We start from the raw sequence: 72,089 nt of genomic DNA, 5'->3' as shown, positions 1-72,089 counted from the left end.
GTCTGACTACCCTCACATAAACACAAATTCTCCCAAAAAGCAATCCCTGCAGATACATTCTAATCCATTCCCTTCCCTAAGCTCCTATATATCAGCTCAGGAGCAGACCTGAGTGAACCAAGCACACACAATGTCTCTTTAACACCTGCTAGGGTCACCTGCGGTGTGAAGGTAAACATTTGCCTTCCTGGAGACAGATTTCAGGAAGTTCTGGAAGCTGTGTGACCCCTGGCAATCTGCTCACCCCTGATTGTTTTCCATTCATAAAATATGGAAAAGAAGCGAGGTGCTCTCCCTTTTCAGTTCTGGCTCTATAGAAATACAGGACTGGACCTCTGGGCGAATATTCACACCCCTTTGAACCTTGTTCTCTGTTCTTTTGCAGGACTGTGGTTCCTAAAGGCCAGAAGATGGCGCTGTGAAGTCAGCATATGACTTTAGCCCTGGGGATCAGGAAAAAAAGGTGAGGTGTTGGCACATCGAGAGTCATACGCCCATCACCCTGGCAGACAGCTTGGCTTGGGAAATAGAACTATCCTCTCTGGCCTTGGCCAGTTATTTCACCTGGGGATTTGGGAGCCTGGGAATCTTCACAGCCTCCTTTGCGGGATGTGTGGGTTGTTCGCCACCTAGTGGTCGCTTTAAAAAAATTCTGCATATGCATACACTCCCTGAGTTCAATTTCTGTGCATCCTACTCAGTACAATCCAGTTTAAATGTTCAACACTGTAGGGTCTGTGTCACGATGCCCAGATGAGGATGATCTGGAATGCTTTTAACGTCCAGATTCTCAAGATTTACCTCAGACTCACCCAAGGAGACAGAAGAATTGGCTCTTTCCACAAGCCACTGGGCAGTTCTTTTGTACACTGTGGATAGGGAGCTGTCCCTCTCTTGGAGTATGCAAGAATTCATCTTTCCTGTTTATAAACAAAAGTTGTACTTGTTTCAGGGTGGGAGGATGCCCTGGTGATCTTGAAGAGAGGGGAAGGTGGGTACATTATTACAGAGATGAGTTTCAATAGTTACCAGAGAACCCAGTGCCATCCAAACCTTTAAGAGTGGGGTTTCCACATTCAGCACTCAGCATGGTATCTGTACAAATCAAGTACTAAGGGAATGGACTTGGTAGAACTAAAGCTTTAGACATGTTATAAAATACGTGCATCTGTAACACAAAAAGTACCAAGAAAAAAAATCTTTCAATTAACTTGATGGACTTAGAAACACTATCCTTTGAATGTCTCTAACTCATTTTCCTCTTCCCTAACATTACAGGTTAGTGTGTGTGTGTGTGTGTGTGTGTGTGTGTGTGTGTGTGTGTGTGTGTGTGCGCGCGCGCGTGCTGCCTGGTGCTGGGGCTTGAACTCAAGGCCTAGGTCTCCTGTTTTTTTCGCTCAAGGATGGCATTCTGCCACTTTAGCCACATCTTCACTTCTGGCTTTTTGGTGATTAATTGAAGGTAAGAATCTCATGGATTTTCCTGCCTGGGCTGGCTTTGAACCATGATTCTCAGATCTCAGCTTCCTGAGTGGCTAGGATGACAGATGTGAGCCTTTACCACACAGCCTGGTGAGTATGTATTGAATAAAGGACTGAAAGAATGAAATGGATGAGAGAATAGACTATTGGGTTCAGACTAAGATGTCCTGTGTAGATTTGGATGTACTTTAGTCCCTTTATGTCTTTATTTGTCAAATGGGAAAGTCTATAACTCACAGAACACCTGAAAACATCCTGTAAACTCAAAAGTAAAATAGAAATAGAAAAATTATTTTTAGAAATGCAATACATAAAAAAAATCTACTTTCTTTGTCTATAACTTAATATCCCAATGAGTTCTTGTTCCTTGGAGATCTCAATGGTAAGCCTAGAGAACTAGACTCAAATGAATTTCTCTGCTACTTCCAAAGTAGAGATGGACCCCTCTCTGTAAGTAGTGTTGTCTTCATTTACTTAGCAGCCTAGGATACATCTTTTGTTTGTACCTCATGTTCACCCACTATATAAATCATCTCTAGAAACTTCCTAGTTTTTCCTGAGATCTACCCATTATTTCCACTTTTCTGCCAAAGACTCTATCGATCCATGACAAATGACACCATGAATTGCAATTACTGTAGCTGTGCTCAACCTTCTTACTCCCATGCTTTCCATTCTGTAAACAGAGTGGTCTGATCATATTACGGATAGTATCAAGGCTCCCCCCTGTTCTCTGCCTCATGGACTTCCACATTCTTTCCAGCTCTGTGCTTCGTTTTGGGAATTTGGACTGAACAAAGATTTGTTCTCTTTCCTGAGTGTTTCTATTCAAGGAGAAGAAATAGAAGAATGAAAACAAGTTCCCCCTAGAGAGTTTGTGAGTTTATAGGGGACATCTCCAAGGTGCCATCGAAGTCATGGAAGGGTGGCCACTTCTGCTAGGGAAAGTGAGTCAAAAAAAGCTCCCTGAAATAGGTGGTTCTGGTGTGGACCAACTGAGTATTGCTTCAATAACCTTTCCATCTCTGGGCAAAAACACCTGAGATCATCTATTTTAAAAGATGAGAAGTTCCTTTTGGCTTAGAGTGTGGGAAGTTGCACTCCAGGGTTGGTTGGCCTCATTGCTTCGGGCCCTGTGACTGTGCAGTGCATCATGATGAGGAAGTGCATCATGGTAGAGGAAGCTGCTCACCTAATGGCAGCCCAGAAGCAAAAGAAAGAAGAAGGATTAGGGCTCCAGTACCCCTTCAAAGACACTTCCTCAGGGACCTAATTTCCTTATCCTAGGCCCTGCCTCCTGAAGGTGCCACCATCTTCTTCTAGCATGGCACTATGGACCAAAGAACATGCCTTCACACATGGTCCTTGAGAGGCCCTTCTCTTAACCATGCCAAGCCCCAAACCTGTGCCTAAGCCTTGGATTGTAGTAGCCTTCTCCCAGCTTTAACCTTAGCTTTATGGTTATTTTGCCATCTCTTCTTGGATTTGAGGTTCCAGATGCTTTCAACAGGGACCTACCCCTACCCCTAAGGGTCATACTGGTTTCAGCCCTGACAGGGTTTTTTCTACCATAGTTATTGAGTGTTTAGAAAACCCGGCTCTGCAAAAACAAACGGACAGCCCTCCTGTGTAGCATAAACATACGAAGGTTGGGATCAAGCTTTTTATACAATGTCGTAGAATGCACAGATGGGAAAACATGTCTATTAGGTTCTATTTCTACCATGCGAAATCACTGGACATAAATCATTATTAGAGCACAGAAGATAATCAAGTATGGTGAAGTATTTGGGAAGGAATGAGCTTGGGAGCATTTGTTACCTTTATCAATATAATTTCTTCAACTGAAAGTTTATATCATTGTCAGTCATAGCAATATGTGGCAACAAGCTCACAAAAGTTCCTGGAAAACCATCAGCTCTTGAGGCTCTGTCTGAGCTACCTTTAGCTAGGACTGGTTATATTGAGCTAGTTTATATGAACTGTATTGTTGGTTGCTTATCTCTTCCATAGTCTATGCACCAATGGCTTAGGTAGAAAGAGTAGCACTTATATTTTAGAGATTTTGTGCAGATGTTCCCTTCACCAGAAAGCTTTCATCCATATATACTTCAGTTCTCCAGTCCAAATGTTACCTTTTTATTTTTATTTTCTTATCTTCAAGTAGTTGTATAAAGGGGATTCAATTTAACATGCCAATGAGTATAATGAATCTTGTTCAATGTCACCCCTTCCATCATTCCCCACAGCCCCACATCTCCCAACCCCACTTGAAATGTTAGCTTTCAAATAAGTCTTCCTCCTACATCTAACTAATTTTTGTGGTTATTGGTTGTGGTGGTGGAGGTTGTGGGGCTTGAATTCAGGGCCTTAGTGCTGTCCTTGAGCTTTTTTGCTAGCACTTTACCACTTGGAGCCACAGTGCCACTTCTGGTTTTCTGGTGGTTATTTGGAGATAAGAGTCTCATAGACTTTCCTGCCTGGGATGGCTTCAAGCCACTATCCTCAGATCTCAGCCTCTGAGTGGCTAGTAGCCATTGGCTCCAGTCTCCTAAATCATGTTTAACCAGCCTCCTTCAGAAAGGTTTTTGTGATACTTCTTCTTATAATGTTACTACTTCTTGGTCATTATCAATCCTGAGTTTATTTTGGTTTATTTTGTTTTTTTTTCCTTTATGTTTTATTTTTCTTTATGTGTTTAGTGCTCCTGTCCCTCATGTGAAATTAATGAGAAGAGATTACCTTGAATGCACCCCCCCCCCGTTCTCCCTGTCTAAAAGGGTTCCTGGCAAATATATGTGCAACAAATCCTTGTTGTGTGAATCAATGCAGCGATGACAATGCTCAGGGATTTTTCTCTGAAGCTGCAAACAAGGAATGTTAATACAATGGCTCCAGAGGTTTCAGACCATGGATGTGTATCTTTTTTCATTTAATATACCTTTGATCAAGAGCACTGGGTTTGCTAGTTGATTTTATTATGACTAAGTTCTGCTAAGGATTCCTGGAACAGGAATTTTATTTTGATGAAAAACCCATGACTTCATGACTTAATTGCATTCAGTGTCTGTGGGCATTGGTTGATAGTTACCTTCAGATTTCTGGGCTGTCTGTGAGAAAGAAGACTGAAAAGCTGGTTGCTATGGAAATGATGAGGGGGATTTGCTAAGTTCTTGCAGTGAGACATTGCATTGTTCTTTAAATGCTGATAAGGAAACAGTCGTTCTTAGACAGGTAAAATCCATCTTCACTGTCATTCCTTTATATCTTATTTGGTGGTGACTAGATTTGGGTTTGAGGGACAGAAACTTCAAAATGGCTGCTTTAAAGAAGATAGTGGATAACTTCCCCTTTATTTCGAAGCCAGAACAGCAGTATAAGGCTCTTGGGTATTGTTCCTTGGTGAACCAGACACCTTCCATTTGGACCCTTTTCTCTTTCTGCTCTGCAAAGCATGGCTCTTACTCCTAAACCTACTGTATAATTCAATATGGCCGCTCTTGTTCCAATAGTTCTGCACTCAAGTCTGTAAGAAGGAAGAAACGGAAAGAGAACGGCACACCTCCTTCAAGGCGCTCATTGGGTGCTGTACACAAGTTCTCCTTGTATTACTGTAGCCAGTTATTAGAAAGGAAATCTAGAAACATGGATTTTATTCTAAAAAATGCTTTTGGGGACAGCTAACATTCCAAGTTGCTACTTTTATCAGAGAGGGAGAGAGAGAGAGAAAGGGAGAGGGAGGGAGGGAGGGAGGAAGGAAGAGAGGGAGGAAAAGAGAAGGAAAGAAACAAGAATATTTAGGTCTATAGGCTGCAGCTTCCTGTCTTGTAGCTCCAGTGGCCTAGCAGTTCCTCCGTGTCAGTGTGAATGCAAGGAAGACTTGGAATGCTTCCCTAAAATTGGTCAGTACGGAAACAGTGGGGTCAAGATCAGGGTCACTAGGCATTGTCAGCCTACTGAAGAACCTGGAGTTCCAATCTCTTTCTTTTGTTGTTGGTTATAGGGCTTGAATTCTGGGCTTGGACGCTGTCTCTGCGCTCTTCAGCTCAAAGTGACCACTCTACTGCTTGAGCCACAGTGCCACTTCTGGTTTTCTAGTTGCTTATTGGAGTTAAGAGTCTCACAGGCTTTCTTGCCCAGGCTGGCTGTGATCTCAGCCTACTGAGTAGCTAGGATTACAGGCATGAGCCACCGGAGCCCAGCTAATCTTAATGGCGACTTCTTCATCCTTCTTTCCAAAGACAAGTATGATGATGATGATGATGATGATGATGATGATGATGATGATGATGATGATGATGATTATACCATGGCTTATAAGCAAATTTTCTCTGGAAAAAGAGGAAAACTTTTTTATTATTATGGAATATTTTCAGGAGTGGATTTTTTTCTCTGTTACACTGGTCAGGAAACTGGTCTTAGATCTAGAGGAAGGGTCTACCTCTATATCTCTCTCTTCTAAGGATTCTTCTTGGGCAAGTATCTCTGAAGAGGTAGTCCAAGACTTTTAGAAATGTATCCCAATGTCACTCATTTTTGAGATCCTGCATACATGCATGAAATGAGTTATAGATTTGATTTAGGGGATGATCCATTTTTTAAACATGTATGCCCAATTATTCACCACTACATTAGAAGTGGTCATTTTGTTGTTTTAGATTTTGAGACTTTCTGTACAAGAGATAGAGAACCCTATTTTGTAGCTCTTCGCTCGGTTCTCACTTTAAAGACTTTGAGGATGGGCTAGAAGACTGGAACAAGTAGCTCAAAGGGGCAAATTTCATTAGCAAGAGGTTTGTTGGTACACCGTGCCCTTTTCTCTTTTCTTGCCATTGGAAGAGAAGTCTGAAAAGAGCCTAGCAGGGAACATGCTTATTATCTTCTGCAATCTGAGTGCTGCACAGCTGTGCCAAACTCACGTACCAAGGTGAAAACCTAGCTAGCTTGTTTGAATATCGGGCCTGGAGAGGTAGCTCCGTGACAGCCAGGTCCTTACACACACACACACACACACACACACACACACACACACACACACACACACACACACACACACCAGAAGGCCAAAAGATGCTTGTCTTGCAATAGGCTGCATTGTGCAACAATGGCCCAAACAATAGCATGTTATAGAATAGATCCCTCAAAGTGAGGAAATATCCCAAGGGCTCTGGAGCTGTTAAAAAGCCTTGAATAGGTCATCTTCTAAGTACACATAAAACATCCTGTTCAAGGAACATTTCAAATTCCGACCTTTAATTACTTAGTGTAACAGAGGACACCAGTACCACCAGATCACTACTGCAGTTCTTCCATGAAGCCCATGCCCTATGCAGATGTGTATCTGGAGGGGGGGAGGTGGTGGCTAGGGACAAACCTAGGCTTCTGTCTTGCCTGTTGATTTGAAAAGTAAAGGACAAGGACATAACCTAAGGTGGGGATAGTTCACAGAAGAGTCCATCGAAATTACATTTCGATGTGTGGAAACATTACTCAATGTAGCAGATAGACCTTAAATAAGGCTAGAGGTGTGATAGAGAGCCTGCTTAGCAAACACAAGGCCTTGAGTTCAAACCCAAGGACTCCAGAGAGAGAGAGAGAGAGCAAGAGAGAAAGAGACAGAGATAGAGATAGAGACAGAGACACACAGAGAGACAGAAAGAGACAGAGGGAAAGAGACAGACAGACTGACAGACAGACAGATGGACAGACAGAATCAGGGACAGAGAAGGAGAAACAAAGACATAGAGACAGAGATAAACCTACAGAGAGATAGATGGAGAGATAGACAGATAGAGACAAAGACTAAGAGACAAAGACTGAGACCAAATAGAGAGATAGAGAGAGAGAGAGAGAGGGAGAGAGGGAGAGAGAGAGAGAGAGAGAGAGAGATGCTAAAAGAGAGGCAGACAGAGAGAAATGCATAGAAAGACCTATGTATTGGTGAAGACTTCACATGCTTAGGATGGCCACTTGTCTAGTCATCTAACAGTGTCTCGATCCCACAGTGCTATATTCATTGCTTCCTTATCTTGGGTAGTTTCTGTTCATTCCCAGGTGGCTGATGGTAGGAAGTGGGAAGTTTTCTCAGGCTCCAGGACATGCTGGAGTATATGACATGTGACCATGACAGAATGTTACATCCAATCCAAGTGTGTGGAGGTCTAGACTACAACTACTGCCTCTGTCCACCAGAGGCAGTGTGGAGCAGGGAGGTGAGTTTGCAGAAGGTCCATCATCTCCTCCCTCAGATGTTCTCTTCCCCAAGTGGGTATGCCCTGACATAGACTGTGGGATAGAAACTGGCCCTGTGTCTGACCTAGATCATGTGGACAACCTTTCAGCTGTGGGTACTGACTCAGTGGGCCTGTTTGATTACTCAGCAGATGCTTGGTGTTTTGAATCTGAGCTTTCTTATTGATGCTTGTCAGTGATGACATGTTAACCCCTGCTGTGTCTGAACAGGAATAGGGGAAAGGGTGGCATTTTATCAGCAGGTGCTGGTAGCTCATGGCTTTACTCCTAGCTACTCACGAGGCTGAAATCTGAGGATCATGGTTTGAGGCCAGCTGGGGCAGGGAAGTTCATAAAACTCTTATCTCCAATAAACTACTCAGAAAAGGCTGGAAGTGGTGCTATGCCTCAAAGTGATAGGGTGTTAGCCTTGAGCAAAAGAAGCTCAGGGATAGTGCCCAGACCCAGAATTCAGGCCTCAGGACCAGGCACCGCATCCCCCCCACCCCAAATACATGAGTTGTTGAGAAAATTAGATTGGAAATTTCAAGCCTCTAGCAAAAGAAGCTCCCAGACCCTGAGTACAAAGAAAAAAGACAGAAAAAAGAGACAATCCAAGTAATGAAACTGCACCTCTGTTTAACAACTAAACATATGTGAAAAAACCCTACATAAAATATATACTAACCATATTCAGTATTATGCTAAAATTAACATCATGAGCAAGTCAGGCTCATCCTGGATGCCAGAATAGCTTAATAACCAGAAAAAAATCTATCCAGGTAATTTATCAGAGTAACCAACTGAAAGTTGTATAGCACATCATTTCTCAGGAGATACAGGAAAGCCATTTATCAAATTCTATAATTCATCATAAAAACAAACACACCTTGGTACACTAGAGACAATGGTTTTATAATATGATGAGGGCTATAATGTCAAAAGCCTATACCAAACATACTCACACATTAACTGCATTCATGATAAGATTGGGATCTGGCATCTATGCCTACTCTGACTGGACCCATCTCTGGACCAGTCAAGATTTCAGCTGGAGTACAGAAGAATAAGCGTGCATGAATATGTATGAAATGAAGAGTATATGTTCTATGTTTTCTCAGATTCAGAGCCTCGCTCCTCTGCCCCAGGAATCTTCCCCTCCAGGTCTGTAAGGGAGATGAGGAGGAGGCAGCTTCTTGCAGCATGAAGAACGAGAGACAATCTACCACTGGAAAATGGAGGATTTGTACCCAATCAAGCAACCAAACAGACAGACATTGCGTAGCATGGCTACATCGTAAGACTTCCATTGAAAGGAAAAAGTTGGAAGCTATGGAATCTATAATCCCTCTGTAGACTGCAATACAGTCTTCAGTGCAAGATCACAAGTCCATAAAAATAATTCCATGTGCAAACATTTGCAGGTATTTTACAATACATCTCATATCAATACCTTGGGAGTGAGGAATCAAGATAAATGAAATTGAATAAAGAAAACAAAGAAAGGGGACTTAGAGATCTTGGTTGCGTGCCATCCATCCATGGATTATGATTAACTCAACTCCCTGCACATGAAGTTAAGTAAAAAGATGCTGATAAACAAGAATGGGTTGGGAAATCTTCAACTTCCAAATCAGTGAAGGTCAGGTCTAAGGTTGTGTGGTACACAACTGTTCATCTTGCAATACGTGGGCCCGCTTCTACATAGCCTTTACACTATCCCAGGGTTCTACAGATCGACCTTGTGAATTCTTCTGGATTTGGAATTTCTCATTAATGTTCCTAGCACCCACTACTGTTCTTGTTATCTAGAGCAGTGCATTGTATTCCATCTAGTCATCTACAAAGTTTATGTCACAACCTAACACAGTGAGTTTTTTTTTAAAATCATGGACCATAGATTTTTCTTGGAGATAGCACACAGGCATACTTTGCTCTCAACCCAGATCTGAGACATCTTTATGTGAAACAGGATTACGAATTTTATTTTTATCTGGGCACTGGTGGCTCATGCCTATAATCCTAGCTACTCAGGAGCCTGAGATATGAGAATTGAGGCTCAAAGTCAGCCCAGATAGGAAGGTTTGTGAGACTACTTATTTCCAATTAAAACCGAAAAAACTAGAAGTGGAGCTGTGGCTGAAATGGAAGAGCACTAGCAAACAAGCTAAGGGACAGTGCCCAGGCTCTGAGTGTAAGTCCCAGTACTAGCACACAATTTTTTTTTTTTTAGCTGATATGTGGAGAAAAGAGAAGACTATTATTTGGTTCTTCTAAAAAAAATCATGTTTCCTCATAGCCAAAAGAAATGATTATTTAATAGTCAAAGATTTGGAATGGAGTCAAACACTGTTTGAATTTGAGCTATTGATTGAAACTTCCTGGGTCTCTGTTGTTTTACCTCTGAGAGGGGATACATTGTTCATAGATGATGGACAGGCAGAAATGACTCAGTCCTGTGGTGAGATTGGCATGGTGTTATCACACAGCATGTGTGTAAATACATAGTCATTATTGTTGGCCTTCTTTAGTGTGTACCAGTTTTATTATAGGTGTTGTCTAAGCACCAAGGGCTGAAACAATAAAAATTCACATTTCTTATCCTACAGGAATACTGGAGGCAGATAAGGACAGCCACTTTCCTAAGAGTGGAAGTGAACATTGATCTTGGCCTCTTCTGTTCAGCAACATTGAACTTCCAACTTACCACAGGGAACCTTAGTCATGACTGTTTCTGGACGGAAATGATACTGTGTTTAAACTCTTAGCAGCTTGTAGAAAACCTAGCACATTATAGATGCTCAAGGACCGCTGAACAGCATCCCACTGTAAAAGCAGAGAAACCGAGGCACAGACTTAAGCTACAGAATTACTCAGTGGTACAAACAGGATTTAACCTACTTGTTTTGAACTCCAAATTTGAGATTTTTTTTTTCTTTTTTGTTCTTTCTGGCAGATGCTTTGTTATTAGGTCGAAGAATTGTGGGAGGGGATGGGGCGGACTCCTAGCACTGTCTATTATTGGCTTATTTTCACACAGCCCATTAACCTTGCCTGGATAAATATTAAGCAGGCATTTGGGGCCCTGAGGGCCCTGATTTCACATCTTTCCAAAACCCTCACTCCCCAGGTTTCTTTTCTATTTTTTTTTTTTTTTCTTTTCTGGCTATTGCTGTGTCATCTTATTTTTCTCACCTGATTAAAAAAAAAATGGGGCTCATGACATCTTCCTGCTTACTTAAGGGTACTTTCTAATATCCACCAGCTCACTTCTGGCTCGTGACCTCAATTTACCTTCTCAGGGCATAACCTGCAATAACCTTGTTTATTTTCTCTGCCCACTGCCTTGGCAGCCTAGCAGGGAGACAGAGGTCTCTGTTTTGATCCTTACCGAATCCTCAGTGTCCAGAAACACAGGCAGATTATGCAGGTCTTCACTACCTGTCTGCTGTCACAGGAAGGTGACAATACTTTTGAACAATCTTGAACAAGGAGGCCAGAACTGTGCATTTGGTACAGTCACCCATGTGTTTAGTTTAATACACTGCCTGTCCCCTACCACCCAGTCCTGGTCCTCCCCCTCCCCCCACTCCTGCAGGATTGCTCTCCTTCTTCTGGCTCTCTTTTGGGACTCATCAGCAGTTACATAACTTGTTCAAGAACTCAGGGCTCTTTAGCTGCTGCACTCAGCAATTTTATCACGTGTGTGGTTCGAAACTCACAGAATACTGAACCAGGGTGCTTAATGAAAGGACTGGGTGTATGTGTGTGTGGTGACAAACATCTAATTTAGGATCCTAGTTCTGTTTCTATGGGGGAATGGGGCAATTCTCTGAATGCTGTAGAGCCTCAGCTGTTCCAAGGATAATCCTTCCCCCGCCCCACCACCTCCCCAGTAGAGAATGCCCAGCCAGATGTGAAGGAGCCCCGCTCCTGGCCAGGGCACAGGTGGCCCTGCGTTCTTTGGCTTCTTCCTTCTGTCCAGGGCAGGCTGCCTAGGGCGACCTTCTGTGTCTGCCACACCCTTCTGGACCTCTCCCCTCCCCCGGGGCAGGTGACCTGGGGGTGGGAGGGTCGCTGCCCGGGCCACACCACGTCCGGACAACGCCCACTGGGGGCGTGACCAAGCCGGGGTTGGGGTGGGGCGGGGGAGGAGACACACCTTTTGGAACCTCTCCTTTACCCCCTGCAATGCCAGTTTAAAAAGCTCAACCCCACGTGTTGAGGACAGACCTGTCCCTTCCTGCTGCCCGGAGGAAAAGACTTCGTTTGCTGGGGGTCAGCATGTCAGCTGTGGTCTTGGAGAATCGAACCTTCAGCCGGAAGCTTTCTGATTTTGGACAGGTGAGGCAGGGCAGGTGAGCCCTGGACGGGCTTGAGTCCACACTGTGACCGAGATCCAGGAAGCCCGATGTTTTCTAGTTTGATTGATCAGTCCAGGACTCTTGAGTTCATCTGAAGATGCCGAGAATAGAGAGCAGCAAAGGCTCTTCTCAATGATTGCTTCCCGACTAGAAGCACAGTTGAACTGTGTGTGAGGGGCAGAAAGCACTGATTTCAGTGGTTGAGGATCTGATTTTCTGAGCTGCCCTCAACCTGTGTGTTCCTGGAGATGGCACTCTCCTCCCTTATCTTCTTTCTCTTTGGTACATTTTAAAAGGGTTGGTCCTTAATGATCTGGGGTGGAAGATGGGAACTTTCTAGAACTTTTCTGTGTTTAGACAAACCCTCAACCAGATAAGGAAATGGCAAAGAGATAAATGACATATCATTCTTTCACTTCGGGGAGAAGATGAGGCATAAAGAGCATTTGGAAATTCAGACAGAGAGGCAGAAACTGTGCGGAGAGGAAAATGAGCATGAGTTACCTATAGATGTGCTTTGGGGATGGTGCCAGAATGAAATCACTCTCCAAGATTAGCTGGCTTTCTCTTGAGGTGAAGCCTTGCAGAGGTGGGCACCTGTTAGCTTGACTTGGATGCTCACCAGTCACTGCTGGATTCTGAGATTCGAGACACTGCAGGTGAACTTGGGTTCCTTGTAGGATGAGGAGAACAATTTTCTTTCCAGATTGGGATTGATGAAAAGAGGAGAGTGGATGGCAGCATTAGCCTAACCAGAGAGTGAAGAAACCTGGGCTGGCTTGCTTTTGATCCTAAGAGAAAGACTTCTGAACATGGAGGCAAATGCTTGAAGTTTAGAAGAACTTAATGTGGAAAGAGGTGGCAGCTGTTGAAGGGTACCTGGAGTGGCCTAATTTTCTTAGAGGTCAACAGGAAAAAACAAAGTTGCCCAGTGAACTAGAAACAGGGAAATCCTTTGTCATTTCAAGAAACCCAGGAAAGACTAATGGCTTCTTGTCTCCTGGTAAGAAAAAAAGGATTAAAAAAGGAATCTGAAGTAACAGCCTTATGTTCACAGCTCTGGTAAGGCTTAGAAGAGAGATGGGAGTCTGTAGTAGGCTGTGATTTATGCATAGAGTCAAAAAGGTTTGTGTTCAGATCCTAATTTCATTAACTAAACAGTTGCTTAGCCTTTCTCTGGCTTAATGCTGGCTTGGTACATAAAAACAAAGTACTGCCTAGATCACATTCAAAGTTAAATGAGACAATCCAAATCAATGGTCAGGCCATCATAGGCTACATTAAATGCAACATTAAACATCCCTTTAGAAAGATAACATCGTAGTCCAAATAGGGATATATAGCAGTCCTATAACAGTCTTTTAATTTATTTGGAATTCTCTGTAATCCCATTTGTTGGTAATTTTGGTACCTCTCCTATGACCTTGTTTCATGTGAGGTTCTGGGAAATTTTGAATTCTCAGAACTGAAAGAGTTTTGTCCTAAGGGTCATCAGTATTCATGCAGGATTTATTATCCTAAGTCACTGATAAGAATCTGCCCAACACAGCCCCTTCTTGTTGGGATGGTGTAACACCCATTCCCATTAGTTTCGTTCACTTGCTTACAAGACAGTGATTGTTCTGTCCATTTTCTTCCTCCTACTTTTAGAAACATGCTGTCTATTGGTGGACACATGTAGAATTTTATGCATTATTCTAACACTTAAGGAAGTGTTTCAGTAAAGTTTGGACTATTCTCATAAGTCTGGAGTATGTGCTCCATCTTTGGCATTCTTTGCTATTGAGTTAAAGACATCCATTTAATGTGTCCTGAGATTTTTTTTTTTTTTTTTTGCCAAGACTGAGAGGTTGTTTATGTGTGTGTATAATATTTTTCTTATCATCTTATATAGTTCTATTCATATTCTACTTAAACTCACATTTTCATTTTTCTTTTCTTTTTAAGTGGTATTATATAGTTTGAACTCAGGGCCTCACACTGGCTATTCATATGCCCTCCTGTTTGAACCATTCCACCAGCCATTTTTGTGTTGGTTATTTTTGAAATAGGGCTTCCTTTGTGCCCAGGCCAACCTGGACTGTGATTCTCCCATTTGTGCTTCTTTTTTTCAGGTTGCTGGAATGGCAGGTTACATGCATCACACCCAGGTATGGGTTGAGATGCTGCCTTTTTTCCAGATCTTCACCTTCCAGTCAACTAGGATCTTAAGCTGGAGCCTCAATGTCTGATTGTTACAGTGTTCTTTCATTTTTGTAATCTGAATATTGTTCCACCAGGATTTATGATATGTCAAGGGTAGAGTTATATAGGGGAAAATAAAAAAAAACTTATTTTTGCAGGAAGTGGAGTTTTATAGGAAATACATAAGGCTAAGTGACTTGCCACACAAAAGCCCACAAATGTTCCTGCTTTTAGAATTTTATTATCGTTAAGTCGTTGTACAAGTGAGATGCCGTTCTACAGCAGTTTATAAATACAGTACATCTTGGCTAATGGCACCCTTAAACATTCTCACCCTCCCTCCCAACTCACCCTTTTACTCACGTTTATTTATTTTGTAGGACAGGCTTTTTTTTTTTAACTGTATTTCTCCCTACTTCTTTTCCTTTTGATTCTTTCCATGTTGTATTTCTTAATGTTTTTTCTGGGACCTATTTTGTACCACCTTTAAGGACATCTTGGTTTGTTGTATCTACTAAACCAACATTTTACCTCCTGAAGTGGGTGGGCACATGGCCTATTCAGATTTGTATCTCTGAAAGACACAATATGGATAGTACCTGGCATTTAGTAGGTGCTCATTAAGAGAAGATTTATGGGTCTGATTGATGACTAAATCTGTGGATAACTGAAGCTTCCTAACACTGAACACTGACCCAGGAGTATCATTCATCATTTCATTGCACTGGACTTCATTTTCTGTTACACTATCTGATTCCGTAGAGAATCTATGTAGCTCAATGTAGGCAAAGGCTTCAGGAGAGAAAAAAAACAACATTGTGCTTACTTTTTCTTTGGAAGTTTCATAGAAATGAATGGCTCAGCTGTGGAAAGCGTTTTAACTAAGCATCTGTAATCCTGTAGGAAACAAGCTATATTGAAGACAACTCCAATCAAAATGGTGCCATATCACTGATATTTTCTCTCAAAGAAGAAGTTGGTGCACTGGCCAAAGTCTTGCGCTTGTTTGAAGTAAGTACTTTGTTCATCTGTGTTTTTGGATAATGGCATTAGCAAAGTTCTGTGGCATTTTCCAACTATAAAATGGCAAAAAAAAAAAAAAATGAACGCAGGATCTGAAATTGGAAAACTTGATTTTTCGGCTCAGGTTCTTACATTAACCAACTGTGTCTTCTTTACGTTATTCCATCTCTGATAACACTTGCCTTGTGGCTTCATTTGGACTTTTGTGATGATATCACGTGTTCTGGGGATTAGGCCTGGTGAAGTTCGCTGGTAATCCCAGCTATCCCAGAGGCAGGGGCAGGAGGATTGTGGTTTGAGGCTGGCTCAGAGAAAACATGAGATTTTATCTGAAAAACAAGCTAATGAAGCAAGAGCACTGAGAGAGTGGCTGAAGAAGTTGTGCGCTTGCTTAGTGAGCACGAGACTCTTGTGTTCAGTCTCGTTTCCACCAAAGAACAAACCTAGATGTGTTTATATATAATTATAGTTGACAATTAGACAAAATGAAATGAGTTGTGAGTTACTTCATTTACCAAATTAACATGGATTGTCTCCCATGTCTGGGCATAAGTTAACATATGTTTAGTACTTCTTCCTTCAAACAGCTTAGCCACAAACCGAGTTTTAGAAAGCAACCGATGTTTTTGAAGATGTTACTAGATGTCTTTATATATAAAGTGGTTCTATGATCTATGTGCTAGGGAAGTTTGAGGTTGTACCATTTCAAGTGATTTATTTATTTATTTTTGTACTGATCCCTGGGCTTGAACTCAGGTTCTGGGCCCTGTCCCTGAGGTAGTTTTTTTTTTTTTTTTTGCTCAAGGCTAGTGCTCTGCCACTTTAGCCATAATTCCACTTCCATTTTTTTTGGTGGTTAATCAGAGATGAGGATTTCATAGACTTTCTTGCCCAGGATGGTTTTGAACTGTGATCTTTATCTTTTATGCCTCCTGAGTAGCTAGGAGTACACGTGTGAGCCACTGGTGCCTGATGATATCTTTCTTGTTAATAATCTTTTTTCTTAAATAGGAAATGTATGCACTATTTCCCAGATTTATTACTGTAAGTGTTCTGAATGTTAGGAGCATTAATTAGTATCTTGGATTTTAGGGCTCATTGGGGATTTAGTTTGGCATGGTTTCTTGACTTTTGCTGTTCTGGGGATCAAACCTAGGACCTTATGCATCCAAGGCAAGTGCTCTAGCAGTTGGCAACACCCCATGCGACTCTGATTTCTTTAAGAAAATTAAGCCTAGTGATGAGTACATAAATAAATTGGGAATATACAGATTTCTCTTACGGAAGCGTTTCAACGAATTTAGATAGACACTCTATCCTCCTATACCAAGTAATCCCCACTCCTGAAGCATGGGTTTTATAGGGAGACTTCCTTCCAAAGAGCAAGTATGGAGGGAGGAGGAAAAGAGTCACATCCCAGTGGAAAAGCTTGGTAAACATGCCTCAGTCAGGTGACCGAGATCAACATCACCCAAAAGAAACAATAGAAAGCTCACCTTCTTCTTATTAATGCCAATATTATTAAAGTCATGTTGTTGGTATGTATCCTGGACATAATGTAATAAATAATTGGCACTTCATTGGTGTTTTCTTGTGTTTCCAAACTCATAGCTCCAATCGAACCATGAAGAAACCCTCAGTGGAAGGTCTTTGTACAAAATACCTGACAAGCAGTCCTCAAAAGCTAAGAATGCCTGAAAAATTGACACAAACAGAAGGAAAACATTAGGAAGTCTGAATGTAATGTGATAGCTGGAGTTGAGATCTTAAAATGGTCAAAGACATTAGGTATTAAGTAAAAGAAATTTGAGCCCAGTGTTGGTGGCTCACACCTGTAACCCTAGCTACTCAAGAGGCTGAGATTTTGAATGGCCTAGCCTTTCATGTATAACAACATATCAATATTGTGTGTGTGTGTGTGTTTTTTTTTTGTATGTGTGGGTCATGGGGCTTGAACTCTGGGCCTGGGCACTGTCCCTGTGCTCTTCAGCTCAAGGCTAGGTCTCTACCACTTGAACCATAACAAGACTTCCAGTTTTCTGGTGGTTTATTGAAGATAAGAGTCTCATGGACTTTCTTGCCCAGGCTGGTTTTGTGATCCTCAGATCTCAGCCTCCTGAGTAGCTAGGATTATAGGTGTGAGCCACTGGCACCCGGCATCAATATTGGTTTTTAATAGTAACACATATTCTGAATTCAGATGAGGTTGGTTGCTGCCAGGCTTCCATGCCTTGCACACACTATGCAAGCACTATCTTGTCAAGCTATACCCCAATTCTCTTCTTTTAATTTTATGTACACCATAAGTTTTCGTCGTCGTCGTTGTTGTTGTTGTTTTGTAGAAAACACTGAGTATTACCATTCAAAGCCAGCCCAGGCAGGAAAGTCCTTGAGACCCTATCTTCAATAAGTTACCCCCAAGCCCCAAAACAAAACAACAACAACAGAGCAGAATTGGCGCTGTAGCTCCAATGGTAGAGTGCTAGCCTTGAGCAAAAGAAGCTCAGGCACTGTGGCCAGGCCCTGAGTTGACGTCCCAGGACCAGAAACAAAAGAAAGAAAGAAAATGAAGTGGTGGGGGACATAAATGAATGACTGGGTGAGAACAAGTAATGTGTGGAGAAGACACACAGGGAATTTCTGAGGGAGAAGAAGCATGTCTGAGATTTGCTCTGTGCAGCTGTTTAGCCTTGGTATTTTACAGTTAATCAGATTTTCTTCTTGACAGATTGTCCCTAGGGCCAAAGTGGAGTTAAGAGATTAAGTAATAGTAAATAAAAAGGATGTTTACAATCTAATAGATAAGCCACAAGTAATAAATTACCAGAACTGGGTGGAGTGTGTGTGTGTGTGTGTGTGTGTGTGTGTGTGTGTGTGTGTGTGTGTGTGTGTACCAGAACTGGGTGGAGTGTTTGTGTGTGTGTGTGTGTGTGTGCACGCGCGCGCGCGCGCGCGCGCGCGCGCGCGCGCGCCTGTCTGTCTGTCTGTCTCCACACATTCTTTCAAATTGAAATTGCCCTGGCTACTCATATTCCCGTTATTCAATATCAGACAGTATTCACATTTGGACATACTCTTATTGTTTTCACGAATGATCATGATACCAAAGATTATAAGTTAACATTTTTTGCCCCTTAAGGAAAAAAAAAATCAGATGATTCAAGGCAATAGTCTTTTCTGATCGTCCTCTAGTCCTGGACATCTTCCCAGCCAGGACAATGTTATATGAGTTCAGTAAGTTCCTTCCAGCTCTTAAAATATCATGTGTCCTGTTGTGCACATTGCCCTGCAAACTCTGAGTCAAACCCATGGAGGAGTCAGGATCATGGACTCAGGGAAGGGAAAGTTGTGGCTCTGAGGGCCTCCTGCCTTCTCTGTGTCGCAGTCCTCATCTGTAAACTGAGAATAATGATAACATCTGCGCCCTAGTTCTGACAATTAAATGACTCAATGCACGTGAAAGCCTCTGAACTGTATGTATGTATGTATTATAAATATGGATGGGTGGATACATATATAGGAGTATGCACATATATATATTTGTGAGTGCAAGGTTTCAGATATATATACAACATCTCCCAGTAGAACATGTTAAAGCATCCTTGATTCTCAAATAAGAAAACAGTGAGTTCTGCAATGTATCAACAGACTTCTTGGCTTGGCTAGGTTTGATTCTGCGCCTGGATCCATCTTTTCCTTGAGTGGTCAGCTCTAAGGTCACCTTCCTGTTAAAATCCTATTGCCTTTCCTTAGCTTAGCCCTTTGTAACTATATCAGAATGAGATTGATATTTCCAAAAGAGATGTGCATTACCTTGTTTGCAGGTGTTGGGTGGGGTGGGGGTTGGGATTGAAGTAAATGTTCTAATGACTTAAAGTCAGATGAAGAGGAATATGCTGATGCCTCTACCTATAAAACTGTGAACCTTCCACCACCCTCCTTAGATTGTTTTTAACTCTCGCTTCTTTGCATAGTTATTTGAACATTTTCCATAGCTCTCTACTGGCTCATGTCTCATGCCTTCTTAGGCAAACAGCCCCTGAGAGTCTTTAGGAACGAAGGCTTAGTAATGAGCTACAAAATTAGAAGCAAGTTCTAGGGGAAACTTGTAATGAACAGGCTTCCCACTCTCTTTCAACACCCTGCTAATGAGTCACCTTTCCATGTATTCTCCAGAGAAAGGAGCAAGCAAAGAAGTAGATGTACAGATCTCTGAGCTCTGAGGTTATCTCAGAGGTAGCTTCATATCCTAAATTAGCATCGTTTATTTATTTCGTGGAGGCAGAGATCTTCAGAATAAAGCAAGCTGCCCAAAGCTAGACAGATACAGCTAAAAATTGCGTCAGAATTTTTTTTTTGGTCAATTGGCCTTTTGGAAACAAAATGGAAATGGCACAGAATATATGTGCTACACCCACTTCCTGTGCCCTAACCCAGACCAGAGAAACATTTTCTTACTGTTCCATTCTAATTTAAGTATTCACTTCTGAGTATCTCTATTATTAGATCCTCTGTAGCTGATGAGGACCCTGGAGTGAACTGGAAAATCATCCTTTGTCCTTGTAGAACTCGTGACATTAAAAACCCATTACAAAGCAATGTACAACAAACGCTCAGCTGAACTCCAGGTTCCATGATGGGTGTTCATCCAGACCTGAGGTTAAGGAGGTCAGGGGAGATTTCATGGAGACCCAAAAGGGATTAAGTAGAAATCAGGAGGAATAGAGAAGTAAATTCTATAAAGAACAGTTGATTTATGGGAGGGAGGATAAACAAGTGGTGGTCAGGTAGCACAATCCTTGAATCCTTTTCCATCTACCAACGTCAGCATTACTGGGGACAGAGGAGTCGTCCAGGCAGATACATAACAATTGCAATTGAGCTTTGGACTTTAGAGACCCTCCTGTGACCCCTGGGCTTGGAGTACAGGATGAGAGGTGAATCACGAGGACTGATCTTGGGTACATGGACCATGAAAATGTTTACTCAGAGCACTGTAAAAAATTGAAACAAAGTAAAGGTTTTGAGAAGTGTTCTATGTATTCCTAGCTTCTCCAAAGCTTTTACCATGAAGGGGTGTTGGGTCTTATCAGGAGCTCTTTCTGCATCTATTAAGATGATCATGTGGTTCTTGACCTTCCTTCTGTTGATGTGTTGTATTATATTTTATTGATTTGTGTATGTTGAACCAGCTTTGCATTCCTGAGATGAATCCTGTTCGATCACAGAGTATGATCCTTATGGTTAGTTGTTGAATTTGATTGGCCTCAATTTCAGTGAGAAGTCTTTCATCGATATGCATTCAAGAGATAGGTCCTAGAGTTCTCTTTCTTTGATGAGTCCTTATCTGGGATGAGTAATTTTGGTTTCATAGAAAGAGTTTGGTAGTGATTCTTTTCTATTTCATTGAAGAGTTTGAGGTGTATTGGTGTGAATTCCCCTATGAGGGCCTTACAGAATTCTGCTGTAAATCCATTGGGTCCTAGGCTTTTCTTGGAGGGGAGGTCTTTTATCGCCATTTCATTACTTGTTAAGGGTCTATATAATTGGCTTATATATTCTTCTTGGATCAGTTGGTCTCTAGAAATGTATCTATTTATGCATGTTCTCCAATTTAATATAGTGGCTCACTTGTGTTCCTACTGTGTCTGATCTTACTTTTTTGCTTTGGTTTTCTTAATGGTCTGCTTATCACCTAAAGACTGTATATTTTATTTATTTACCATAGCTACTGTTTACCTCCTTTGTTGAGATGATAGGCTGTATGAGGCAAGGAGTTTTATCTGCTCACTGTTACTCCTCACCACCTAGAAAAGCACTTGTCAATTAGAGGTACTCAATATGATACATTATTTTGTTTCTGTTTACAAATATAATGTCCTTGGGACATTCTTTATAAATGTCTTTGCTGTCTCTAGAAACCTCTGAAACAGCCCAGGATCAAACTTAAATTTAGTCCAAGGCAAAAACATATAGTATTTCAGTTATATGCCCTTCCAGACTAGTCGTGTTTCACATCCTGCCCAGCCTTTCCTTCTCTCTTTGTAGACATACTCAAAACACCACCCAGGTGAATCTATACACTAGACATAGAATGTAACGAGAATTCCCCGAGCATATGTGAGAGTTACTTGTCCATCACTGAGATGAACCACTGAAGAGGAGGAGACATTCACTGTGGCTCATGATGCAGGTGGTTTCCTGTTCTTGGGTCGCTCACTCCATGCTGTGGACTTGGGATGAATGCAGAACACCGTGCAAGCAAGTACACAATGTACAGCAGTGTGCCTCAAAGTAACCCAGCAATTGACAAACCAATGGAGGGACCAGGGACAAGGCATAGCCTTTCAATGCCTACCCCTAGTGACCTACTTCCTCCTTCTAGGCTCCACCTCCCAAGTCTCTACCACCTGCCAATAACACATCAAATTTTGGTTGGGGTGTGGGGAGGTGGGTTCAACCATTGATGAAGTCAGAGCCCTTAAGATCCAAACACTGCCCTTCCCCCATGAAGTCCATCAGCTGACAACCAATCCTACAGGAGACATTTCAGTCTCAAACCATAACACTATCTACGAATCAAATTAAAATTGTGCTAAGAGCATTCCCGCTGTTTCACTCCCATATCTGAACACAAATTAACAAAAGTTCAAAGTGGCCGATAAGTGTATCCAGAGGTAATGAATAGCAAAATCAGGATTTGAACAAAATCAGAATTTCAAAGCCCCCACTCTTCCCTGCTCTTTCCATACCATTCTCCCTTTTGTTTCATAGAATCAAATGGAAAAGGAGGGGAGGAGACCTTAGCTGGGACCAATTCAAGATTTATTTCATAGAAGAGTAATCATGTAGCGAATATTTCAAAATGCCTAGAAGAATTTGAATGGTCTCATAATTTATTTATTTTATTTTTTCCCAGGCCTGGGGCTTGAACTCAGGGCCTGGGCACTGTCCCTGAGCTGCTTTTGCTCAAGGCTAGCACTCTACCACTTGAGCCACAGCACCACTAAGGGCCTTTTCTGTTTATGTGGTACTGAGGAGTTGAACCTAGGGCTTCATGCATGCTAGGCGAGCACCCTACCACTAAGCCACATTCCTAGCCCTGGTCTCATAATTTAAAAAAAAAACAAAAAATGATAAATACTTGGAGTGCTGGATCTGTTAACAAGCCTGATTTGATCATTGACAATGCAAACATGTATCAACACATCACATTGTTCTCTACAAATATATACAATCACTTGCCAATTGAAAATGACATTGAACTTAAATGATCCAGAAAGACAAGTCGGTTTTTCATCTTTGTGAATTCCATAGTATTTGCTTGTTTCTGAGCTCTCTTTACAGTGTTTTCCTTGTGGAATGCCAACCCAAAGGATCTGTTCTTAGTGAAGTAGATAATTCATCTCACTTTACCCTACAATTCCTTCTCCAAGGTCCTGATTAATAAAGGTTGCATAATGACATCTTTTGTGTTTAAATAAACTCTTGGACAAATGACAAAATTGTATTGTTCTTTTTGAGAAGTTCAAGCCTTTCTTGCTTTTTACAAATGTCTGTTTTGAGTGATAACCAGAGTTCTTCCTGTTTTCCTTACCTAAGATGTGTTATGTGTGTGTTTGAGCTAGCTTATAGGCCTGCAGAGAGTTCTTGATTAGCAATAAACATTCATTACTAAACCCATAACCCTAACCAGACTTGGAAATTAATTTTAAAAGCCTCTCTTAGCAATGAGAATTATTGGTTTCTAAGGATCTACACTGATTAGTAAGAAAAAAAATCCAAGGAAATTGTATGCCAAGCTTGAGGGTTAATCATTTATTACATTCATTCAAATGCAAAAGGAATGGTTAAAAAAAATCCAGCTAGATGTTCACTGCCTAACTTAACCAGAAACTTCTCTTCTAAGACTTGGAAAATAAGAAGTTTCACATGATCTCATTATTAACCCCATCTGAGTATTCTATGCTAGCCATTTTCAGGGAGAGAGTAAAGAGTATAATTGCTTGATTTATTGTATATCCAAATCCATGATAATCATTTTCCCAGGACTTTATCATAACAATTTGGGAAATAATGTTTCATAGTAAAAGTAATAAACATTTTAAGAAAAATTAACCTATGATTTAAAAAAAATTGAAGGAATCAAAATTACTCCCCAGCTCATTACTCCCACTTTACGTACATCTGGGAATGTTGTCTACAAGGTTTTATAAATATTGCTGTTACTTGCTTTTTAAGAGTTATGCAATCTTTCACCAAATGATTATACCACAGTATACTTAATCATACTCTTTCCATAGTGGTTTACTTAACTTAGAGATTGGTGAGGAGCTTTGTGAATTCCCCCCATCAGGTAGATTTCCAGCATTAGGAAAACCGAATCATAGGGTATCGATTGTTTCATGGTTATTTCTTAGCCAAAAAATGTGTGTGTGTGTAGAAGTGACTACTTTCAAAGGTGGGGTGTGGGTGGTAAGTATCCGGATCTATGATTCGCTACTTCTGCCACCCTGTGCACACGCCTCCTTGTCCTCTTCCTCTCCTGCCTGCTGAAATCCTTGCACAAATAAGCTCACCAGAGTTGGGTCTGCTTCTGTGCTTGGCTCTACATAAGGCAGTAAGTAACTTGGCTGCCTTTTCTTTAGAAATTTCAACATAGGTAAATAGCAGGCAGAACTTTTCATCGTCTCCTTTTTGTGCGAGCCAAGAATAGATGACATTGCTCTTTGGCTTGTTTAAGAAGTGACCTGTGTTCATCAGGGAGAATTTCCAGAGCACTCACTACCTCTCTGGCCACAGATGTGTGTTCTCTGTGGTCTGAGCACTGAAATATTGGCAGCAGCCGGTATCAAAGGGGAAGGACCAGAAGAAGTGCTCATTCTGTCTCCTGTAGCCAGAGGTTTTATTTTATTTCATCAATTTGTCTTTTAATTTATTTATGTTTATTACTTTTCAGTAGTCATGCAACATGTTGATTTTTTAGTATAATGCATCATGATCAGTGTAATCTCTCCTATCATTCATATCTAGAGTTCTGTTTTGTGTTAATAATAATGAGAAAAGATAACATTTGTGGAGGGCTGTCTGTATCCCTGTCAGGAAAGGTAGACAAAATGATCCCAGGGTTAGAAAACATGGACCTAACCTCTGCTCCTGCTGTGCAGGGTGGCATGCACCAAGTGATGGAGGAAGGACAATGGTAGAGTGCTGCGGTGCATACCTGCCATCCTAGCAACAGAGAGAAGTACAGACAGGAGGATGATAGTCTAGGCTGGCGTGGGCATGCATATGAAATGCTATCTACAGCATAACCAGCACAAAAAGCCGTTAGCAGAGTGGCTTGTGTGGTACAGTACCTGCTCAGCAAGCACAAGACCCTGAGTTCAAACCCCAAAATAGCTTAAAAAATACAATTAACTATAACTTACAAGTTATTTGTGCCTCACAAAGTTATTTGTAACTTACAAGTTACGATACCTATCCTGAAAGTTGATGTGGGTCATAAGTGTATGTGTGTGTGTGTGTGTGTGTGTGTGTGTGTGTATGCATATAACATACACACATATATACTTGTAGGTAGGCAGATAGATAGATAGATAGACAGACAGACAGACAGATAGACAGATAGCCAGACAGATATATAGATAGGGAAATAGATGATTTGTTCTCTTATACCCCCTATTCTCTCTCTCTCTTCTAGGAGAATGATATTAACCTGACTCACATTGAATCCAGACCTTCTCGTTTAAACAAAGATGAGTATGAATTTTTCACCAATCTGGATAAACGCAGTGTGCCTGCTCTAGCCAGTATCCTCAAAATCCTGAGGCACGACATTGGTGCCACTGTTCATGAGCTTTCCCGAGATAAGGAGAAGGATACAGGTAAGAATCGGAGGAATCTCTTGGAGAGTGGCTGCGTCCCAAACAACTGAGGTCTGGTTCTCAAAACTTTCAGAGTGCCATAAGTAGAGGTTCAACTTACTCCTCAGGTTGAGTAGAGTGTAGCCATCAAAGCTGGAATCAGTAGCACTCAGGTGAGAAGAACGGGAAGCAGATATACCCAGTCAGCTGGCAGTGTCCCACGGGGACAAGCATATCTGGCTGCCACGTCTGAATGTTTGCAACCGCGGCAGAGCTCTGCAGCCCAATTGTGCAGCAATGCAAACTGCGTACCCTTGCCAAACTTCACGGGTGTAGAAGAAACCACGGAGGATTTACAAAGAGATGTTCACCCGGAACACGTGACACGTGACCCCACCCTGTCTTTAGAAAATATCAGCATAGGGCTGGGAAGGTGGCTCAGTGGTAGAGCGCTAGCCTTGCATGCATGAGGCCTAGGGTTTGATTCCTCAGTACCACATAAGCAGAAAAAGCCAGAAGTGGTGCTGTGGCTCAAGTTGTAGAGCTCTAGCTTTGAGCTGAAGAGCTGAGGGACAGCGCCCAGGCCCAGAGTTCAGGCCCCATGGCCAACCAAAAAGAAAATCTCAGCATAAATGATGCATAGCTGGATGACTGTGGTGGGGGCCAAGTGTGAGGATGGAGGTCAGGGATTTTGACGGAGCCTAGGATGTCGAAGACATGTAGTAGATTAATTCTTCTACCCCTTCTCAAGGTATTAGTAGTCTTCCCTCTGCTGCTATGATGATTTATATAAGAGGTTTTCCCCTCTAGGTTATCATACTGTCAACCTTCTATCTCTGGGTGAGACTTCTTATAAATGCAAATTCAACAGGAGATGTATTGTTGTCCCAGTTTAAACCAGAGGGCTGTGTCTAAGTCTTTCTCATAGCCTAGAGCCAGGCCTGTCTGTGTTCTTGATCTTACAGCTTTCACTGTTGTCATCAGTCTCTTATTTTCCCCTTCCACTAAACTGCGAGTTCCTTGATCTCAGTGAGTGTTTCTTATAGGTATTTAATTCCTCAGAGTTTAGCTCAAAGACTGACAGGTCGCAAATATTCGTGAGTGAATGACAAAATCCGAGAGTTGTAAAGACTTTCTCTGTCTCATTATCTACTTAGTGAGTGCTGTCTACTGCTGTCCCCTGGATGGGAGAAGGGTGAAATTGCAGGAGTTGGAAATATGGGCTTGGGGTTAGGGAGACTTGGTCGCAAGCCCTACTTCTTCCATATACTGGCTTCTGACAAGTCCCTTGAAGTGCTCGGACCTCGAGCTTTTGTGAGGATTCAAATGGGGTCATACATAAATTGCTTAGAATTGTGCCTTAAGTGTTGTAGGATGGTAGTATGGAGTCATTGTTATGGTAATGATCAGCCTGACTGATATGCTGATCCAAAGCATCTTCAGATGACTGTTTCCTTGATCAGCATCAGTTAGTTAGACAAGGGAATTTCATTGTAACTTGTCCATAGAGGCCTAATACATAACTTAATCAGGCTAACTTAATCAGACTCCTCCTCTGTCACTTTCCTTCCTCCTCCATCCTCCCTTCCCAAACCAATCCCAACCATCTCACAGTTTACAGAAAGTGCTCGGAATCTTTCTCTGTCAACCTCCCCCAGTTTCCACTAAGATTCCATACCCCAGGTAGGACATGTGTTACTTTCTAAATATTCATAATTGAAGTGCACATTGTTTGGGCCTTCATAATGGTATTCACACATTAATATACCATACTTTAATCAGACTAAAATATAGATGTATACATGTATATATATATATTACACACATACATACATGAGATCTTTTATGTACTTACGTATATATTTATCACATAAGCTATTTTTAATAGAAACGTGTGTGTGTGTGTGTGTGTGTGTGTGTGTTTGTGTGTGTGTGTGCACACGCGCTCCCATCTTAGGGCTTGAACTTAGGACCTAGGAAGTCTTTGAGCTTTTATGATCAACACTAGCACTATACTACTTGAAAACCAGTTCCACTTGTGGCATTTTTGGAAGTTAATTGGAGATGAGTCTCACAGACTTGCCTGTGTGGGATGGCTTTGAATCATGGCCCTCTGATCTCAGCCTCCTGAGTAGCTAGGATTACAAGTGTGAGCCATACTAATACCCTTCTTTTTAAAATAATACTTTATTTTAAAAAAATGACAGTATTAGAGTTACAAAAAATGATGGAGAAACTTTAGAGAATTCCTATGTGTCTTCTTTCTTCCCATCCCCGCTTTTCCCTATGAACAATTTAAATCTTTTGGAATTGATGAACTGGTACTGGTATATTACTATTATGAACTCACTGAAGTCCACAGTTTAGATTCAGAAGTATGTTTTGTGTTGTACAGTTTTGTTTTATTGTTGTTGGTTTTTTTTGTGTGTGTGTGTGCTGGTCTTGGGGCTTGAACTCTGGGCCTGGACACTGTCTCTGAGCTTTTCTTTGCTCAAGGCTAGCGCTCTACCACTTGAGCCACAGCTTTTTTTCTGACATTTAGTTGTTAATTGAAGATAAGAGTCTCCGAGACCTACCTGTCCTGGCTAGATTTGAATTGTGATCCTCAGATCTCAGTGTTCTGAACAGTTAAAATTATAGGCAGAAGCCTCTAGCACCTGACCAGTTCTGTTGGTTTTAACAAAATGCACGAGTGTCACGCAGAATAGTTTCATGGTCCTAAAATGTACTCAGCTCTACCTATTCATTCCTCCTTCTTCATACCAACCTCTAGTTGATTTCCTTTGTCCACAATGTCGTATATTTGGAATGATGTGGTATGTGCTCTCTGAGACTAATTCGTTTACTTAGCACTACACTTTTAAGGTTCTTCCAGGACTTATTTAGAGTAATAGCTAGATCATTTCTTTTTTATTGCAGAGTAATATTCCACTCATGAGCTTCACCACAGTTTATCTATTTATCTAAGTTAAGAACATTTTGATTACCTCTGATTTGGGGTGGTTTTGAATACAGCTATTACAAGCATTCATGTGCAAGTTTTGGCTGTAGATTGAGTAATTAGCTCATTTGTGTCCAATTAGTAAGATAAGCTTTAATGTTTTGAATTAATTTTTTTCCTACTGTAAAATAAAAAGTTTCTTTTTCAAAAGTCGGAAGTCATCTTTAGGTCAAAGGGATTTCATGCACTACAGTTGACTTGGTCAACAAAGTTCACGTTGTCCAGGTGCTGGTGGTTTATACTTGTAATCCTACTTACTCAGTAGGCTGAGATCTGAAGATCAAGATCTAAAGCCAGCCTGGGCAGAAAAGTCCAGGAGATTCTTAACAGCAGCAAAAAGCCATAAGGGAAGTGTGGCTCAAGTGGTAGAGTGCCAGACTTAAGTGAAAAAGCGAAGAGTTCGGGCTCTGATTTCAGGCCCCAAGATGAGCACAAAAACAGAACAAAACAGGCACTAAGTTATAGTTGGATAAGAGAAAGCAAAGTCCTGATGGATTTTTCTTTCCTTTTGAAAAAATAATAGGCTTTTAATGCACTAGAGCCAAATAAATGTATACCTTAGTTGCAAATTACCATCCCATCTTGATAATCTATTATGTAGTAGATTTTTTTAATCTAGAAGATAAGATTTGAATGTTTTAATCACAAAAGGTAATCTGTTTGACTAAATATACATACTAACCCAGATTAGAACTTTACCAAAGTTATGCATGAATAAAAACAATACCCTGTAAACCTATGTAGCCCTTCCTTCCCTTCTTCCTTCCTTTCTTTCCTCCTCTTTCTTTCCCCTTTCCTCCCTTTCTTCCTTCTCTCCTTCCCTCCCACCCCTTCCCTCCCTTTCTTCTCCCTTCTCCTCTTCCCTCTGCTTGCCTCCCTTCCTCCCTTCTTCCCTCCCTCCCTCTCTCCTTCCCTTCCTTCCTTCCTTCCTTCCTTCCTTCCTTCCTTCCTTCCTTCCTTCCTTCCTTCCTTCCTCCCTTCCTTTCTTCCTCCCTTCCTTCCTCCTCCCTTCCTCCCTCCTTCCCTCTCTCCTTCCCTTCCTTCCTTCCTTCCTTCCTTCCTTCCTTCCTTCCTTCCTTCCTCCCTCCCTTCCTTCCTTCCTTCTCCTTCCCTCCCGTTTCCTCCCCTTCCCTCCCTTCCCTCCCCTTCCCTCCCTTCCCTTCCCTCCCCTTCCCTTCCCTCCCTTTCCTTCCCCTTCCCTCCCCTTCCCTCCCTTCCCTCCCCTTCCTTCAGTCCCTTTCCCTCCCCTTCCCTCCCTTTCCCTCCCCTTCCCTCTCTTTCCCTCCCCTTCCCTCCCTTTCCCTCCCCTTCCCTCTCTTCCCTTCCCTTCCCTCCCCTTCCCTTCCTTTCCCTCCCCTTCCCTCTCCTCCTCTTCCCTCCCCTTCCCTTCCCTTCCCTTCCCTTCCCTTCCTTTCTTTGGTATATGGGATTGAATCCAAAAAGGTCTTTATCATGTTAAGAATAGCTATCGTTCTTCTGTGTCAATTTAAAAATAAAAATAGCACTTTACCAGGCAGAAACGCCTTAAAATGAGACAAGATCCATTTTGTAAACGAGGCCACTGAACTACTTTCTGAAAGGCAGCTTCAAGGCCTGCCTAGGAGGTCTCTCCTTTCCTTCTCCTGTAGCTAGAACTCCGACAGGGAGCCCATACATGACTCTGTACTTGTCTAGAGTAAACAGCCGTGCAGACGGGCTCCGATCTGTGGGGTGGGCACGTGGAATGCTCCTCTCCCCAGCCCTTTCTGCCTGCTCTCCCCTTCAGCCTCCCAGCCTGTGTTTCTGATGCCTATCCTCTTCTGCACTTTCCGGCCACCTGCTCCCAACAGGAGCTGCGGGGCCTTGGGGACAAAGGACCTGCGGGATCCTGAGGCCCAGCTCTGTCTCTGGTTTGAGCAGGTGGAGGGCAGGCCAGCTGGGGCCCTGGGGTCGGAAATCAAAGCAATTGACAGGCAGGCGGGTGCCCCTTGAGGAGCAAGGAAGATGTATGTGAACCAGCTGCGTATGAGGAGGGCTACAGCTTGAACTGGAGGCTCTGAAGGGAGGTTCTTCACAGGGAGAGGTTAGGCATCCAGGGTCCCGAAAGTAGGGTGTGTATGTGGCTTTGAGCAAGTTATTGATCCTCACAATCCCCTGTTTTCTCCTGCAGGAGTACCCAGAGTCTCTGCAGGTCACAGTGCGATTAGGGGTTTTAACAAATGTTCTCGTCTTCCTATTACCATCATTGTTATGAATAATACCATGAACTCAAGTTCTACAGAAAGCCAGTGTTTACACAACGACCTCTCCCCAACCCCAAAGATTCTGAGAACCGGAACATGATGTCAGAGGCCAGGCAGCACCATGACCTCCTTAATTTTTCATTGGAGGCCTTGATGTGCCTTAAGGCACAGGAGAGCATTCTGTGAGGATGGATGTGGAGCGCACAGCTAGCAAGTGGGGCAGGCCACGCAGGAAGACTCAGAAGAGGGACACAGAGACGCTGTAAGGGAGAGAGAGTCGACAGAATTTGCCTTCTTCTCCCTTGTCTAATGATCTAGACGGTGAAAATGTAATCAAGTTTGTCAGTGGTGATTTCCTCACCGCATTATGCAAAAAGACAAGGTTGGGGGGGGCAGCTAAGAGTAACCCTTTCAACACCACAGGTCTTTTGTGACCCTTACTTCTCAGAAGGCTTCATTTTTCTCTTTGGAAGTAACACACACCTGCTTCCCAGAGAAAGAATACTCTTTCAGGAAGATCTTGGCAAGAACGGAGGAGCAGAGGGCTGGCTGAGGGTACAAGCTATTACCTTCTCCCTCCTGAATGAGACAGGAATGGTGGGTTTGGGGGCCAAGCATCTGTCTCTTTCTGCCTGAATCTCAGGATCTCAGAACCAGATGGATTAAAGGGGCCCAGCACACCAAATGAGGGGCAGACATGTTGAACAAATACAGGGAGTGAGAAATGGTTGTTCACCCCTCCCACAATGGCTGCTCCCAACCTACCTGACCTTACCTGCTAGGAAAGCAATAGATTCTGGGGTGTCCCTTGCCCAGAGAGATGGGGTGGAATTCTGGGTCCACAAGAAGAGCTTTGGAGGGCAAAAACACCTGTCTCTTGGCAGAGTTGCTCTTTCTAGAATTCAGTTCCAATTCTCCCTTTTCTGGGTGGGAGAATGTGCAGAGGAAGGAAAGCACTGAAGTAGATCAGAACCTTTGATTCTTTCTCCGGACTCAACACCCTCTTTAATGAGAGACTCAGATCGCCTAGGCGAGTCTGACAGCAGATTCAAGTGGGAGACCTGAGCCCCCTCAAATCAATTAAGCTAAACCACTTTCTGCTCTTGGTTTTCTTTTTTTAAAAAACCATTCAGAAAGCCATGTGGGTGATGGAAAATGAAAAGTTTTCCAGTTTCTTAATTGCCTGAGTTCCCCACCCAAAAAGCAGCTTGAAGGAAGGTTAATTATGGTGACATGTTAAAGAAACCCCAACTTTCTCAAATGCCTCCTGGAGAAGCTGATGAGAGTTTAATAGGATTTTTAATCCAAAGAGTCTTTTGAATACTTGAGACTATTCTGCTACCGTCTCTCCTGATGACCTCAAATCCTTCTTCAACCCAACATGAAAGAGCCTTAATATTGGCCAGCGATCAATCCACTAATCCTTTTACCTGTGCCTTTGAGTCCCTGGCATGGCATTGCATTGAGCAGGGTGGGGGATGGGCATGCCGAGGAGGAGGCGGATTGCAGCCAGGGGAAGCAGGCAAGACAAACTGTGTCTTGTGTAGACAGAAGGCTAGGGGCATCTTTTGAGAAATTTATCTCCTGGGGGGATATTTTCCAGAAACAAATGGTCATTTCCGTAGATTTTTGTTTCAGGTTGCAGCAATTGGAGGTAAAGCTCATGTGGCTATTCAGAGCAACTGTATATTCTCTGCAGAAAAGAAAAGATGGCTATCTATGTATCTATGTACCTATATTGTATGTATGTATGCATGGATACATGGATGCATATATCTGTCTGTCATTGTATCTGGCTGTTCACATCTATCTCTCTGTCAGACTTCATGTCTGCCTTTCTCTGTCTCTATATCTCTATATCTAGGTGTTTTTCTATGCATGCATTTGTGTTTGAGGTATGGATGGATGCATGTATATATCCTTCTACACCTCTCTATCATTTCTCACACAACTATCTACCCCAAAAGAACTTATGGTTCTGGTGAGAACATAAAAGCAGTATATTGCAATTCTTCCTTTCCTTTCTCTACCACTACCCTTGTGTGTTCTCTTTTCTCCTTCAGTATTGCTGCCCTCAAGAGGTATGCTGAGTAAGGCTGGTGTTTCATATTAACCTGTTTTGTGGGACAGGGAGGATAGAACATTTTTTTTTTTTGGGGGGGGGGTCTGGTTGTGGGGCCTGAACTCTGGGCCTAGGTGCTGTCCCTCAGCTCTTCAGCTCAAGGCTAGCGCTCTACCACTTGAGCCACAGCGCCACTTCTGGCTTTTTTTTTCTTTTGCTTATGTGATGCTGGGGAATCGAACCCAGGGCCTCAGGCATGCAAGGCAAGCGCTCTACCACTGAGCCACCTTCCCAGCCCAGACGATAGAACATTTTAAGGAGCCCCGGAACCCTGCCCTGGGATTATGTTTGGGTATGGGTGTCTATATATATATTTTAAAACAGCAGAGTTTTCAAAGGAGACAAGGTACCCAAAGAGTTAAGAAACTTTAGAGAAGGTCTCTTTGTTTCTGAGGAGAGATTCAGATAGTTAGGTTCCCCCCACCTACTTGTGCCTTACCCACCCCCTGATCCTCCTAATGGTCTAGTCTAGTGCCCTCTTCTCAGTCCTAAACATGCTTCTAATTTTGCTTTGCTCTGCAAGTGCCTTTCCTAGCAGTGGCTAACAGCCTTAACTCCCTGGCCCTGTGCGGTAGCCTTAGGAGACATGATATCTGTAGGTTTGTGAAAACACATAGGGTGACATTACCTACAGTTCATGGCAGAGATCACGTGAGCATCTCTAGGCAGTTGAAGGATCTTGAGTTAAATACTCTCCAGCATCCTTAGACCTCAATGGGGAGAGATGTGATCCACAACCCCAGGTAGCCACAGGCCAGTCACTACTCCACAGGGGTGGACACTAGTCCAGGATGGTCATTGCGGCTGGCCTTACCCAACAGTCAAGGAGACAATCGAATATGTGGGATTCTGTGAGAGTCCTGCAAGCCATCATCTCCTATTTCCAGGCCTTTCTTTCGGTGCCTGGCATTGTCCACTTGCCTGTGTGTCCCATGGGAAATAGGCCTGCATTAAGAAATAGAAGTGATGCCTTCTCTCCCTCCATCTTCTCCTGTGGATTTTCTTCCTCCTCTGCATCTTCTTCCCTCCTTTTTCTCCACCTTTCATCTTCTTTCCCTCCCTCCTCTTTTCTTTCCACTTCTGGCTTTTGGGTGATTAATGGGAGATAAGAGTCTCCTGGACTTTCCTGCCTGGGCTGCTTTCAAACAGATCCTCAGATCTTAGCCCCCTGAGTAGCTAAGCTGACAGGTGTGAGCCACTGGCTCTTGGCAGTTGCTTCTTCCGTGTCTTTCTACTCCCAAACCAGTACTTCTCCAAACCAGTCACCATTTCCATTTTCCATCCATGTCCCAATTCAATTCACGTATTCATTCTATTCTCAACCAGCCACATACCGTGATGTGGTAGCAGAAGACAGTTATGGCGCCTAGATTGATGTGTCCTATCATTTAGGAAATCATAGCTGCCTGGCATGATATACGGCATGCCTCAGGGTTACAGTTTGGAGGTAAACTGAGCCCAGTCTTGGATTCAAGTGGTGGGAAGATAAGCAGGATCAGGTAAGTTGCTCTGAAGAGAGATGAATGGTGTGGTATGTGCAATTAGCTCCAACTAGACTGTGTGAGCCATTGTCTACTGTTAAGATCTCAGTGTGCTGTGAACTTTCAGAAGACGTTTGGGGGTATAATCAATCTCAGGGTATGTTTTCTGTCAATAAATACCTTAAGAGATATGTGCCCTCTTTGGAGGAATATTGGTGGCGGTGGTGGGGTAGTTAGTTCCAGTTTAGGTGGCTGAGTAGAATCAACAGCCCTGCAGGCCAATGTTTTATTTATTCATCAGTCTCTTCATACTCATTCCTCACTCCCTGTATTTGTTCAACATGTCTGCCCCTCATTTGGTGTGCTGGGCCCCTTTAATCCATCCGGTTCTGAGATCCTGAGATTCAGGCAGAAAGAGATAGATGCTTGGCCCCCAAACCCACCATTCCTGGTCACTGTCTCATTCAGGAGGGAGAAGGTAATAGCTTGTACCCTCAGCCAGCCCTCTGCTCCTCCATTCTTGCCAAGATCTTCCTGAAAGAGTATTCTTTCTCTGGGAAGCAGGTGTACGTTACTTCCAAAGAGAAAAATGAAACCTTCCAATGACTCCATCAGCAAGATGTGGGTAGCCCCTCCATCCAACTACCCCTTGCAGTGGCTCTTGGGACCCATAAGGCATCTGCTTCTTTGGAGGAGGAGAGGGCAGGAGGCTGTGGCCTCAGAGGAGACATCCAGGAGCCTGGGAGTTGGCGTGAAAACACCCTTCTGTTCTGGGCATCAGAAATGGAGGATTTATTGCTGTCCCCAGGTCAGGCTGGACGCAAGCTTGGGTGCCTAGTTGCTAATCCCCTCCAGGGCTGGAGACTATCTGGTAGGGAGAAGAGGCTAGATTAGCCCTAGCCCATCCCTTGAACGGCTATAAATTTAATGGGCCAGCTCTGACCCCACTGTCCAGGAAGCAGGCTCCAGCCAGCTAGGCCTGGAGGGGGCCTCTTGCTCAGGAATACTCCTGAGTCAGCCATCTCCTGGCGTCCGGACTGAACAGTTGACCCTGACTTAATAGGATCACAACGTGGGTGTCCAGAGTCAGCTCTCCAGCAGGCTGCTTCCTTTGGAGTCAAATCAATATTTATTAATGATCTCCCCTCCTCCCCCCTCCCCCCCCCCCCCACCACCCGGGTGCCTGTGGCTTCACAGAAGACCTCTGTTGCACCAGCCGGCTCAGTCATTCATTAACCCTGAGCCCAGTGGCCTGTAGAGGGGCTCACAGAGGCCAGCCCACCACTGCGGTATTTGGCAAGGTCATTAATGAGCTAATCTGATTTAACTTTTTCATAAACGAAGGCCTGTGTCACGGGTCAGTCTCTGTTCCCAGCATTGGGGGGGGGACCCTGGGTGGCAAGGCCAGATGAGCAACCTTCACTACAAGGGAGAACAACATAGGTGTTTAAAAGTTACCGTCCCTGAGCAGAGGCTTTGGCATAGAAGGTGTGGAAGTGTCAGGGCTTTTTAGGGTCTTGCTTTAACTTGTTCCCTCCTTTCTTTCTCCAGTTGACAGATCAGGTACCAGCCCAGCCAGCAGGTGATCTGCACAGGTGTAAGATTTCTCTTCTACTTCCTCCTCCTCCTCCTCCTCTTCCTCCTCCTCCTTCTCCTCCTCCTCTTCCTCTGCTTCTGCTTCTGCTGCTGCAGCTGCTTCTTCTTCTTCTTCTTCTGCAGCTTCTTCTTCTTCTTCTTCTTCTTCTTCTTCTTCTTCTTCTTCTTCTTCTTCTTCTTCTTCTTCTTCTTCTTCTTCTTCTTCTTCTTCTTCTTCTTCTTCTTCTTCTTCTTCTTCTTCTTCTTCTTCTTCTTCTTCTTCTTCTTCTTCTTCTTCTTCTTCTTCTTCTTCTTCTTCTTCTTCTGTAGCTCAGTAAACCTTGAGCAAATCACTTCATCTTTCTGTGTCTCAGTGTACCTATCAGCAAACAGAAATAATAATGCCCATCATCTAGAGCTGTTTTGAGAATTAAGAGTCAATGAGATCGAAGCAGTTAGCAGTGTACCTGGCACACAGGTAGCTCTCCAACAAAACAAGACAAAAGGGAAACAAAATCCTGTAACTTTAGAGGAAAAAAGGTAATCCATAATCATGTGGTGGTGGTGGGGGCTGGGGGCTGGTGCTGATCCCAAGGCTTGAACTTAAGGCCTTGGTATAATCCCTTAGCATTTGTTGTTGTTGCTCAAGGATGGTGCTCTACCACCTGAGTCTTCTGGCTTTTTGGAGATGAGAGCTTTATGGACTCTCATGCTCAGGCTGGCTTTGAACTGTTACCCACAGATCTCAGCCTCCTGAGTATTACAGGTGTGAGCCACCAGCACCTAGCAGTAGCGATCACCTTTAAACTGAAAAGGTGCAAATGGTGCATGTGGTAGAGGTTGAGGATAAAAACCTATGGGCTCTGCCACCAGAGGCCGGGTGACTCTCTTTAGCCAGACAGGCATCTCTGGGCTTTCTTGGGACTGATGGTGCACATCTACCTGCTATAGCTCAGTTGCTATAGCAGCCACAAGGGTTTGTCTGTCCTGCCCCTTTCACAGATTGAAAAGCCAGGCTGGACACAAGCAATCTGCTCCAACTCATGGCTTGTGGGAGGGTAGGAGAGAGAGAGAGAGAGAAAACTTGCTCATACTTCTTGACCAGGATGCAATAGACTACCAGTATAGCCGATGTATCCGTGCAATGGAGGTGCTTGGTGCTGAGTTGGTTGGGGGATCCTCTCTGGGGTGCTGGCCTTCAGCTCCCAGTGTCCTCAGACTGTTGGCCTTCCATGATGTGTCTCCAGGGGCTGAGCAGCCTCACGACCTTGACTGTTGGCACTCCCCAGCACCTAGAGGGCGCCTCAACTAGTCTCTTTCTTAAGCATTCTCTGTCTCTCCAAGGTGTCCCTCTTCTACATCAAATGTCACACTGGCTGGACCCAAGGGGCTTGTTGCTGAGGGAGGAGGTAGGGGATGGATTAAAGGTTGGACAGGACTAAGTGGGCCTATATTCATCACTTGGCATATAATGGTAATGATGGCTATGAAATTAGTGATACTACTAAATCCTAACAAAGCCTTTGCTGTGTTGAAAACCCTGTTCTGAGGCCATTCATGAATTCATGCGTACTCTTCTGTTTGAAGCCACCCCAGCCCTCTCAGGGACATGCAATCATAGTCCTTCTGCAAACAAGGAACTAGAGAGCTAAGAGGTTAGCTGATCTGCTCAAAGGGATGAAGAAGCAGAGTAATGCTTGGAGCCAGAATTTATGTCTTGAGCCCCCCCAAGCTTTGTCAGCTTCTTCAGTCTGGCTGTAATGGGGACACTTTCTGCATGATCATGGGTCCCAGAAGCCACTAGAATCCCCTAGACTTCACAGGGATTCCTTTATGACTTTGCTGTGCAGAAGGAAGTCTCTTTACAGGTTCAGTAGAAAAGGTCCTGTGTTCACAGACCAGGGCTGGGTGGGCTGTGGAGCTGGTGATCTCCTTCCTCTGTGCAGCTCTCCTGTTCTCTGGAGGTTTCGGTTAGTGTTGTGGTGGTTGGTTTGTTTCGTCCATTCACATATGCGTTCCTTTGTAAGTCTGAGTTTTTAGGCCTCATAGCCCAGGCCCTGCTTTCCCCTCCCAGAGCTGGAAACATGCTGGCTCTGCTGCCCTCTGCTGTTCACTTGGGAGATGGACAGTGTGGATTGCTCTGTCCAGCGCAGACAAACCAGCTTGGGTCTGCGATAGAATATGTAGTTTCTTTGGTCAGAGGAGAAAGAGAAACCCCGAGGGATGCAGTGGGATGACTGTGCTTCCAGGAAATAAACGAGGCTGCCACGTTGACCTCAGTGATAGCATCTCTTTACATGTCCTCTGGCCAGTTCTTCACAGGACTCCACAGATCTCAGAGTCAGAGCTCAGGAGGGCCGGCAGGCCCACGGGAACAGGTGGATCAAACACACACGGGTTAGAGGGGGAAAGCAGAAGAAACTCAGAAGGATAGAGAACCAGCTTCTGCTTTTCAGTCTCTGTTCCTCCTCTTCCTCCTCCTCCTCCTCCTCCTCTTCCTCCTCCTCCTGCGTGTCATGCTCAAGGTGAACACTAAGAGTTACTATCTAAAATGTGTCACATTTTCTTAGCATTTAGTTCATCCAATAATATGTGTAGGTTATTTTAATCCATTTTTATGGATTATCAAAAATCAACTAAGGCTCTGAGAGATGAAGTAACAGTGGCAATGACAAATCAGTGGCATACTACCTAGCTCTCTGTAAAGCTTGTGTGTGTGTGTGTGTGTGTGTGTGTGTGTGTGTGTGTGTGTGTTGGTACTGGGGCTTGAACTCAGGGCTGTCCCTGAGATTCTTTTTCTCGAGGCTACTGCTCTACCACTGGAGGCACAGCACCACAGCGCCAGCTCTGTTGTTGCTGTTTTTGTTCTTGGAGTAATTTATTGGAGATAAAAGTCTCACGGACTTTCCTGCCCAGGATGGCTTTGAATCACAATCCTCAGATCTCAGCCTCCTGAGTAGCTAGGATTACAGGTATGAGCTACCAGCACCCAGCTCTGAAAGGCTTTTTTAACTCAACTTTTCATATGATGAGTTCAGGATAGGACAAGAAATATGTGAATATCTGTTAAAATACACAGTTAGATACCATCTAAGGATGTTTGGGTCTACGGTGAGCCATATCTGTATTGAGGCGAGAGCATTCTAGCACTTGATGGCGTGGTAGCCATCTTTGTTCACATAGGCACATCTGGGCTATTTGCACAAGGGTGAAATTGCTCACAGATGTGCTTCTCAGAATGTATTTGTTGTTAGCTGACGTCTGACTGTGTATACGTTAGCATTAAAGCTGAACCATTATTATTGTATTTGCTACATGAAATTATTGTTTTTTTTTTTTTTTAACAAAGATCTACTCATTTAAGCCCCAATTGTTCTGAAAAAGTGGTGTTTTGTAGTGCTATTCTTATCAGCATTCTATAGCTAGGAAGAACAGAGGTATAGGCCCTCCTGCCTCTGTTGTTGGGTTCTTAACCATTGCTCAACTGACTCTCCCTGAGACAAACAGGAAAGCAATTCTGGACTTAGGCCCCGTGACTGACAACAAACAAACAAAAACAAACAAAATAAGAAAATAATAATATTCTCATCAATCCTATCCCCTTACTTCCTCTTCAAGAACTTCCCAGCCTTAGTGATCATTTGAGTCCCTGTATTGTTCTTTTGTGCTTCCTCCAGTAGAACCATGTACCCCAGGCTGGAGCAAAACACAGTCACCCTTCAGTAACCAGCACCTGGAATATGGCAGTGCTCAGTACAGGCTTGTAGACTCTGCTTTGTGAGTCAGGGTATCCTCAGGTCAGAAGGCAGTGCATCAGGATGGGCCGGCTCGTGCCCTGGTGGCAGGTGTTAGTGCCTGAGTTATGGACAAGTCTCAGGTGAGGGAGAGATGATCGATGAGCAGTGGAAATAGGAAGGTAAGGTCACATGAAGACAGAGATGGATAGGGACCGTCCGTTGGAGCCTCTGGGGGCAACCTCTGTAAAGACAGGAAGGGTCTCTCAGGAGACTTGAAGTGTGAATGGCTACAAGCGCATGCTCTTTCCCAAGCCATTCTGAACATGATTGGAAACAGACACCATCTCCAGGGCTGATGACCACAGTTCATTGTGAAAGGCAAATACTGAGCTCAGGAAGAAAGGGGAGCTTGCAGAGAAGGTTAGACGATGAAGTGGGAAGCCAGGCCCCTTGCCAAGGGGGAACAGGGTGGTGCTGAGTTGTCGAGACCTCGGTTCTCCACAGATGGGAGCAAGGAGGTCTATCATCTCTCCTGTTCCTCAGTTTCTTCCTGTGTAAAGCGGGTGTCCTGCCACCTCTTACCTCCCAGGGCCTCCATGTGGATAGGGAGGTGGCATGAAGTGTCGTAATCAAAGAGCGCTGGTCAGATGCTCCCCAGAAACAAACACACACCCTGGCATCAGTTCCTCAGCCACCGGTGGTAAGGTTAGGGAGCAGTTGGAAAATTAAAAAGCCCAGAATTCGTTATCATGGAAATTTGGGCAAGGAGGCAAATGTCATTTGGATAGATCCTGCCTGGGCCGTGGATGAGAGGATCTATCTCTCTTCTTTTCCTTTCACTCCTATAATTAAATTTGGGACATCTTAGAGGTCCTTCCTTCATGGCTACCTATCCTCCATAACTACCTCAGTAGTTTCCTTGTTTGCAGTGTGGCCACAGACAAGAGTCCTCAAATAAGTAGTGTTTAGAGCAGCACCCAGTACTAGTTTGTATTGTTAACACAGGCAGTTAAAGAGCTTAAGTGCCTCTAATCTATGGAAATGAGGCCCTGAGGTGTCTTTATGTTCTAAGTTCTTAACTGGTTTTGAGGGAAACATAGTTGATCCATGAATGACATTCCCTCGACTGGCCACTAGATGGCATACATGTTCTTTCCTGACGCACATTGGGTTGTACTTCGTGCACACTTCCTCATTTACTTCTGGAGACACTGTCCTAGATTGAAGGAGGCAAAACTTTCCAAAACATTTGCCGTCCTTCCTGCAGTGACAGAGCAGAGATAGGCTGAGAGAAGACAGCAGGCAGATGCACCTGTATGGTAACCAGGCCTGGAGCTGGTGGCAAGCTCAGCATTGTTCCTGAGAGCCTCTTTTCAAGGGAAGCCGAAGCTGCCCTGGGCTCACTACAAATTCCTTCATCATATCTATGTTTGCTCTATGCTGTCTCCATTTTCTTATTTCACGTGTGTTCTTAAGCCATTCATTTAGACCTTTTGATTTTCAGAGACTAGATTTCTTAACTGTACAACAGAGGGTATAAGCCTCTCCTTTTATCTTTTCTTTTCCTTCCTTCCTTTCTTTCTTTTTTCTTTCCTTTTTTCTTTCTTCTTGTGACAATACTGGAGCTCAAACTCAGGGCCTAAGCACTGTCCCATAGCTTTTCCTCTCAAGGCTGGTGCTCTTATCACTTTTACTTCTGGCTTTTTGCTGGTTAATTGGAGATAAGAGTTTTACAAACTTTCCTATTCAGGCTCATCGAAACTATGATCCTCAGCTCTTAACCTCTTGAGTTGCTAGCATTACAGGCGTGAGCCACAGGTCCCCAGCTCCTCCTTATTTTGGAGATAGACAGCAGCAGCAGCAGAACAGAATAGACATCATTGTTGGTAATCCTTACGTGGTAACCTAACTAGAATTACTGCTTTCCTTATTTCTTCCCTCCATCTCTCCCTTCTTTTCTCCTTTCTACCCTCTCTCCCTCCTTATCTCCTTGATTCTCTTTCTTCCTTCCCTATGGACCTACCCAGCACTCATGGCTGCTGCCCATGGAGTTTACAGTTCTAACTTCCTTAGTCTCTCTTCATTTCTGGGACATTACACTCAAGAGCATCATCTTTCCTTTTGGACAGTTTTCCCCATTCTTCTCCCTGGGGTCCTTTGCTGTACAGGACCCTCTCATCATAGACTATAGGCCTCGGGTATCATCTGTTTCCTGACTGTGCACCATCAAAAGCAAGTCCGGAAATGTGTTAGGTTTCACAGGTATTGGCCAAACCCAAACTCCCTGACTCCATTCACTCTACTTAACACGGCTCTGTACCTGGCTTTGGGACTAAGATATGTGTGTGTCTGGCAGTATCACAGCAAAACACCTTTATATAATTTCACATCTGCTAATTACAAAGAAGGGGCCTGTGTAGGACCTATTTGTTTTGGAGACCTGCCTGTGTATTAACTTAAAATGACAATGTACTAAATAAACGGTGGTCTGAGCTGGGCACCAGCGGCTCATGCCTGCATCCTAGTTACTCGGGAGACTGAGAGCTGAGGATCGTGGTTCAAAGCCAGCTGGAGCAGGAAAGTCTGCAAGACTCTTATCTCCAATGAACTACCAGAAAACCAGAAGTAGAGCTGTGGCTCAAAGTGGCAGAGCTCTAGCCCAGAGCAAAAGAGCTCAAGGACAGTGGCCAGGTCCTGAGTACCTTCCCTAGGGGGAAATAAAAAGGATTGTCTGGGAAAGATATAAGTGGGTTGGTCCACCTGTCTATTGGTAGGACCAATAGGGTTTGTGGTGCAAAGAAGAAAGGGACCTCAAAGTCAGACTTCAGGGGCCAGCCAGTTCAAGGCTTTGTTTCGAGTCTCTTGAGTGGTGGTGGTGGGGATCGCTTTGGTTGTCTGTGAGCTTTTGCAAGAAGACACAGAGGTAGGGAGGTGGGCAGCTATGGCTTCCCCCCCCATCTATATTCAAGGTCTACAGGTCATATTTTGCTGCTGAAGAAAGTCATTGAAGACTTCTACTGTGGAGAGGAGATGAATGAAATCATTCAGAAAAATGGCCAGAAAAGAGACTATGTTTGGAAAATCGGTTGTTTCCAAAGACCATGGAATAGGAGTGAAAGGGTGATGTGGGGTGACCTCGCTGTCCACGTGGCTAATTTGGGCTCCGGCTGGTCTTCACCATGGTCTTGTGAGGTGTCTGCCACATCGCAGTCACTCAGGATCGGCGTCTTGTGTGTTTCAGTGCCCTGGTTTCCAAGGACCATTCAAGACCTCGACAGATTCGCCAATCAGATCCTCAGCTATGGAGCTGAACTGGACGCAGACCACCCTGTGAGTGTGTAGCCATTACAATGAGCTTCTTTCCTCTGGTCTCCTATCCTCTCTTCCTTCCTCCTCCTCCTCCTCCTCCTCCTCCTGCTCCTCCTGCTCCTCCTCCTCGTTCTCTTCCACCTCCTCCTCCTCCTCCTCCTCCTTCTCTTCCACCTCCTCCTCCTCCTCCTCCTCCTCCTCCTCCTCCTCCTCTTCCTCCTCCTCCTCCTCCTCCTCCTCCTCCTCCTCCTCCTCATTTCTTCTTCTATCATCTCCTTCTCCTGTTTTCCCCTTCATCCTCTATCTCCTTCTTCACCTTCTTCTCCCTTCTTCATCTTCTCTTTATTCTTCTCCTCCTTCTCCTTTATCTTCTCCACCTTTTTCTTTTCTTCCTTTGTCTCCTCCTTTATCTTCTCTTTCTCCTCCTCCTTCTTTTCCTTTTCCTTCTCTTCCTCCTTCCCCCTTCTTCTTCACCCCTCTCCCCCTGCTTTTGAGGGGAAAGGATTCAGGAGAAGGACCCCAGGGCTTTGCTGTTTGTGGACAGGCTGGCTTTTAAAAATATGGACAATTCATGCTTATTTTTAAGTCAAACATTAAGTTTCTGACAGTAGTCTTGAAATGCAGAAAAGGCAGAAAAGGAAGAAAGCGCAGGGTCCTCTCAGTGCCCCTTTTTCCTGAACATGTTTCAGCTTCCTGGTATTTATTTTGTTAAATGGTTCATTAGTCGTTCGAGGGAGTTACACCATTGGACTCCTCCCCAATTTGTTTGTGTGTACATGCATATAACCCTGCACATGTTTTGTTTGTATTGTAGATTTAACTTCTACATATGAGAGACAGCATGTGATGTTTGTCTCTGAGCCTGATGTATGGCACTTAACATAAGTTCTTATGGGTTGTGTATTCTATGTATGTATGTATGATCTTTAAGTAGTTGTACAAAGTAGTTCCCATTTAAAAAGCAGTCTATGAATACAGTGCAACCACTTTCATCATTCTCATCCACCCCTCTCCTACCCACCCCTTCCCTCACTCTTCTTAATTCTGTAGGATATGCGTTGAATTCTTTTTTTTTTTTTATTGTGAAAATACTGTACAGAGGGGTTACAATTACATGGAGAAGATAATGAGTACATTTCTTATCAAGCATTGTTGCTTCTGCCTTTGTTTCCCCTTCCCATCCCTTCCCATCTCCCAACCTCCCACCCCCACTCCCTTATGCCCCCCTGCCCCCCGGCCGAGGTTGTAAACCATATTGCCTAACTGACTAGGCAGGCCTTCCTCCCCCCAAAAAAATCTGTAGGAAGCTTCCAGTCTTCACCAAGGCCATAAGCCTGAGGTGAAGGCTCTTCCCGTTCATCTTCTCAGGAACTTCTGATGGCTTCTTTGTCCTTGACTGCTGCTTGGAAGTGGTTCAAGCTATCCTAAACTATGGACAGCAAATTATATCTAAGCCTTCCGAAGTGTATTATTGATATAGTGAGTCTTGTTGTGCAAGGTGGCTCATGTTTATAATCTCAATACTTGGGAGGTAGAAGCAAGAGGATTATTAGCTTGAGGCTAGCCATACCTCTGAAATTAACTCTCTAAAAACGACAAACAATACTCCCCACCCCCCCAAAAAATCACCAAACCCCAAACAAATACAATGCTGGAGGATTTTGACTCCTTTTCCGGTCTTCCTGTATGTAATTCAGCTAACTCCAGGGGATTCTGGGAAGGGCAAAGACCCCCATGATGCAGCTTGGATGTGTGCTCTGACAGGTCTTTCTACCTGATCCTATAAGCAGAGCATCTCCAGATATCTGTTTTTCTCAAGAAGATTGTCTGTCTGCCCTTGACCCCATCTCTGGGGTCTGCTCATCCAAATCTCTCTTCCTTAACCAACATCCATCTTCTTGCCTTGACCCTCTGTTCTTCCCCTTGGCCCTATTCCTGGCTCATTTGGGTCAGTGGGAGAAGAAGCCAGTCCGGAGGGAAGGACATTTCCTTCTCTTTGTTCTCCTGCTCTCCTGGAGGCAAACAGGCTGGCCTTCCAACTCTGGAATTCATTTCTCTTTGCCAACCCTGGCCACATCTTTGGCTCTTTTGCCTCTCAGTGTCATGAATTTTATCATAAAAATACAACTTATCAGGTACACAGTCCCCTGGAGAAGAGGCGCCAGGCTCTCTCTGTTCCTTGGGCTTCTCATCAGATCCTGGCAGCCGGGGCCAAGCACAGAGCAAACCCTCTAGAGTGCTTCTCTGCAGCTCTCCAGGCCCCGAAGGCCTGGCCTCACCGTGGGAACTGCAAGCGGACACCAGCCCCGGATCGAAGGGGCTGTTCTTCTCCACGGGACCCTCTGTTCTGCTCTGTCTCCTTGCAGTCAGAATGATCCCTTCTTCCCCTGACCCTCTGCCCTGGGTGGAATGCACTGATGTTCGGCCTCGGTTTACTGCCATGTTGAGAAATGGAGAGAAGGAAGGACTGTTGCCGAAAGAAGAGGCAAAGGCTCTATAGTCACCGGGATTTAAACTCAGTGGGAAAATGAAATGTCCCTCCTGCTTTTCTCCTTTTGTTCCCAGTCTCTTCCCTTTGCCTCCTTCCCTTCTTTATTTCTTCCTCCATTAATGCTTATTAGGCTAATGATAGTAATAGCCACCATTTCTTGAGCACAGGCTGTGTGCCAGGCTCTCTGTTAAACACTTGGCACACACTTTGAATTTCAATGTGCGTAAGCAGCCTAACAAGGTGCTGTTTTTGGTGTTCCAGGGAGAAATCAATGGTCCAAACAGGTAAAGGGAGAAGAGTTAGGATGATAGATAAGGCATGATCCTTTCTATCCAGAGCCCTCCAGATATTGGGGCGCAAGGAGAAGGAGTGTCAAATTATCTCAGAATGATGCCGTAAGGACCTGGGGCAAACTTGGCAGGCAGAATTTCCATGGTGGCGTTTAGTTATCAATCCCCCAAACTGGCCAGTTGATGCACTTTACCTGCAGTCATCTTCCTTATCATACCGTCAATCCTTTCTCCTCTGGATCACCTTTACTCATCTTCTTAGGCCATCTCTTGTATCTCACCTTCCCATGGACATCTTCTATCTTGTCCCTAGGCTTAAGCTTTTACACTGTTACTGTAGGAAGTCACACTGTATGTCTCAGGGATTATAACTATCTGTATCTCTTGTATTTTGAGAACAAAGCCTCTGATCAAAATGATCAGAAGAGTTTCATAAGAAGACATACACATATACATGAAAGAGCTTAGGCAGACTTCTCAAACTGTATTCTATGGGAAAAAAATCACAGGAGCAAAGAGAGATATGCTATTTCTGTAATGCCCCCCAATACTATGTCAATGAGAAAATGAAACCCATTCAACTTAATGCTTCCTCATATCCCAAAGAACCCTCCTTCTGTGAAGTACTTAGTAATAATGTCTTGAGTTGTAGTGGTTCATAGAACACAGATTAGGTAATAGTTTCATAATAACTAAAAAAAAACAAAAAACAGCATTAAGTTTAAGGAGTCAGAGAGCAATAGTTATCAAGTTAGAAGCCATAGTAGACTGGAAACCTCAGAAAAGACTTCTGGAAGGAAGGAGGCATCTAAATAGAAAGCTCTAGCCACTGGGGTAGACCAGCTATCCAACAATCATAAGACCGCTATAATTTAACTTGCTTGTAGTGGAGCTTGGTAGGGAAACAACTCCATAAGTTTCTTCAGAGATAAAAGTCTCATCTCCTCATGACTACACCTTCTTCCAACCCTGTAGTGTCCTGTATGTTCTGGGAACACCTGGAATAAGGGGGAGAATTGCTCCTGGGAGGTGATCATGGGCTTTTTCTGGAGAAGATTCACCTCCTTCTAGTTACCAGGTAGAATTATCATATGGTCACTATCAGCTGCAAAGGGGACTTGGGGAGTATCTCTTCAGTCTAGAGATAGCCTCAGTAGGCTTTTCCATCTTGTTACTCTCTCTCCAGAACCTCCTCCACAAAAGTAGCAATCCTCAGAATGATAAAACTGAGATTAAGACGAGGGACTGCAAATAGATTCTGGTGAAGTTATAATTTTGTGTCGTGTAGAATTCTCCTTACTTTTCCCTACGCATGTCCTCCCTCCCTGCCTCTTCTCACCATTTCTTCATGGACAATATATTTTCCTGTCAAAACATACTTGGTTACATGCAGTGCAACCAAAATTACTGCTATTAGCTTAATTGAGACAGAGTGATTATAAATAAATTACATGCAGTGCTACTGAAATTGCTGCTATTAGTCTAAATTGAGACAGGGTGATCAGTCATTGCCAACTGCAGCTTAATTCAGAATACATTTCATGTGGATGATCATAGAAACCCCGTGGTCACCTGGCAACCCAAATGGCCAACTCCCTGAGAGTCTGGGCTTTAAAGACACAAATCTCTCTGAACACTGGTAGCTGAGAGAGCTGAAGTTCCTCCAATCTGGCTGGTGGGGGCTTATTGAAAGCTGACAATGAAATTCTTAGAAACGTGGAACTGGAAAGGACCATAGTATGTTTATTATATGTGTGTTCACATATTCCAACTTTGGAATCTTCCATCATGTCCCCCAAATGATTTGAGATGGATTTTAATCTTATTTTGCATTTGGCCCCTCAAGTAATGAAAGAAATCCATATGCACAATACTCCTCAGCACCCCATAAGCAGAAAAAGCCAGAAGTGGCGCAGTGGCTCAAGTGGTAGAGCACTAGCCTTGAGCTGAAGAGCTGAGGGACAGCGCCCAGGCCCAGAGTTCAGGCCCCATGGCTGACAAAAAAATAAAAGAAAAAAAACCCTAAAAGAATAAATTGTATAGAAGAATGAAACAAGTACAGTTACCCATTTCCATGACCTATCAGTAATATTTGTTAAGAGTTTGGTGTATTTCTTCCATCATTTCATTTCTATATTCATCTATAAATAGGCTAGGTTGATGCCTAGCAGCTATGTAGTTTTTATATTGTTTTGTTTTCACAGCTGGAAGAAACTTGAATCACCTAGACACATTAAGCAAGGCACATTAAAGATGGAGAATAAAGTCATTTTTACAGTAGCATGAAGTAGATAGAGAAAGGAAGAATGCCATTGGCTAAAGGAATTTTTCACTCACATCCTTGGCTTCCTGCTTCAGCTCTTAAATCTCAACTTGCTAACCTGGGTATGATCAGAAAACTTTCATAAAAGTTGTTTCTGCAGTTAAGCACCCTTCAGCAAATGGCCCAATGGGCTCCTAGATCAAAAGATAGAAATAACCTGGCACTGGTGGCTCACATCTGTAATCCTAGTTACTCAGGAGGCTGAGATATGAGGATCATGGGTGGAAGTCAACCTGGGTAGGAAAGTCTGTGAGACTCTTATCTCTAATTAACAACCAGAGAACCAGAAGTGGTGCTATGGCTCAAAGTGGTGGAGTGCTAGCCTTGAGCAAAAAAGGCCAAGGGCAGTTTCCAGGCCCTGAGTTCAAGCCCCACAATTTACCAAAAAAAAAAATCAAAATCTAGAAATAGAGATTTTCCAAGATGCCTAGGTGCAAAATCACTTATCTTATAATTAGGAGGCAGATAAAGTCATTCCCTGATGTCTGCTAAGAATAACAGATAAAGATGATAAATATTAAGCTTACATTTAAATTCACAGTTTGAGTCCTAACTATGAAAAGGTGGATAAATAAGTGTTGTTCATTTAGTTGGGTTGACAGTTCACTAAGGAGGTATGCGATGCTGCTTAGAAATCAAATCACAGAACTGTTTGATTTTTTTTTAACTGCATCATCTGAAATCTACCTGTCTTCACCCAGCATAAGGTGACCTGGATAGTAGTTCCAAATCCTTAAGTTTTGAAGGCTGGGTATGGTAGCACATGCCTGAGATCCCGGCATTCAGGAGGTGGAGGCAGGGAGATGACAAGTTCAAGTTCAAGGTTAGTTTGGATTACAAAACCAAACCAACCCACTCCCGCCCCTCCCACCAATAAAACTCCTTTACACATTATGTTCCGTGATATATGTCTTGGTTTTTGACTCATGGTCTGAAGGATGCTAAGGCAGAGACTTTGAACTGAAGTGCTAGGTGGATGGATGGGCTTGTTGGGACGGGCTTAGAAGGAAGGAAGCAGAGTGCTGTGGTGATATACCCGTCTTCTGTCTCACCCAAAATCAGTTTACCATGAGCTCTTTTGGGCCAATAGCCTTTACGTCAATTGCCTGTGCCCTACCTACTCTGTCCCAAACACTCAAAGATGCGCTTGACCTCTTTTTACTTGGAAATGTGCTGCTTGAATTATTAGTGAGAGACTGCCTGCCAGTCAGACTCAGAGGAGAAACAATGATCATCCTTTTATGTCCTGGGATACATTTCTCAGTTGGTTGAGCCCATGCCATCTTGTAAAGGTTGACAGTTACTAAAGTGTAGTAAAAAAAAAAAAGAGAACTGGGTGATCCAACTTCTGGCTTCTCTGTCACTTTGACCCTGTTTCCCCGAACCACTGCTTATTCTAGAAAAAAAAAAAAAAAAAAGAAGGGAGTTATACTGGTCTATCTGACAAGTCTGTTGTGTGACTTACAAATAAAATCGTTTTCTAGCACATACAGACTGGGACATTACAGGTATCTGGTGGCCGTGTGGCTTAGGTGGGGCATCACCAAACCAATAAAGGCCATCCTTGGCTATTACATAATGAGTTTGTTTTTGTTTTCTTGCCAGTCCTGGCAAGAACTCAGGGCCTGGGCTCTGGCCCTGAGCTGCTTTTGCTCAAGACTAGCACTCTACCACTTGAGCCACCACACCATTTCCAGCTTTTTCTGTGTATGTGGTACTGAGGAATCGAACCCAGGGCTTCATGAATGCTAGGCAAGCACTCTACCACAAAGTCACATTCCCAGCCCCATAGTGAGTTTGGAGTCCACTTTGTTCTACCTTTATCTGGTCTGACCCAGAAACATAGCAAGCATCTAAATAACAAGACAAAACAAAAATCATAGCAGCAGGCATGAACTCACGAGTATATGAGGTGGCAGTGCTAGACACATACTATTGGCCAGGGACTAAGTGGAGATTGTTAAGTCTCCATCGTAGACACCTGACCTACTAACTGTGCCCAATTCAGGAGGTTTGGAACACATGCCACAGCAAAGATTTGTTTAAGACCAGAACATACCTGTAAGTAGTGGCATCCATCTTACTGACTTGAAGGTGTTGCTAACAGTGTATTTCAATGCTTGATGACAGCTCATCCCGAGTTTAACTGAAACTTTATATCATTGGGGTCGGGCGGGGTGGCGAGGCAGGACATGCACACTGTCACTGCTTGAGGGCTCCTAGCCTCTCTCCCAAAGCCTTGAGTTACCGAGTGCCTCCTCTCTCCTAGGGGTTTAAAGATCCTGTGTACCGCGCGAGACGGAAGCAGTTTGCTGACATTGCCTATACTTACCGCCAGTAAGTTTCACCTTCTGAAAAAAGTAAATGAAAAGAAAGGCAAGCATACCCCTAGCTTCTGTCTGTCTTGCTTTAAGTGGGAAAATGACACAATATCTGTGTGTGTGTGTGTGTGTGTGTGTGTGTGTGTGTGTGTGTGTTTAAGAGAGTTTAAGTCCTCCCTTTAATAACACATTTAAAAAAACTGTCATTACACAAAACATAATTACCCACTACGCTGGGGCTCAGCTCTCTCTTGAGCTTTGTTGTTGCCTAATAATCCACTGTCTGACATAATTACCAAAAGCTCCCATCCTGAATGAAACAGCCTCTGGTCCTTGCCACATTAGACCAGAAATAAGGAAGAAAAGAGGATCGTTTACATTCAAGACAGAGCTGTCTGCTTTACTGCAATAATGAATCACTGGAGATTTCAGGCCAGATAAGTGTCAATAGGGTCTAAGGTGGTTTTGTTTGGTTTTGTTTTTGGATGGGGGTGCAGTTGTTCAGATGTCTAGACTCTTCTTTTTCTCTTAGTCAAAAGAAAATGCATATATGACATACATTTTTTTTGTTTTTTGTTTTTTTGTGGGGAAACAGAATGGTGTTCTCAAGAAGAATATTAGTTGCCTACAGGAAATTTGCTGTTTTGGAGAACAGCACTGTTCCTGGGTTAAGGAAATAAGAAAGAGAAGAAATGCAAAAAGTCTGAAACAGAGCAGGAACACTCAGAGCGTGATAGAGAACCTGAGCAAGGCAGAGGGGCTGCTGGGGTCGTGTATACCGAAAACAGTTATCTGCAAAAGGGAGAGGACCACCCCACCCCATGCATCGAAACTGCAAGTAAAGTATTTCTCTGGATGACGCCTGGTGGTGGAAGGATCCAGGACTGTAAATGTCTATCTGATAGAGGCCCATGTGGGTTTGGGTTTCACCTAAAACCCTAAAACATGGCAACTTCTCTCTGTCCTCATCTTTAACCATCATATCAGAGACAGGCAAGAGAGTCAGTAAGAACATCTCATTTGCCATTGCTGTGTCTCTGGAGCTTTGCTAAATGCTGTGTGTATGTTATTTGTTTAGTCTTAATAGTGACTCCTCATTTTACCCTTCAATAGGGAAAGGAAACCCGCCCAAGTCATATAACTATAGGCATTGTAAGCAGGCTTTAAATTTTATCTTTGAAGTTAACCACTGACATGTTTATGTGGTAACTTAGGATCCAAGTAGGCTCAGGACTCAGTTTCTCATTCTTTCTCTAACTGGATGTAATATCCTTTATGTTGAAACTTTTGTATTCAGCCATTGGCCTTATCTGTCTTGGAGATGGACCCCAGAACTTTGCCTGGAGCTGACATTCCAATTCAATTAGAGGTTCTGTGTCTTTCCCACAGAGTCTCTGACTGGGATGGACACAGGCCTATTTCTCAGCCAATCACAACGAGCAGGGAAAAGTGGCCCTTTCATTGGTGATTGGCCAGCCCTGGTCACATGCCCTTTCCTAAACTAGGAATGGAGTCTCCTTTGACCCAGTCTTAAGAGACTGAGGAGGGAGGTACATGCTTTACTTGACAAATGGAGGAACAAATATTGGGTCCTTGGAACAGCAAATGTCAACCTAAGAGATCTTGGTGTTCAGAATGTTAAACTATTTCTTGTCACAGACATATCAGTATCTTTCTTTGCAAATGAAGACTGGGGACAATGTTAACGATCTGTTATGCAATGCTTATCAGTCCCAAAGTTAGGTACTTTATACTTAGTACTCCATTTAATCTCAAATAGTGACTCATTACTAGTCCATGTATCATCTGGGAGAGGTTTACTAAATTGCTTTAGACCACACAGCTACAAATAGGAGGACCAAATGTTGGCCAGTCTCTGTCCATTTCCAGAGACTTCTCTTCCATGAACACTTAATCCTAAAATAACGGTGGATTTTTAGGCAGGGCTCACATGGCATTATTTGACGATTTCTACTGGCCACTACAAGAGCACTACTTTCAAGCATGTCTTACTTTTAATTCTTAAACAAAAACCTGTTTTTCACTCTGAATCCTTGCCCACCTTTCTGTAAAAAAAAAAAAAAATCTGTGACTTCGCTTTAATATCCTTGGATGAGCTACAACTTTGAAGGAACAGGAGGAACCTAGTTTGGAATCTGACCCATCATTCTGAGGTAAACAGACTCACTGTGTCCCAGACTCTGTGCTCCTGGTGAGAACAGGCCTTCAGCCCATGGAAGAGGCCCCGGTCTTTGAGGTTGGGTTTTATTTGGTGTTCACTTGTTTTCACTGCTCAGAGCACAGCTCAAGACCTTTCAAAGTAACAAGACTGTAAGTTATAGTTTCCATCAGTCACCTGGAAGGCATATTAGAATCCAGATGTCCAAGCCTTCCTCTCCCCTTCCAAAATACATTTCAAGATACATGGGGAAAGAGTTCTATGTGTGTTCTTAGGCATGCCTGGTGTAGGTAAGCGCATCTTAAACTTTAATACGTATACTTCTTCATCCCATCTGAATATTTATTTATGTATTTTTACCTTTGATCTGCAATTTTTAATAGGTAAACATATACTTATGGTGTATAATGTGCTCTTTCCCTCTATACACACACATGTAACACACATAGATGTATACATATACAAACATGCATATTGCACAATATAATTTTTTGCTGAATTTAGAAGCCTTTGTTTAGAAAGGGGATGTCCAAACCCTCAGTCTTTTTTCCTATTTTTTTTCTTTTTTTTTGTTTGTTTATGTTGCTTGTGGGGTTTGAACTCAGGGCCTGGGCACTGCCCCTGAGCTTTTGTGCTCAAGGCTAGTGCTCTACCCCTTTGAGACACAGTGCCACTTCTGGTTTTCTGGTGGTAAATTGGAGATAAAAGTCTCATAGACTTTCCTGCCCGGGCTGGCTTTGAACTGCTATCCTCAGATCTCAGCTTCCTGAGTAGCTAGGATTACAGGCATGTGCTACCAGAGCCTGGCACCTTCATTCTTCCTAATTCCCCTATCTGCTGCTGTACACCATGTGCCACTTGCCTATGGGACACAGCTGAAGATGAGCACATTTCCTCCCTGAGCAAATGATTGGAGTATCAGAAACAAAACAGAATGACCACGTGAGGTCCCAGACGGGAGCAAACCCTTAGTGAAGCTGTACATTTGAATCCCCAAATGTACAAATAACCCAATGGGAGCCAAACCATAGTGTTTCCTGTATGAAACGTAGAGCTCTCCTTTTTCAAATCTGTGTGAAGTCTGTTCTAGTCAGTGGTGGCAGCTCACTGGAGCCCCTCCACCCACCTCGCTGCACTGTGTGTGTGGCTTTGCCTTCCTGGGAGACCTTTTCCATCCTGTGTTCTAGTGGACAGCCCATCCCCCGGGTGGAATACACAGAGGAAGAGAAGAAGACTTGGGGGACGGTGTTCAGGACCCTGAAGTCCTTGTATAAGACCCATGCTTGCTACGAACACAATCACATTTTTCCACTTCTGGAAAAGTACTGTGGCTTCCATGAAGATAACATTCCCCAGCTGGAAGATGTTTCTCAATTCCTGCAGAGTAAGTCCACATCTGGGTCAGGGCCCTTGCAGGGTGTGGGGAGAGCTGTGGGAGAGCAGAGGGAAGGAGAGGAAAAGTCCAGAAAGCAAGCGTCAGTCAGTGTTTGTGATAACCAGGCTGAGTAGTCTCCTAGGAAGATTGGACTGCACGGTACCTCCCCTCTCCCCTCCACTGTCAGTCTACATTAGCTCCAGCAAGCGCATCAGTCATTGGCCCATCATTTTTGTTTCTTTTGGTGTTGGTCCTGGGGCTTAGACTCAGGACCTGGGTGTTGTCCCTGAGTTCTTTTGCTCAAGGCTAGCACTCTATCACGTGAACTCCAGCTCCACTTCAGCTTTTTTTTTGGGGGGGGGGGGTGGTTAATCGCAGATAAGATTCTCACAGACTCCTTTCCTTGGGTTGGCCTCAAACTGTAGTCTTCAGATCTCAACCTCCTGAGTAGCTAGAATAATAGATGTGAACCTCCTGGATTGAAGAGTATTATCTTTTCTACTCAAAGCCGAATGTAGCCAGTTAGAGGTTCTCCCCGCAGCTCCTGCAGATGGCTGCCTAAATGCACTCTTCATGGGGAAGTGCCAGGAGCCCCAATCTCATGACTTTATGCATCTGGTAGGATTCTGCCTTTGACTATCACTGACGAGGTAAACTTCCTTCAGAGTTGCCATCTGTCAAATGGAGAGTGTCCCTTTGAGTCCTTTGGTTTCTGTGAGGGAAAATGTTGCAGATGAGATCACTGAGCAGCTGATGTGCTTTCTAGTCAGTGCTCAGTGAACTAGGGCTGAATTTGCAACCTGAGGAGCTCGGTGCAAAAATACATTATTTAAAAAATACATTATTTAGGTGTTATGCTTTGCTATATTACTTATAGGAGAGGTAAGTGTTTTCCTTTCTGTCAAGAGGGTGTTAGTTCAGCCAAAGCAAAACCAAGCCTTCAATGAACATATATTGAACATCTATGATGTGCCAGGTATAGCAAAGAAAAAGTAGAAAGACAGTCCATATTTTTACAGAAATGGAGAATTTTCTATGCATCAGAGCTTTGCAGAGATGGACGATTTTATGACTAGGAGCCTGAAAACCAAGTGGCAAGATGGGGAGATGTAGCTAAGATGACCTTTGGGTTTTCTCTCCTTTAGTGAATCATTATTTGTAAGTTAAATTAAGGAGCCAGAGTTCGAGCAGAGTAAATTCTGTCTGATGATGCAGAGAACATGAGGGAAGAGAAAGAAGGCATCCTATGGACATTGTTGTAATCATCTCTGGTGCTATACCAATAATAACAATCATAAAATAGCTGGGTGCTGGTGGCTTACCCAGTAATCCTAGATACCAAGGAGGCTGAGACCTGAGGATCTTGGTTCAAAGTCAGTTGAGGCAGGAAAGCCTGTGAGATTCTTACTCCAATTAGTCACTAGAAAACGAGAAATGGACCTGTGGCTCAAAGTGGTAGAATGCTAGCCTTGAGCAAAAAGCTCAGGGACAGTGACCAAGCCCTGAGTTCAAGCCCCAGGATCATCATCATCAACAACAACAAAGAATAATAAAATAGTAATTCTAGAAGCTGTGGAATTATATAATTGTTGAGACAAAAACCAATCTGCCTGGATTGTGATGCTGGGATTTGCCTTTACCTCTGTCTGTGTCTCAGCTTTCCCATCTATGCGGTGCAGAGAATAAGAACAGAGTTCTTGCAGGGATTAGGTAGTGCATGCGACATGTTTAAAACAATACCTGACATATGGCATGCAATGTACATTATTTTCACTACCACTGTCATTGTTCTCTTTCCAAGTTTGGAATCAATGGAGAGACAGAGGAACCAAAGAGATGATGATCAAAATTTTAGCTTGAAGGAAAAGCTACGTAGAGAATATGGTATAGACACAGGGTCAAAATGGATTACTCAGTGTCTTCACCCTTGATTCGGGAAACGTACCTGCCAATTCAGTGTGTAGTCCCATCACACAAGCCAAGAGTGTACCAGAATGGGAAGATTCAGGAAAAAATGAAACTGAGAATATCTTTTCCTCCTCCCCAATTCTCCTGTCAGACAGGCCCCACTGTTCCTTATGGGTTAGACGGTGTGTGGTAAATGGAGAAGCTCTTTCCACACTCTTCCTTCTAGGAAGTGCAGTGAAATTCCCTCCCCTACCCTGAGAACATGAGAAGTAGCAAATAAGCATTGATACACAGCAACAAGGGGGAAATGTACTGCGTATTTTTAATGAACTAAGTTCTGAGCTAAGTTCTTTAAAGTCACTTCTCCTTGGATAGTTAGAAGATCTCTAAGCAAGCTCTATCTACACTTTGCAGATGAGAGAAATGAGGCTCAGGGCTATGAATTTACTTGATCCAGATCAATCAACTAGAAGTCCAGGGTCTGAGATCTGAATCCAAGTCAGTTTAGTATCAAAGCCCCTACTCCTAGGCCTCTGTTTGTACTTCTTCTCTACCTAAACGCCCTTAGGCCCCTCTGGCTGTGAGGTGATAGGCTTTTAGTTTGTATTCTTCATTTTCCAGCTTGTACTGGTTTCCGCCTCCGACCTGTAGCCGGCCTTCTGTCCTCGCGAGATTTCTTAGGTGGCCTGGCCTTCCGAGTCTTCCACTGCACACAATACATCAGACATGGCTCCAAACCCATGTACACGCCTGAACCGTGAGTATTGTCCTCTGGGTACTAGTTGCCAATCATAGAGGGTGCCATTGCTTCCTGCTCCAGGAACAAATGAGGTTGAGTTCATTGCAGACCTGTCCACAGGATTCATTTCCTGGATTATTTGCTGGTAATATTAAGGGAAAAGCTTGTCTATTCTGGAGGTTTTTTTTCTGTCCAATAGACCACATTTGGACACACAGATTCAGACGTTCTGTGGACCAAGGATTCAAATCTCCCTGAGAAGTAGGAACAAGAGATCCCATTCAAGTTCCAAAGTCAGAGATATCCAGTTCCAAATGGGACAGGAACAAGTGGTAGCCAAGAAATCTCAACACCTTATAAATACAGATCCAGATGATTCCAGTTGTTCTTTGCCTAGATTATGTCTTGGCTAGAGACACAAGAGGACTGGCCACTACCTTTACTACTTGAGTGTTTAGCCGTTTCCTTAGTCCAAAATTTTAGGATGCTTCAAATCTTTTCTTTCTCCACATAATATTTATCACTACTAATCAGGGAAAAAAAAAACCCTGTTCCTGATGGATTTGGCCCATTAAGTTTCAAGTAAATGTAGCTTTTCTTTCCCGACTACTGCTCCCCCTCAAGCTAGGGGTCTGGGCATTGTCTCTTAGTTTTTGTTGTTTTATGCCCAATGATGATGTCTTACCAGTTGAACCATAGTTCTGCTTCTGGCTTTTTGGTGATTAATTCAAGCTAAAAGTCTCATGAGCTTTCCTTCCCAGACTGGCTTTGAACCTCAATCCTCAGATTTCAGACTTCTGATTATAGCTAGGGTCATAGACATGAGGCATTAGCATCTGGCACCATTCTATTTTTTAAGCTCCCATTGAGAATAACTGAACATATTGTATTTCCATGGGTAAGTCAATAGCAAGAAAACTTGAGATGGGAGGTGTTTGTGACCCACAACTGATTCAGGTGAGTGAGTGGATATGCAGTTGAGTATGAACAATTCTGTGCTGCACCAACTGGACATGTTCTGGGAGGCAGGGCATCTGGATTCAGTGTTCTGCTTGCCTTTTTGCTTTTCTTTCTTACTCTTCCTTTATTTGTTTCATTTTGTACATTGTCTTAGTCCCATGCTCTGCATATCACTTATTCTCAAGGACATTTACAAGCCAAAATGAGTGTCTACCTTTGTTCTTGCTCATTCCTTGTGTAGAAAGGGTGGATGTAGCCTCCTCTCCAAGCTCTGTGCCTTTTATCTTTCAGTGACATTTGCCATGAACTCTTGGGACATGTGCCCTTGTTTTCGGATCGCAGCTTTGCCCAATTTTCCCAGGTAAGGGATAGAATTTCAAAGCCTTAGTTATAGATGCTGGAACTGGATAACTCAAATAAGTCAAGCTCATGAAGAAGGCCCTCCTCTTATTCTCTATAAGAACAAAAGCCACGTAAAACTCTATGATTCCACCTGGGATAAACAGCACTGAGAAATGTGCATGGTTCTGGGTAATGGCTAACTAGTTACCCTTTCTAGGGGCAGAGCCTGGGAGCAGTGACTCACTTGTTCTCTGAGTCAAGTGTAGTTAAATTGATGAATCACCCTTAGTCTACCAGGTATGCTTTCAGAGACTCTTCACTCATGAAAATGTCTCTGATCCTCATGTAAAATCACCTTCTTCCAAAGTCTTCTAGTATTTTCCATCCCTTGCTTTTCTTTAGAGACTTTGACGCTTACTATCTTGTCAGTCATTGGTATAGATACTCAAATTAGGTAGGATGATATTTGCGAAGAGTACAATAACAATGGTCTGACTTGTAGTTAACTAAATATGTCAATAAAGAAAGAAAGAGCCAGATGTCTCATCACCATTGTCTAAGCAATACTAGACTCTTGGTTATCTTTTGCAGTTGCAAACAAGCTCTAAAAAGTGCTTGTGGATAAGCTTAATTTTTTTTTTCTAGCTCTCAGGCACTGAGAAACAGCCTCACATACAATTGGGTAATTGGAATCATGGGAGATTTGACGATGGTGTGGATGCACAGTAGGCTCCTGCCCTGTTGCAGTTAGGTCGTGTGGCTTTGGGCAAGTAGCCTGGCCACCCTGGGGCTCAGTTTACTCATATGTCAATCAGTAAGATGTATTTCCTACTAGTTTTCTTTCTAACAGTGAGAAATGAAGAACAAAATGAAATGATCCATGAGTAAAATGATGGGCTATGTATGAATTCAACTAGTGGCACTGCTGATGAATCTCATGAACAATTTTCATCAGTTGAAAGGAATCAGTATTTCCATTGCTGAGTGAAGAGGCTGCCCAGTTAATATTTAAGACAAACAAAACAAACCTATAGCTAAACCTGCTGCTTTTCTCTAGGAGATGCAAGGTGTCTAAATAAAGAAAACACTTCCTTATGAGGTTTTAGAAGTTAAGAAGTTAGGAGAGTGTTGGCTTCTTGAGTGGGAGTATTTAGGGACCGGTTGAATTATATGTCAGTGTCACCAGTGAGGGTGTACTTACAGGTGCCAAGATGGTATCCATGTTACAATGGTTTAAAATAAGGATTTGGTACTATGTTTGGATTTTTTCTCATAGAATAGGAGGAACTTAAATTTTGCTATCTGAAGCTATTCTGATGGTAAAACGGGCAAAGGGGCAATCAAAAATTTTCATTTGGGGGAGTCACACAGAGGACTGGACAATTAAAGTCAACAGCCAGGAACTATGGAACCATGAATAGGGGACCCTGAGTGTGACTAGGGCCACCTTCTCAATGATGCTTCTGTTGGGACCCTATTGCCTAGCACAGTCTCTCCTCTTAATCCCCCTGGATTCTCTAGAATTCCCAGGACCATTGTTTATTTTTCCCCCAAAGCCTATCATCTCATATATTAGATATACATATTATAGTCTGTCTCAACTCTCAGTCTGTCTCGACTCTGAGATAGTCTATCTCCACTGTACAGCCCTCAGGCAATACATCATTTTGAACATTAAAAGAAAATCTAAAGCCACTACACAATAGCCCCTTCACAGCTTGAGCTTTCAGATGGGAGGCATCCTGGACACTTTTTTTCTTTACCAATGTCCTTGATTCCTACAATCTGTTCTTGTACAGTAGACAGAGCCTCAGCTGATAAAAATGAAGTTATGTCCACTTCTGTGGTCAAAGTTATATACATTTGTTATTTATTGTCTGTCTTTACTACAGACTACAAGGTGCATATATTACCTGGCACCTAGGAGGCATTCAATACAGTAAATAGTTTGGGGATGAATGAATGTAGTTGGAAAGATACACACAACACACGCATACACACACACACACACACACACACACATGATGAGGTAGAATAAATACTGTGAAAGAAAAAGAGATCACAGGAGGCATTCTGTAGTTGGACTGGTGAGAAGTGATTTATGATGTTCTAGGAAGATGTCAATCAGTTCTTCGCAATATTTTCCTATGGGATTTTCATGGTGTATAATTTCATACTTACCCCTAGTTCAGCAATGTTTGAGTTTCATGGTTGAATAACTGCTAGGCTGGAGTTAAGAGATGGTTCTGTAGTTGCTAATCTACTGTAGGATCATGAAAAGATCACCTTCCTTGTCAGCCTCCACTCTTCAATTATGAGGTGTTCAAAGAAATGGAGGTAGAGATCTAGAATTCTGTGATGAGGGAAGACTTATGTGTCAGGAACACATAAGGCATAGAGGGCCCTGTTGAATGAATCCAGCTACCCATCACCTTGCTATGGGTAAAAAGTGAGGGTTGGGCTGTGCCAGTGATGCTGTTTCTCTGTGTGCAGGAAATTGGACTGGCTTCTCTAGGAGCACCTGATGAGTACATTGAGAAACTCGCTACGGTAAGTAAGTCTCTTCTGTCATGGAGAGACAGGAAAGAGGATGTGGGCTGATGGCCCTTGGTTCTTGTCTGGAAGTCAGGCCATTTGGCACCAAACACTCGGAATGTAGCAAGTTACATTTGTCCAAGTGAAACTTCTCACGTTGAGTTTTTCTTCAGGGTTTGATTTCTAAGTCAGCAGCATGAAGATATCTTGCACATAGTTTTAAATAGAGAGTGTTCTCAGAAGCACCAACAGGCTATCGTAATAGCCCTGGAAATTCATTGGAATGGGGTGTATTAGGAAGTGGGCTGGATACATAACTTTCAGAAGGGAATATTTATGCCTCCAACCTCTGCACTGGAGCCAATGTTAGAATCTTTCCCTTCTCAGACAGGAAGTAGAAAGGAGACTGGGCCTTTCATTCTTGCCAAACACTTTCTTCCCCATGTAACACTTGAGGACACTCATCTGTCAAAGCTAGGGCGGCAGCAGATCTGCACAGCAGGTGATTTCCTTCATCATACTCCTCTCCAATTTCAGCACATCCTTCTCATCCATCCTTCAGCACATCTCTTCTAAGGAGGGAAGATATATCTATCTATCTATATATATGAATTATGGACCACAGGTGAATGCAAGTCTCTCATTAAGATGGTTCAGTTTATAAGTTTATGAATTCAAAAATTTTTAGACAGTGATTTTTTTTATTACCCTTAGGTAGTTGTATAAAGGGGTTTAGTTTAATGTGAATTCAATTCAATTTGTGAAGACCATGCATCTTGACCAATGTCTTCCCTTTCATTATTTTCCCCATCTCACCCAGTCCCCTAATCCCCTCAGATTCCATTTTCACATGTTTCCATTGAACACTGTGATTGCATTTGCTCGCCCTTCCTCTCTCCGTTCATCTGTCCCTTCTCTTCTTGATCTCGTCTCCTCCTCTTTCCCGCACTATATCCCCTGTCTTGCCGACACATGTTCCAGCTTCTTAGTATTCATGTTGTTAAAAGTTAGTTGTTCAAAGGAGTTACACCAGTTCATCAGAAAGGTTAAAAACTGCCAGATGTTGTTCTTCACTGGCCATTTGCTCTTAGACTCTGGACACATAGCTTTGGTTCCTTCATCTCTAAAAATGGATACTGTAGTTTATATCCTACCCATCTCAAAAGTATGTCATGTGAGTCAAAAGAATTACATTTGTATCAACATTAGTTTTCAAATGCTAGTTGAATGAAGAGTTACAAGAAGCAGCTTTCGGTAAGGCTGGAAAGCTGGAGAGAACCTCTTACTTACAAGGACATTAAGCTAGGTGCCAATGGCTCATACCTGTAATCCTAGCTACTCAGGATTTGAAGCCCTGATAGGAAAGTCCAAGAAACTTGTATCTTTAGTTAACCATCAAAAAAGCTGAAATTGGAGCTCTGTCTCAAGTGGTAGAGTTCTAGCCTTGAGCAAATAAAGCTTGGTGACAGCACTTAGGCCCTGGAGTTCAAACCTCAGAACTGGAACACACACACACACACACACACACACACACACACAGACACACACACACACAGACACACACACACAGACACACACATACACACAAAACTTTAACTTGGAAGGTTATTTATATTATTAATCGTCACATGATCTATTTTTAAATTCTCAAAAATAACATTACTGACACATTGGGTTGGGAACATTGCCTTTCATTTGCTATATCATTACAAGAACATTGCCTTACCTGCCTGGAATGAAGACTGGGCATGTACAGGTGAGGAGGTCAAGTCAGTTCAGTTCCAATAGCCTTCTCAGATTTGGCATTCCTTAGTCCCCAAACCAGATTGAACCATTAACCCACTCTATTTCTATAAGACTCTCTTTAGCAGCTTGCTGAATCCTGAATTCCTCTGGGCCCCAGAACCCCAGAAGTCCATTCTGCCAGTCAGGTATTTAGGATATGCTGAACTGGGAACTATTGAAAGAAAAGGCCTAGCTAGGCACCACTGGCTCACACCTGTAATCCTAGCTTCTCACGAGGCTGAGATCTGAGGATTGCCATCCCAAGCCAGTCTAGAAAGTCTATGAGACTCTTATCTCCAGTCATCTACTAAAAAGTTCGAAGTAGAGCTATGACTCAAGTGGTAGAGTGCTTGTGCCAAAAAAAAGCTAAGGGACCAAGCCTTGAGTTCAATTCCCACCCCTCCTTCTCCTTCTCCTTCTCCCTCTCCCTCTCTCTGTCTCCCTCTCTCTCTTTTTGTCTCTCTCTCTTTCACACACACATACACAAAGAGAAATAAGAAAAAGAAAAGGACTTAGAAACTGAATGCTGGTGGCTCATGCCTATAATCCTAGCTACTCAGGAGGCTCAGATCTGAGGATCATGGTTCAAAGCCAGCTCAGGCAGCAAAGTCTGTGAGATTCTTAAATCTCCAGTTAATCACCAAAAAGCCAGAAATGGAGCTGTAGTTCAAATGTTCAAGTGGTTAAGTGCCAGCATTGAAGAAAAAAAAAACCTCAGGATAGTGTGTAGGCCCTGAGTTCAAATCTCAGGACCAACACACACACACACACACACACACACACACACACACACACACACACACACACAGTGCAGTGGGTAGTTTCAACTCGCAAGTCTGAGCATGGAGGATGGAGAGGCCTCTTACTGGTTCAATGACTATGCAGCTTCCTGTCTTCCATTGCTGGGATTGATAGACATTCCTGCTAGGCCCTACTAATTTTTAAAGAACATCTTAGGAACAGAGTATAGGGAAAAATGTAAAAGGAATGGAAGCACTTCCATCCTAGACAAAGGAATTGGTTGGGGGAGGGAGACATCCTTATATCCTTAAGTGCTTTCCATCACATGTGAGATTCCATCATTCTTTTTTTCAGTCATGGGGCTTCAAGTCAGGGCCTGGACACTGTCCTTGAGCCTGTTTGTGCTAGCACGTTACCCCATGAGCCACAGTACCACTTGTAGCTTTTTTTTTTCTGAGTAGTTTATTGGAGATAAGAGCCTCACCAACTTTTCTGCCTGGTCTGGCTTCAAACTGCAATCCTTAGATCTCAACCTCCTGAGTAGCTAGGATTACAGGCGTGAGCCACTGGTACCTGGCTCTACCATTCTGGATTCAACAGATGACTGAGTAGTGCAAGACCGAGAAATGCCCCACGGTTGCATAGATTGAGGCAATAGACTCCCACCCAAGCAGCACTGCTGTTGGGCCTTGATTATCTTCTGCCTTGTCCTTTTTTGAGGTGTGTCCCCAGCTTGTCTTTCCATTCTAGATTTACTGGTTTACTGTGGAGTTTGGGCTCTGCAAGCAAGGAGACTCCATAAAGGCATATGGTGCTGGACTCCTGTCATCTTTTGGTGAATTACAGGTATGACTCTTAACAGAAATCAAGGACTGATTATCAAGTGATAGCTATGGGGCACTATTGTCTTGATACTGTGGAATCCCTGTTTGCCTATATATTGAGAGATGCAAACTGGGGAACATCCCACCAGTAAGTGGTACCGTAGCAGCTATGATTGGATCGTGGTTGTGGTGTGGTGTTAGGAGTAGCAATTCAGCTGCTAGGATCCAGAGTTATAGGGGGTAGAGCCTTCCAATCCTAAGGTGGACCTGTGCGTACAACCTTGTATGTGTGCAAACACATGCCAAAATGTTTGGTTGGTTTCCACAGAACCTACTGATCGCCCTCCTCCCCCAAAAGTAGTTGGAATGCATACTTTGTACCTGGGCTGCAGACCATAGCTGAGCTGTGAAGAGTTGAGTCAAGTCCATGTAAAATAGTTTATAGCATTGGGGCTGGACTGTGGAAGGAATCAGGGTGAAATGAGTGATGCTGGTCTATGGGGTGCAGCAGGGAGCATGGATTTGTGATTTGACTGAAGACTTCTTACTGCATAACTGTAGTACTGCTTGTCGGACAAACCAAAGCTCCTCCCCTTGGAGCTGGAGAAGACAGCCATCCAAGAGTACACCATCACAGAGTTCCAACCCATCTACTATGTGGCTGAAAGCTTCAATGATGCCAAGGAGAAAGTGAGGTGAGGTGGCATTGAGGAGGGGTGTTGGCTCTGTGGATCTCCTGAGATGGGCTGGTGATGCTGTCCTGGGGCTGGTTGACCAGGACACTGAATTCCAGTGCTTACACAGCAACTTTGTGTAACAGACTTTCTCCCTCGACCTTCTCCACCCTCATCCTTGCCCATTGTCTGTTAGGAGATGGAGATGTTGATCCCTCCACAATTTTGCCATCCAGTTCAAAGTAGCTCAGTGTAGACACTAAGTCCAGTCACTAAATTCTTCTATGTGCAAAACCTGAGGAATCTCCCAAACTTTTGAAGTATTTTCCCCTCTTCATTCTCTCAGATACCTACCTAACCTGCCTTATCACCTCCTTTAAGTCTTTACTCAAATTTAATCTTCCCTGTGTTTCTCTTTAACTTTTATAGTCATGCATCGCTTAGCAATAGGGATATGCCCAGGACATGTGTCATTAGGTGATTTCAGTGCTGTGTTGAGTATCATACATCTACAAATCTAGATGATGGAGCCTCAGTAGACTCTTAGACTCTACAATGTATACATGGTAGAGCCTCTGATTTCTCCTAGGGCCATAATAAACAACAAAGTACATGATTCAATCAGATGTAAAGAATAGTCATGCAGTCAAGGGTCCCTAAAGCCACGATACAAGATATGGTAAGTCAATTCACTGTAGTAATGTAGTAATGTAGTAATGTAGTCAGATGTAATCCTTGTCAAGTAGTGTGTGCTGTATAGTGTTGCACGTGCCATACTTGGAAAGCTGCAATACTGCTTTTGCCAAAGTTGAGAGGTATTCCTTCCTTCCTGGTAATTGTCTTCTTAGTACTACAGTGTGTGTGTGTGTGTGTGTGTGTGTGTGTGTGTGTTGGTCCTAGGGCTTGAACTCAGGGCCTAGGTACTATCCCTCAGCGTTTTCATTCAAGGTTAGTCCTCTATCATTTGTGCTACAGCTTTGCTTCCAATTGTGTGTGTGTGTGTGTGTGTGTGTGTGTGTGTGTGTGTGTGTGTGTGTTTAATTAGAGATAAAAATCTCACAGACTTTTCTGCTTGGACTGGTGGCAAACTGTGACCTGCAGATCTCAGCCTCCTGAGTAGCTAGGGTTACAGGTGTGAGTTGTTGCCCTCTAGCTTACAAGCGTCTTCTTTTACTAGGGGCTATTTTAGAAATAATATTTGTGATGTTTAGGAATATTTTGTGATGATATTTCTTGGTGTCCTCTGTGAAGACCCTCACGAGGGGATTCCCCGGAGAGCCAGGAATAATGCGTGGGGGGAAAGTGAGAAAGTGAAGCACACAGTCTAGCATCACACTGTGGGCTTCCTTTCCAGCTTTGAAACTGACTGACAGCAGTGGTCTTTGCAGTACTGAGTCCAGCTACCCTGCAAATCAGATGAACAGTAGTACTTAGTTCCTAAGTAGTAAGTTATGTCAGGAATGATAATTATCAGGGGTTTAGAGTAGTAAGGCTGAACATAGGAGGCACTCAATCCATGTTAAATGTTACAACCAGTGTTTTATTCAGCTCCTAGAAGCTGGTTACCTCTTGGCATTGTGTGTTAAGAATCCCAAGGTATTTTTTTCCTATAGCATTTTTGACTAGATTCCTTTTAATCACATTTAATGGTAAGGATTTGTGCCTTTAATGCATTCTGGGCTTTTGTTATAAGCTACTTTGACCTGTTCGAAGCTTCCAGGGTGACCTCATTACAACTCTATTCCATTTTTCTTTTTTCTTGAACTCAGAGTCTGGGTCCTGTTCCTGAGCTCTTTTTTTCTCAAGGCTAACACTCTACCACTTTGAGCTACAGCTCAGGTGCAATACCTATAAAAATATAAAATAATATTAATCAAAAGAAACCTCCAGGAAATGGAAGCAAGAAGTTTCTTTCTTTGTTGCTATTTTTTCTTTTTGTCTTGCTTGTTTATCTGTCTTCAAGAGGTTAAGGGGAGGTACAGAAATGGTGGGACCAAGGGTGAACAAATGCAGCAGTGGTCCTCACTAGACACCATGCTGAAAATGAACTACTTATGGGTGAGGATGGGAGGGAAAACCTGGGAGAGAATGATGGAAGGGGTGACATTGTCCATAAAGACATGTGCACCTTATCTGGCTTATGTAACTATAACCCCTCTGTATATCACCTTTACAATAACAATAAATAAAACAATTTAAAAAACACCCCCATTCCATCTCTCAGCCCTGGTTGCAGAAGTCCCTATAGGTGAATAGTGAAGGAAAATGCTGAATTTGTTCTTGTTCCAAATGTGCCCTCAACCCAAACCTTTGGTCTTGCTTTCAGGAACTTTGCTGCAACAATTCCTAGACCCTTCTCCGTTCACTATGACCCATATACCCAAAGAGTGGAGGTACTGGACAACACTCAGCAGCTGAAGATTTTGGCTGATTCTATCAACAGTAAGTAGAGATAATCTTCCCCCACAAAGCCAGGTTTACTCAGACACACAGAGCATTTTCTTACCTTTGCTCTAAGAACAAGAAGAAATTCATGAAATAGTAAGCCAACGGAACACATTTCCATTTAAGCCAGAGAAGTTCACTGGGGGAGTACTGGGAATAAAAGGTCAGAGTTACCCTGAGTATTCTTTCCCTGAAATCTCAGATCCTACTACTATCCCCTTTTCAACCTGGCCCTGCCACTCTCAGATAGCTCTCCAAATCTTTTCCTTTAGTGTCCAGTTGACACCAGTCTGCCTAAAATCTCCTTCTCCTAAAAGCGAGACTTTTATTCACCTTATCTATCTCCTTCCTACTCTTCCTGGATAATGCATATTATAATAACTACCTTTAAAAAGTCTTGTTCCTTACCTAGCCTTTAAAGTTACTCTCTGGTGATACTGGTCAACCTGGTGTTTTCAAGTCTGCTTTCCTGGCCTTTCCTTATATAGTCCTTCCTATTTAAAACACTCTCTCTCCCATTTAGAGATGTCCAAGAGAAAATTGCTCCTGAAGTCTTGCATAGACATCTCTTGTTATAAGGAGACTGGCTTGGATATCTTCCCCATGTTTTACATTCTAACAGATTCTTTTCACAGAGGATTCATTATTGTATTATTTTTATAATTGCTTACTTGTCTGTCTCCCCAACTAGACCAGATCAGAGATCCATGTCAGATTAGCTGTCAAATCCTCAGCACCTATCCCTATTCCCAAGAATTCTATCAGGGATTCAAGTACTATTAGATAAATGGATGAATCAACCAATGTGGGGAGTGCATACAGGAAGACAATCTTCACCAGAGAGGAGTTTCTAGCTTACGCAATGCCAGAGTCCAAACAGAGAGCCTGTGGTCTCTAATATTGCCTCTGACACATACAACTGTCTGGCCCTGGTTATTATGACTATTCCACATTAGACATAGCATTTTGAAAAATCCCAAAGCTAAGTCATCCCCCGCACCCCATAGACCTGCAGTAGACGTGTTTTCTCACTGAAGGATTCAACCAAGTGATCTAAGTGGCTATTTGGCAGTTGTGGGGCTTGAACTCAGGGCCTGGGCACTGTCCCTGAGCTTTTCTGCTCAAGGCTAGCACTCTTACCACTTTGAGCCACAGCCCCACTTCTAATTTTCTAGTGGTTAATCAGAGGTAAAAGTCTTGCAGACTTTCCTGCCTGGGATGGCTTCAAGCCATAATCCTCAGCTCTCTTCCTCCTGAGTAGCTAGGATTAATTAAAGGCTTGAGCCACTAGTGCTTGACAGTAGCATATATATTTCTTAAGATCACAGAATAACAAATTTAGGAATTGAAGTGTCCTTAAGGCTATGTGACTTATGTCATGCCTCCTCACCATTCCATACTTGTTTTCTCATCAATCTCCAAGGCCTCTTCTCTTTCTATAAAGAGTCTATATCCTGGCGCTCTTCGTTGTGTGAATATATGCCACTGTAGTTCATGGGTCTGACGATCTACTAGATTGAGTTACCCGCTGTATTCTCAAACTAATGTATTCTCAAACAGAACCACTTGGAAAATTGGGGGGAAAAGCAACAATCTGGAGTGATATCCCTAGACTAAATGTATAATATTGGTACAAAAGCTTGGGGATTGGTATTCATAATAAGATTTCAGGTGATTCCCACACAGAAGATTCGAATATGTCACACTTTTAGGTTTCGCAACTGAGCTACTTAAAACTTCTGTGAGTGTTCTATAAAAAAAAGAAACAGAGTAGTTGGGATTTGCCTGCAAAATATAGTGCTCAGAGAAAGCCGTGAAGTCCTACTAGAAACAGCCTATAGAAAGAGGAAGTCAATACACTAATAACTCCAGCATTTCCTGGAAAATACTACAACTACTCCAATCCTAGTCTAGGTCTTGAGGCGAAGGGGACAAATGGCGGAGGTATGCACATCTCTGATACCCTAGAACTCTATACTTGAAGGGTGTTTCTTCATTATATTAATGTCCTGTTTAAATGATGTTCTTTGTTGCAGGTGAAGTTGGAATCCTTTGCAACGCTCTCCAGAAAATAAAGTAAATTCAGCAACAGAACTTGATCTGACAACTGAGAATCTGCAGCTAGAAATCCAATTCCTTCTTGTGTCTGGAAAAACTCTGATAGAAAAATCTTATATTGAAATAGCAGCTTTAAGTCCTTTTTGAAACAAAATGGAAGGTCACCAAATGAATCAAAATAATCCAAAGTGACAGTCTATTAATATTTAACCAAAGCATAATGATGGGTGGTTTAGAGTCAGCCTTGATTTAGATATGGTAATCTTACTCTCAATGTAGTTATAATTACAATCTCTCACATTTCACATTTCAGGTTAATTAAAATTTGTGAAGCCTTATATATGCTCTTATTATCTTCCATAAAAAATTCCTAAAAGAACATGTATGATTAAATGTAAAACACTTGACACTTATTGGACTTGAACTTTTTGGTTTACTCTAACTCTACAAAGTTCAGTTTCTATTTGCATTGACATGATTCCAATTACTCCTTTGCTATTGTGCCTATGTAAATCTCATTTAATTTGAGAGCACATTAAAATAGTTGCAAACAATAAAGTTTTATAACATCATAAAATACATTTAATTTATTAGATTGTAATCATAAATACTGCTCTGTGAGACATTAGAACTTCCCACCTGGTCCTCACAACTTCCAATGCCATTTTGCAATTATTTGTCAAGTCTGGGGAACATTTTGAAGACATTTATGATTTCAGCAGATGTTAACTAATGACATAATTGGAAGATATTCAGTACATATTCACTGAATAAATAAGTGAATGCATAATTAAACAGCAAATCCAGTCCAAAGCGAGACTTTTATTTATGTTGGAATTCTATTTATGGTTATAAAATTGTACAGTTTCAAATGCTTCTTGAGATTAAATATTCCTCTCATCACCATAGAAATATATGAGCTGGATAATTTTGTGGCCTGAAAGAGTAATCAAAGGCTCAAATGTCCATCCCATTGTAGGGGTTTATTGAGATAATCAGTCCATACATAGGACTATGTATGGACTGATTTTCACTTTTATTGATTGTGAAATTCATGGGAACACAGGGATATCTGAGATACAGTGGTGAGAATACCAGTCTTTAATGCTATGATTTATTCTAATTTACATCTTTTGGAAATAGTTATTAATAGTTAAAGGATTTGCATAGTGCTTCTTCAAGTGTAACTCTGAGATCACCTGCAGCATCAACCTGGGCTTTGGCCCAGCTCCCCACCAACTAGAATCTTGTGGATGGGTTCCAAGGACCTGTATTTTTATGTATGCCTGGTTCTTTTATAGACTACTCAAAAGTGAATTTGTTAGGCCCACTGAGTATGAGAATATCTGATGTCCAGTGGTTGGTCTGCTACTTTTTGAAGAGGTCACCTGGGAAATGGCACTTTCTGTAGATTTCAGTATTTTCTGTAATTTGAGAGAATTATATGATGTAAGTCATGGTCTTTTTCAGCTTTGACATACAATTCAAATGATCTCATTTCTTTTTTTTTTCTTTTTGAGTCCAGTTGTGGTGCTTCAACTCTGGGCCTGGGCGCTGTCCCTCAGCTCTTCAGCTCAGGGCTAGCGCTCTACCACTTGAGCCACGACGCCACTTCTGGCTTTTTTCTTTTTGCTTATGTGGTGCTGAGGAATCGAACCCAGGGCCTCATGCATGCAAGGCAAGTGCTCTACCACTGAGCCACCTTCCCAGCCCCTCTCATATCTTTAGATAGCTGATTCACTAATATTTTGAAAGAAAGCCTGCTTGAAGATGTCATCTGAGAGGAAAGAGTGATTTTGTCTGAATGACTCTGAGCTTCCTTGCTCTGGAGTTTGGATTTTCATGTCTTATTTCTGTTTCAGCCTTTTCGAACCCAATCATTTAAAAAGTAGAAATGGGCCTGGTATTCCTCCACACACCCAAAATTCTGCCAAGGAACTACCTTTATATTCCCTTATTTCACAGTTAAAGCAATTGTCACTGGAATCTAAATAGTATTGAGTACTTTAGGTAGAGATTTTTGAATAGTGATGTTAGTCTTATTAAAGACATCTTAATATGTTTGAGTTTAAATTTTAGGGTTTTTATTTTCATTGAAAGGAATCATTTACTGAAACACTTGGGAGATAGAGACCAAAGGAGAGTTCAGTCTATCAAGGCTAGCTTGAATGACATTGCAAGATCTCTCCAAAAAGAGATGAAATACTGAGCGAAAGGTAAAATTGGAAGGTGTAACATAACAGTATGCTGCTTAGTTCGTGGATACTTTTTTTAGCCCTAGGTCTGAATATATTTTCAATGTGTTAATATTACTATTTGATTTTAACTAATGAGCCATTTTCTGGAAACAGTCATTATACTTCACTGATAGATGATCCTGCTAAGTACAAACAAAAGAAGTAAATAAACCGACATTGTAATTGTGCGGCATTAGTATTCAGTATGTCCTTGAAAGGAAGGAATCTGAATTTTAATTCTAGGTTTTTAAGTTCTATAATTTAGCTGGGTTCTAACAAATCTACCCATAAAACATTAGTTTTATGAAAACAGGGACCTTTAGTTTTTATCTCTGCAACTCTTAGCACCGAGCACATAGTAGGTGCTCAACAATGTAAAACCATTCTGATTGGGCATACTGGCATGAAATGTAGTGAAGTTTGTCTTATAAACTATTTTATAAGGAAAAGTTTAAAAAATACACAACTGTAATTTTGTCTTCTGAAAGCATTGAAAAATTGTACACTAGAGGGCTGGGAAGGTGGCTAGTGGTAGAGTGCTTGCCTTGAATGCCTGAGGCCCTGGGTTCGATTCCTCAGCACCACATAAGCAAAAAGAAAAAAGCCGGAAGTGGCACTGTGGCTCAAGTGGTAGAGCGCTAGCCTTGAGCTGAAGAGGTGAGGGACAGAGCCCAGGCCCAGAGTTCAGGCCCCACGACCGGACCCCCCCCCCCCAAAAAAAGAAAAATTGTACACTAGAATATGTCTAGTTAGTTTGCATTTAACTACAGTGCTTGTAAATGTTTGCTTAACAAAGGGAAATATTGCACCTATGAAATTTCCCAGTTGTCCACCATGAGGCTGAAATATTCTAAAAGCAGCCTTTCCTATCAGTAGTATGAAGATCACAGAAGTGACAAAATTAGAAAACCTAAAAAGGGGGCTGGGAAGGTGGCTCAGTGGTAGAGCGCTTGCCTTGCATGCATGAGGCCCTGGGTTCAATTCCTCAGCACCAGATAAGCAAAAAGAAAAAAGCCGGAAGTGGCACTGTGGCTCTAATGGTAGAGCGCTAGCCTTGAGCTGAAGAGCGGAGGGACAGCGTCCAGGCCCAGAGTTCAGGCCCCACGACTGGACCCAAAAAAAGAAAAACCTAAAAAGGTTTGCAAAGGAAAGAGAGAAAAAAATGTAAGTTTTCCAGTAGAGGTTGAACTCCCTAGAAATAGATGCATGGTCCAGCCAATGTATTTCCTATGATGTTTCAAAACCTATAACCCATAGGAAGTTTG

At 42.9% G+C, this 72,089-nt stretch overlaps 1 protein-coding gene across 1 annotated transcript; it reads left to right on the top strand.

Moving 5' to 3' along the window:
- Positions 1-11,908: 11,908 nt before the first annotated feature.
- Pah (phenylalanine hydroxylase) lies at positions 11,909-69,400 on the top strand. The gene is made up of 13 exons (XM_042693073.1): positions 11,909-12,057; positions 15,165-15,272; positions 24,988-25,171; positions 42,530-42,618; positions 49,971-50,038; positions 53,389-53,585; positions 56,106-56,241; positions 57,475-57,544; positions 60,019-60,075; positions 63,337-63,432; positions 63,972-64,105; positions 66,411-66,526; positions 68,566-69,400. The coding sequence occupies exons 1-13, from the start codon at positions 11,998-12,000 to the stop codon at positions 68,607-68,609; spliced, it is 1,359 nt and encodes a 452-aa protein (XP_042549007.1). The 5' UTR covers positions 11,909-11,997; the 3' UTR covers positions 68,610-69,400.
- Positions 69,401-72,089: the final 2,689 nt, after the last annotated feature.

Source organism: Dipodomys spectabilis, unplaced genomic scaffold, assembly GCF_019054845.1.
Source record: "Dipodomys spectabilis isolate Male_0828 unplaced genomic scaffold, ASM1905484v1 ptg000163l, whole genome shotgun sequence".
Classification (NCBI taxonomy): Eukaryota; Metazoa; Chordata; class Mammalia; order Rodentia; family Heteromyidae; genus Dipodomys; species Dipodomys spectabilis.
The sequence above is the reverse complement of the archived record's forward strand: the minus strand, read 5'-3'. Positions and strand labels throughout refer to the sequence as shown.

Excerpts from the sequence above, each read along its gene's own strand:
- Pah (XM_042693073.1), top strand. The coding sequence starts at position 11,998 with ATGTCAGCTGTGGTCTTGGAGAATCGAACCTTCAGCCGGAAGCTTTCT. Across the intron at positions 15,273-24,987 it reads AAGTCTTGCGCTTGTTTGAA|GAGAATGATATTAACCTGAC; the intron begins GTAAGTACTTTG and ends TCTCTCTTCTAG. Across the intron at positions 66,527-68,565 it reads TTTGGCTGATTCTATCAACA|GTGAAGTTGGAATCCTTTGC; the intron begins GTAAGTAGAGAT and ends TCTTTGTTGCAG.